The sequence below is a fragment of the Puccinia triticina genome, chromosome 7A, assembly GCF_026914185.1.
Source record: "Puccinia triticina chromosome 7A, complete sequence".
NCBI classification, from domain to species: domain Eukaryota; kingdom Fungi; phylum Basidiomycota; class Pucciniomycetes; order Pucciniales; family Pucciniaceae; genus Puccinia; species Puccinia triticina.
The window spans coordinates 5862390-5932690 of record NC_070564.1 but is presented as its reverse complement, the minus strand read 5'-3'; the positions used below and the strand labels follow the sequence as shown (position 1 = coordinate 5932690).

Below are 70301 nucleotides of genomic sequence, written 5' to 3'. Positions count from 1 at the left end.
CCTAAGCCCAACACCACCAAATAATCTGAGCCCCTGATCATCCCGTCCAACCCAACTCAGCCCGACCACCCGTTAGCACAAACATCATCCTAACTCGACACTTGCCTTAGACTGACTGAATAAATCCAAACTTAAAATATGACTTCGTTGAGAGCCCCGAATCACCCTGCGACGTTCTCCTCGCACTTCCAACCCTTATCTAGTGTGAGCCATACCATCTCCCCCTTGCAAGACCCTAGCTGATTTCACCTTACAAAACCCATAGTCCACCGCGGAATCCGTACGTGCAAATCAATACGGTTTCGTCAAAACTCCTAGCTTTTTCCAATGCGGCGGTGTCGGGAACGATAAGAGGGAGAACTTTCAAGTCGAATTGTCAACCAATACCGCACTCAATAACGTACTCAAGACTGGTTCCATTTATTCAATTTCTGGTAAAATGATAGCAATGAATGACGGGTCAGCCCCGTTGTTGACGTATTCACACGACATTGTAACCCGAGTCGGATTCATTGGGGAAGACCAACCAGACTTCGTCAACAAGACCGTTGTCACTGGCCTCGGGATGATCACTCACCGACAAGAAGTTGTCGCCGAGTCAGCCGACACAGCTATATCACTCAAAGTTACTGTGGCTCACTCCGACTGGGACGCCGAAGTGAGTTGTTTGACCTTCATTCAATTCACAATGCTGACACCCGGCCTGGAGGCTCAATGGATAAAAAAATTCAACATCAAGTATATAGTCCCCGGAACGAAGAACCTCATCAAGACTCATACGCTTTACGTTGTCGGACGCGAGGTAAACATTTATGGACGCCTTGTTGACTTCGACATGGAGTTAGACACCGCCGTCGTCGTCGTAAGTGCTCCGTCAACACAACAATCAGCCCTTTTACTCATTCCCTTGCAGGTTCACCACGTCAGTGTCACCAACGGCCATCAGATTGGTAAAACCGCGGGCTTTGGAATCAACAACACGCCCACGGGAGGTGCTGTCCAATTGTCAGTCCCTCTTAAACAAACTGTGTTTTCCTGTACTGAAGCGAGGACTCAGAACGAAGTTCAGCCCCAAGAAATCGACTGCCTCACCATTGGCGTCAACCTCCAAACCTATCAAACCACCAACAGAGTTACCGAACACTAAGGTGACGCCCCGCACCGCAAGAAACACGGCGCCCATCCCTGTCACCCCATTATCAGGCAAGGGCAAAGAGAAAGCAGATGAGTATTCCGACCTCGACAAGGAAGACGAGGCTGAAGACGATTCGTCGGACGATACCGATGATGAACCATCTCCGCCCCCTCCCGCGAAATCCAAGCGGGGACGCCCAAGAAAAGCCGTCCTCCAAGAAGCCGCCAAACACCTCAAGAAATGTTAAGCCCGTACCGTCGAATGCTTGTACTATACCATTGGACGCCTGCCGGCGGCGGGCCATCATCTTAACTTTTCAGCTTTCCACAATGTATCTTCAATTACGCGCAAAGTGGGCCTAACATTCTGCTTTGCCAATCTTAACCGCCTGTTTTCATTTCCATTTCTCGCAACCGAACACCCACTTAGCCCCTTCCAATTTGATCCACCTTTTGTACGATGATTGTACTAATCATAACAAATTTACCAACGACATGCCTCCATTTAAAATTCTTGTAAATAATTCATGAACTGTATCCATCCTACATGGGAAATTGCAATCCGCGCTCTGGCCAAGTTAAACTTCTCCGTTGCCTGAATGTATGCGCCTCCAGGCCCAAACCCGGGGCTGTCAGCAAAAAGCGTTGACATGCGCAGTACGCTAAGCACTTAAGTCTATGCCGGCGATCAACAATTCATTATGTAGACCGTGAACTTGTTTTAAGCTGGTAGCTGTTGTCTTAAAATCAAATAAGACTCGCGCCCAATCCCCATACGGATACCGCCCGAGCCAGAATACGAGATCAGTAGCCGAGTTTCTTTAAATTAAACGGCCATCAATGCCAACTAAAGGCAGTTTGTTCTAAGAAATCAAAATGCAATGCTAGACCCGTGTTAGACCACTTGATTATGTTAGCATACGTTTTTTCCGCTGGCGAGACAACTTCTCGACGAACCATACGCTAGCTTGAATGGACCACGATCCTAACCAAGATTGCATGAATCTAAGTACGCCCGGACACTTAGTGTCTAACCGCCCAAGCTCGTTTGAATTGCCCGGTCCTGTAGGTCTTTGCTTAAATCAGTCAATTGGCGCAAGCATAACAATTTGTGTTTAAACTACCTTCATCTTGGTGGGCCGAGGAACAATCACTAATGTAACCCTTAACACTTTAGGACCGGCCTACCATGGCATTGGCATGAATCGCCGAGCTATCTAACTATCAATGCCGGCAAGATTTGAGTGTGCTCATCCGCCTTAATCACTAATTTACTAAGGCAACGCACAACACTCACGAGCTAATTGATTCCGAATACTAAATTGAAGTATAGGTGAGATAAGCTTTTACCCAGTCTCTCAGCCGAAGTCATATCCCCGTCTTGGCGCCACTGAGCCAAGTAACTTTGTCTACGCTTTGCCCGGCAAATCCCAGACCTTGCAGCACTGCGCGAGCCCACGCCCAACCGTCAACTCCCATCAGCTTCAACGGTTTTTGATTACACGACCCGGCTTCATCAACCAGTACCCACAGCACCCTGCTGACAAAGATTAAACCCAGCAATCGAACACTCACGATAACCTCCAACTTGACGTCTCCGCCGAAGGCACCTCACGCCTTTGTCTACACAGACCTAAGGACAAACTGGTGCGGTGGCTGACAAGTGAGACCAAGGTTGTCAGTCAGAAGTTAGCTGTGATGTCAGCTGTCATAAAACTCGCTCAATCCTCAGGCTAACGCATCTCAACCCATTTGATTTATTCGTCAGACATCGAACTTGACACACGAATCCGGTCAATCCGCAGTCGGTCCAGTTATCAAGGACATTATAAATCGAAAATTTAGGGGCGTAAATTCCTTACCCGTAACACGTATTGCTAGCGTGATCACGTAAGTCTCATCATCTCCAAATTTGTTTGAATAAAAAAGCTCATGTGCTGTGACTGTTCGCCCCTCAATGTATGGAACCTTAACCTATACAGTTTGCACTATAGCCTCCAATACTGAGCGCGCGCCCGTCGTCAATATTGCATCTGTGGCCACGTCCCCCACTCGTCCAATCAATCAAACCGCCGCAAGATGATTGAGACGAAGGGAAGGGTGACGAACAGCACTTCTCCAGATTGGGAGGAATCTTTACGTCAGGTTTCATCTTACAGTGTTCCCCATCACCTTGGGCCATGCAACAAGAAATGTCTTGGCTGCTCCGCGCTTCATTGGGATGCGGAAGCCGTGATTGTCGACCGCAGAAAACCAAAGGCATTCTACACAATGTGTTGCCAGAAAAATAAGGTGACAATTCCTTTCGTACATACATCCGCTGTGGTGAGCCTAATCAAAAACCTTATTACATCACTCAGACACTCACCAGGAAGGAATCACCGCCAAAACGCCCTCTAGAAATCACTCTGGTACATGTAATCCACGCCCACAGACACTTCATAATAGCCTAGAAACATCTCTACAAGGCGCCTCAACTTCTCAGTATTCACTTTCATGGATGGCCCTCCACAATGGGTAATAAAATATGTACAAAATCAGGTTCAAAGTGGGAGAAAGTCCACCATCAAACAGAGCCAGACTATTAGGAAGGACCCTGAGTGTTCACTAGAATTAACTCCTCTATATTCCAGCAAGGCGTAACTCTTTCTCAGATGCATGGCGGCTGATGCGCCATGGTTATTGTTTTCCTCTTATGTCATCCCAAGCCATGTAGTAGATGCCTTGTTGTTTTGTTGCCTTGTCACCTTGTTGGAGGCTTTTTGTACCCTGTTCCCATCTTTCTCTTCGTCTCAGAACCACCTGTTGTCCCCTCACTATAAATGTAGAGTCTTTTGGCCCATTCTGTTTGTCCCCCATCAGATTGTCACTTTGCATCCCTGGTCACAGAATAAGAATTACATAGCCTATTTTACCACATATTTTACAGTATATTTTCCCCCTTGATTTCGTCTAGAAAGCACTATTCTCAATACTTCATCAGCCACACTTTTCTTTAAGAGTCCATACTCTTATTCTTGTCCCATATTACTCTCCCAACCTGAGAGGCAGCTTTTCACGCACTCATCCCTCTCTAAGCTCTATTCCCCCAAAGAGTAGTTCCACACCGCTCGCCAATACCCTGAATTTTTGTGTAGCCTACTTGTTCGGAACAACGAAGGTGAGGGGTCTATTTCTTCAATTGTCAATGTTTCATTGACACAGATTATTACAACAGAATCAAAGCGTTTCCGATCTTTGATCCGTATGTACAATAATGCCGTTTCTTTTACGTCACTCGGAGCGAACATCGACCCAACTGTTCAGGGTCAATACGGAATAAATGTCTTCAAGGTGTCAGGCGCATTAACACATTTAATATCAAGCTTAGAGCCAAGTGTCGGGGCCGAGCCGGGCTTCTCACAAATTTACATTGTAGGCGATAAGGGTCTTGGCGAAGCTGAACTCCGGGTTGATAAGGCCCGCGGCCTTAACGGTGATCGTGGAAACGCTTCCAACATGGACCCACAGCTTGTACTCAAACTCATGCAGTTCCTTTCAGCCAACAATCCATACGCGCAACGATTCCGAACTGCGAGGGAAGTCTTGCAACGTTCAAATGCCAAGACCCTAAAACTTCAGGGCGTTCCGACTCGCGGCGCGGACCCAAAACGCTACAACCAACCAACCATTGATGAAGTTGCGGCTATCCTTCAGGGTGCCGGTGAAATCGTTCATCCGCGTCAAATTGTTCTTCACCGGAAGGATAACGTGCTCGAATCCATATCTACCAGTCACTCTTCTTATTTCCCTCTGCGCTATCCTCTGTTTTTTCCATTTGGCAAACAGCAATGGGACAATCTCTTCTCAACAACTACCGCTCGAGGTATGTGCTTTACCCGAACCCAAACTCTCACTGACTGACATATTTTTTCTTAGTCCAAAAGGCAAGAAAAGTAGGCGCGCTCGAATGGTTTTCTTTTATGCTCTTCTGCCGGAAGAATAAATTTAATCCGATACTCGCCGGCCGTGCGCTTCAGCAAGAAATCATAGTTGACATGTACATTTCGGTCGAGGGGGGACGCCTTAGCTTTATTGTGAAAAATAAGAAGAAGCTTTGCGTGAGCCAATACAATCGCCTCATTAAATCTCTAGAAAACCAATCGAATATTACTGGGCGATGTGTCATCCTCCCAGCCACCTTCATTGGCAGTCCACGAGATATGAACCAATTATACCATGACGCCATGGCAATCACGCGCAAGTATGGGCCGCCGTCGCTATTCATTACCATGACCGCCAACCCGAATTGGCCTGAGGTTTGGGCAGAAATCCCCGCTAACGACCACTCAGTTGATCATTCGACCGTCGTTACCCGGGTGTTCTACCTCAAAATGTGCTACCTTTTATTCGTTTTACTCAAGATGGATCGACTCGGGCGCGTCGTTGCCTTTGTATTCACCGTCGAGTTCCAAAAGCGAGGACTCCCACATTTGCACCTCATGTTGACGTTGCACAAAGATGACCGCCCAACCACTCCAGAACAAATCGACTCAATTGTGTCTGCTGAAATCCCCGACCCTGTGCGTTCTCCCAAGTTGCATGCAATAGTGTGCGAATTCATGCTCCACGGCCCATGCAAAGGGCGGCCTTGTTGGAATGGCAAGAACTGCAAGCTAGGATACCCGAAACCATTCTCCGAACGAACAGTCAACGTCGAAGGCGCGTATCCTGTCTATCTTCGGCGGGACTCAGGTTGGTCTATAACGAAGCACACCACGACGTTCAACAATGGTCATGTTGTCCCCTATTGTCCACTGTTGACTCGGGCCTTGAATTGCCATATAAACGTCGAGATCCCCGTTAATACTTCTGCGATCAAATACCTGTATAAATACATCACGAAGGGGCATGACAGGCTGACGATGTCGGTGGAAGACGGCGACAAAGTGAAATCTTACGTGGAGGGCCGGTACGTGAGCGCACCTGAAGGTAAGCTATCCAAGGTTTAATCGCGGAATTATTACTTACTTGTTGCTCTGCAGCATGTTGGCGGTTGTTCAAATTCCCACTCTCAGGCCGATCGCCGTCGGTGACACGCTTGAACATACACAATAAAGATGAGCAACTGGTCTACTTCGACAACAAGGAAGGTGCAGAAGGCCAAATCAACACTGGGAAGGCGAGCCAAACAAGCCTGACCGAGTACTTTGTCAAGAATCTTGAAGACGCAATAGGGGCGGATGGCAGGCGCGCCCGTACCCTCCTTTACGAAGAATTCCCGGCGTATTTTTCTTGGAATAAGTTAAAGCGCGAGTGGATCCCCCGAAAGCATAAAGTCGACGTTGTCGGGCGAATATTTTCCGTGTCGTACTTGGCAGGCGAGAAGTTCTACCTCCGAACTCTCCTACTCCATCGGAAAGCGATGACCTCATTTGAAGACTTGAAATTTGTAAATGGTGAATTTCATGACGACTACCGATCCGCTTGCAATGCACTCGGGCTCCTTGTCAACGACTTCTTATACGATGAAGCTCTTTTGGAAGCATCATCGGTCCGGACAGGATTCCAGTTAACTCGATATTTTGCAATGATGTGTATCCATTCCCGGCCCTCAGACCCCCTCGAGTTGTTCAAAAAGCATTACTTAAACTTCACCGACGATTGCATCCGAATTGATATGTCGAAACGATTTTCACGAACATTGACGGATAAAGAACGTTGTGTGATGGCAATTTTTCGCCTCAAGGACCTACTCGAAGGCATGGGAGGCGACCTCTTGACAGTGGGTTTGCGAGTGAAGAAACGTGAAGTTCGTATACTCGCCCGGATGGCCACTGAGGCCGCGGAAACAGAAGACAAACGGTCAATCAAGGCGCGTCTTCGATCAATCAAATTGTCTTTCAACACAAACCAGAAGTCTTTTTACGACAAAGTCTAATTGGCGACTGCGGGACTGCGTGGACGGTGTTTCTATTTGGACGGCCCGGGTGGGACTGGAAAGACATATCTACTTAACAGTATTATAGACATGTGTTCCCTTCGAGGCATCAAAATTTCGGCCGTCGCGTCGTCGGGAGTTGCCGCCTTACTTTTGAAAGGCGGGCAGACCGCTCACTCAGCTTTTAACATACCTATTGATACTCAAGAAGGAAGTGAATGTCCAGTCGAAGAAGATACAATCCTGGGGATAACTCTCAAAGAAACACGCGTTATCATTTGGGATGAAATAGTCACGATCCATAAGAATGCTATAGACGCTGTTGACCAAACATTACGGAGAATATGCGGCTCGACGCAAGTTTTCGGGGGTAAAGTGGTCATCTTTTCCGGCGACTTTCGCCAAATACTCCCTGTTGTCAAATATAATGAATACCCTCCCGCCTGCCACGCTACGATCAAGTCATCGCCCATATGGCCTCAAGTTATTCAGCGTGAGTTAGTCGAAAATATGCGACTTGCCAATGCTCTGCAAGGCAAAAATGCTCATATCAATCTAGAATTCAGTAAATCCCTTCTAGCATTGGGAGAAGGGAGGACTCAGAGCCAGCATATGAGTGTAATCAAACCCAACGCCATCGACATCTTATCTTTTGACACAAGTGATGCCATGCGGAAAGAGCTCAGGGAATTTGTCTACTGTGACCTTGAACGTGTATATTCGGAAGGCATCAACTCCTTGGTGGAATACTTAAATTCCCGGTGTATTCTAGCTCCGCTCAACCGAGACGTCAAGAAGCTTAATCATGAAATCCTGTCTCGCCTGCCTGGAGAGGTCCACATCCTCAAATCAATCGACTCGCCGGACCCTGATTGCTTCGGGGCACTCCCAGAGGAATGCCTTAACAAACTATCAATTTCAGGATTCCCTGAACACGAAATCGAGATCAAGATAGGCATGCCCCTTGTCGTTATCCGGAACATGGCCATTAAAGAAGGAATATGTAATGGTTCAAGGATTGTCGTCGAAAACTTCGGTTCAAGTTACATCATCAGCCGATTGATGTCCGGGCCATTTGCTGGGAACGAGATAACGCTCCCGCGGGTCAAGTTGCACAACAAGGGCGACGCCAGGTCAGGGCTCTCATTCTTTCGCTATCAGTTCCCGGTTTCCCCTGCCTACGCCATGTCCGTCAACAAGAGCCAGGGACAAACGCTGAGTCGAGTCGGCATATATTTGGAGACGGACGTATTCTCACATGGGCAACTCTACGTCGCCCTGTCCCGTGTTTCAAATGCAAAAGACCTTCTCGTTGTGCAACCGCATTCACGAGACGGTATCCTTAACGTCGTGCATAAGATAATCTTCACCCAGGACTTGAAGCGTGAGTTCATATCCTCTCCTAGTAATTGTTGCTTAGATGATAAACAAGTGCTTGTACCGCAGTGGCGCCAGGCCCGGAATGTGAGGAATCTTTGGCGCTGTTTGATCATACCATCATCAATGCTGCGGACGCCATGGTTGATTGAGTGATTGGACCCCTAAAGTCATCGAAACAAACCTTAGGAGGTGGTTATCCAGGAAGGCGACGTCGAAATTGTGATCTTTTCCTTTTTGATATTTATCCCCGTTGGTACGCGTGCTTCTACATAAATGAATGTTAGCTCGATGATATGTATTCGAAATTGCGCTCCGTTTTCCATAAGACACGCAAGCTTTGTCCGCTGCTCCTCCTTGTTGTGTTCTACGACACTCGATAATCTTCCACAATCAAATCTCTGCTGCCGTCATGGCCGGTTTTAATTACATCATCGCTTCAGAATTAAAATCATGAAAGTGACACCAAAGGGTTAAATTAACATGCTGTGATTTATTATCATATGTTAGCGTCTCCTCTGAACCTGACATAAATGGCAGTTCCTTGTTGATTCATCAATTATTGAGGATGAACTTAAATTGGGACTGTTTGGCCTGCAACTTATGATGAATGCGGCCTGGGTGTCAAACAACAATTATTTGCCCTAGATCTGAACTGTCATTCAACTCATTGTATGAAGTCTAGCCGCGAGGGCCTCGCCTGGAACTGGTTTGCGCTCAATCAGTGCCATCACGACCGGCTCGTTGTGCCCCAACCAACTGTTATATTATCTTGGTTCCTCAACGTGTAACATGGGTTGAGGTTACGCCGTCCCTTACTGATGTTTAAACATAGGTTGGGTTGAACGGCCTGACTGGGGTGCTCTGTTTTTGCGGGTTCACGCCATGACAATGCCTCGGCGCAGCAAGATGATACATCTCATTGGCTATTGGCATGGCATTTGGACACGAGGGATTTCGAGTGCCCAACCGTCATGGTTACGAGGTAAATAAGTGGAATCTGCGGGCCATGCCGTCACGTTGCTGGACTAACCCCGTTGTTTCATGCACTACAGCAGGGCAGTTGTTCAACCTACGCCCGTACCGGGGCGAGGGACTGTTTACGAGGCCAGGCCAGCTCTTACAGCAATCATGGCCAGGCAATGGATGCAACCTTTGATGGGACCCAGAATAACATGCAATACCGTGACGCTATATAACGTTACTGAAGGCCGCCTAATATCATTTCAACAATTGACCCGGCCTGCTGCCATTCACCGAGCTCCACAATACTGAACAAATCTAACAAACCTTAGCACGACTTGATTGCGCGGAAGTATGATACAGACTAATCGGGCCCTGAAATCGACAAATTACTCGCTTAGCGGGCCAGACCGCCTCAATTTCCGGGGCGAAATTTATGTTCAGGAGGACGTGAGTCGACGTTGGATCGCGTTTGTGATGTTTGGCTCATGCTGGTTTGCAGATTTCCGACGATATTGACAGGCTAGGAGTCGTGGAGAATAATCTCCTGTGGGCTTATTTGAGATCAAGCACGCGTGGACCAATGTCTTTTTTCCCAGTTGACCTAAGTGCGGCCGCTTTTGATGGATCAAATATACCGTCTCGTTGCTTTTATTCAATGAAGGGTGCCATAACTGGGTTCAGTCAAGACGGAGCACTTGAACTTAAGTTCAGATCCGCGATTCCTGTTCCACCACATGACTTTACTACTCAACCAAGAAATAAGCCGCTTACTATCAACGCGATGGGAACAATCGTAGAGGTTTCTGTCACATCCGGCGAGCATCCTGGCCTGGGTCCCGAATATGCTATCGTAGTAAGACACGAGGTATGGTGGCCTTGTCTCTAATCCTGGTGAACATAAACTGAGGCACATATAAAGGTGAACTTTAAGCAGGTCACTGTCAACTTCATTGTCTCCCCGACGCTATTGACAACGATAGGCTTAAATTCAAGTATTTTAGGTTGTCGGGCTTGGTTTTCTGGATACCTGGTGGGGGTCAGTACATGTAGAGGCCGCTGTATTGTTAGAATGAGTCAATTTCATAAAAACGCATAACATGGTGGATTAAATTAACGTTTGACTTACCTGCAGGTCGTCTCGGGTCAAGTATTGGGCGCATTAGATAGTGATGAATGAACTTCCTTGTCCTTGGCATTAGGTCCGGGAGCGCGCAGGATCACGGCGCTGGCAAATAATAGTCATATGGATCTGTCATACATCTGTGTTTTCCTTGTTTGATAACTGGCCTGTTGTTACGTTTGCTTGTTTATGCTAAATATCAGCGCAACTAGCCTGTGTTTTTGTTCCGGTGACTGCCACCCGGGTATGCGAATGATTTTGTTTAAATAGTCTGATGTCAACTGGGGTTAGCGTTTATGGTGATTGCTGGCAAATACAGATTGGCATACCTCGGTCCCGATCTTGAACTGCGACGTCGGGTTGATGGCACAAAGGCTGCCCATTGACTCGCGCAATAAACGGATTTTGGTTGAGGTTTAGTCTTCGAGTGCACGGCACTAGGCTCAACAAGTGACCTATTAGTGGATTTCTGTATTAATGAAACTACTTTGTCATTGAGTTGGTCCCTTAATCGAGAGGTACCCCTGCTGGAAACCGCCAGAGTGGTTTAATCCGCGAGCTATTCGCAGGCTGGGAATGGGGAAAGCCCTCATTCTTTTCCATCCGTGGTGACTCTCCCCGCCAACTGCGTTGTATCTGCTTGCGCCCGCGCCATTATAATAAGGGTCTCGAGATTTCGAAATCATTCACTCATCTTAGGCCATCTTCGTACGTTAATCGACCAAAGCTGTGTGTTTGGGGTCAAAATCATCACTTGGTCTTAAATCAGCGGGAATGGGGAAAGCCCTCATTCTTTTCCATCCGTGGTGACTCTCCCCGCCAACTGCGTTGTATCTGCTTGCGCCCGCGCCATTATAATAAGGGTCTCGAGATTTCGAAATCATTCACTCATCTTAGGCCATCTTCGTACGTTAATCGACCAAAGCTGTGTGTTTGGGGTCAAAATCATCACTTGGTCTTAAATCAGACAATTAATAGCATCACGCGTAAGCATTGGTCCGATCCGTAGTACTATTAGCTCCCAAACGGCAAAGGGCCTTAATAATCACGTACCCGCGGGACTAGGCTCGTCTGCGCGTCGTGTGATGAATCTCACTAATTGCATGTGTTTTTATCGTATCGTATACTGTTCGTTGAACCTCAAGTGGATAGCTGCTCTGTTAGCGAGTCCTGTCGCCCCGGGAACGCTTTAACGATTTAAATGTGACGTCCATGGCCGTATAAATCTTATGCGTATGATGACAGATTTGTTTGGTACTAACCTCATATCTTCTCCATTATTGCTTGATACGTTTCAAGGTCTGTGAATTGGTTTGAAGAAGACGAGCAACGAACATAACGGCATGGCTGAAACGCGCGAAAGTATGATAGAGTATACGAGGCGTAATTGGATGGCGATGATAGGCCGGCCCTTCAATTACAAGCTTCCTTCTGTCATCATGTTGTGTCCCAATGATTGCTCTGCCTGTGGTTGTGTGCACTGGAACTATCGGGCTCAGGTAGGAGCTTTGGGTCATGGCTCTGACAAGCGTAGACCTAACTCACAGGCAATTGGCCCAGAGACGCGGGTCGGGCGTGAATTGAACCCTTAGTAGGGCAGGGACGCGTTTATTTGTGAAAAAAAATGATGGTCAGATCACCTGTTGGATGTAGCTCGTGTTGCGAATGCTAATGAGTGTCAAACTGTTTGTCGTTTGGAACTCAGATCCTCGCCTGAAATTGCTCATCTGCGTGGATCACGAGGGGATATTGGTGCAAGCTTTCATGACGGGACAGAGAATTGCGATTTGTTTACTACTTTGGCGTGCATCACCATGAAATAACTTGCGCTCGGGTCAAGGCTAAGGAAAATTACTGGTTGTCTAAGCTAATGATGCCTGATTGTTATGGAGGAATGGTGTACAGTGGCTTTTGGGTTAATAATTTTTCAACTGTATTATTGTCACAAGGTTAATTGCTGGCAAGATTGTTCATTTATTGAAGTCAAGCTGTGAATGTGCGCATGGCAATTCGGCGGGTGGATAATGGTCTGTAACAAAGGCTGACCATGAGGGTCACTTTTTCACGCCGAAGACTCTGCCCGAAATAACCTAGCGAGTAATGGAAGGGTCAGGTTGGGCAGGAAATGAGAATGACTGTGATTGCGTACCTGGACGATAGCTCGACCTTTTGTAGCATTGACCCCCGCCAAATTGCCGTAAAACCACGCACAAAGACCAATGTGATCTGCATCTAGGGCGAATATGGAGGCTATCTCCGCGGGTATTAAGTAGTCAATGACAAGCTTTGACGGAAGGTTCTGGTGCGGAGAATTAGCCAACTGTTTGGAATCAGTGTTGGTGGTGCGGCTCACTGGGGTTTTGTGTTCGAGTGTTATGGCACAAGTTGGTCGCCACTTAATATATTTGTGATTGACAGCTCGCAGATGGTCCCAACTGCATTGACTAGTAGTGGTGCTTCTTTGTTCGAGAGCTTGCGCGGTCGGCGCTCATTGGTCGTCCCACACGTAAAGTTCATTTCGAGGCGGCTGTCGGCACTCAGCCCAAGAATTGATCCTCTGATAGTATGTGCTCCCTGGATTTGGTGGGTTGCTCCAAGGGAGGAACCTGTTCTGAGGTTGATGGGGAAAAAATAAGGGCCGGCTGACGGGCGTGCGGGGAGGCAATTTGTTGGCAAGTTGTTCTGACCAAAGTGCTGGTGTGTAAGCTGGGGCAGCGTGGGACATATCGCGGCTCAGTTGCAGGGGTGGTTGGACTCACGCATTCTTGAACGTATATTCCCCCGCGGACTTCGACCCTATCAGCCATTTGGGTGTCTTGAGGGGTGGTCTGAATTGTTCTATTGGCCTGGGGCATGGTTGTTGGGAAACTGTGTGATTGGGGTTTAATTTTGTTGTGTAGGGGGGCGGCGAGGGGGTTGGGATTGGTGCTTAGAGGTTTGAGGTTACTGTTGGGATAACGGGTTGAATTTATACCTTCCGGTGGCAGGCTGGATCTCGGGTTTGCCGCCATGCAGCCCTTCGAATAGTAGCTGGGCTGGTCGCGTCCAGGTTGGTCATCGTGGCGAGCCGCAATCATCTTGGCCTGGGGTGGCGATACTTGCCTGTTGGTCGTGGTAAGCGCGGCTGATCGGGCTCGGGCTGATTGGTCTAGCGAGTCGTCTAATGATGCGCGTGGGCGCCCTGGTGGGGGCGGACGGTTTGCGCGGGTAGTCGGTAGCGGGGCGGTGGATTTTGCCTGTGTTTGCCGCGTGGTCGATTGGGTGGGTGGCGTATCGGGACCTGGCTGTGGGCGGGCCAAGGTGAAATGCGAGGGGGTAACGGGTTTTGACGTGAGGTGCGGGGCAGACCCGCGGCGGCGCAGCCGCTTGGCCTCTAGTTTTTCTTTATTTTCCAGCATTTTTTGCAAAATTAAAATTCCAACTCCCGTTTGGGCTTGCGGAATTACAAAATCGACTCCCAAAATGCCCCCGGGTCAAAATTGGGTCATGGGGACCCGGGACAGACGTCGCGCGGCGGTCCGCGCAACGTAAACTTGATTTGGAAGTCGATTTTTTAATTTTTGGGAGTCGATTTCTCAACCCCCTAAAATTATGCAAACCAACTTTGAACACCATAATTGATTCTGATTATTCATTATTTTTTTGGAATGGTATTGAAGATTTTCCAAAATTGTCATTTAATGCAAGCAACTAGAGGCCAAGGTGGCTTTGCCGCTGCAAAATCAAATTTTAATTGTCACCCCATACCTGTGACATGGCTGCATGCTTGAGTTGAACACCATGAAATTCTGAAGCAAGTCATCATTGTTTCTTTCCACACATAAGGCCTCACTTATTGTGTCAAGATTGAGTGAAATGAAAAATGTGTTTTTTGTGAGATGTGGAATATTTTGTGGTAAAATTCAATTGGCAAGTTGTTTTATTAATCTGAGTTATAAGAAGTCCCCAATTCCCACTGGCTAATTAGAAATAATCCATACACTGCTATGAATTCAGGAGTTCAACTATCACTCTCAAACAAGCAAGACAAATTAGCATTGACCATTAATGTCAATTGACTTGCTTCCAGAACAATAAATTAAATGAGTTCATTGTTTTGCATCATTGAGGGGCTTGGGCCCAGTACAAAATCTGTTCATTACCATTGATGATTTGAATAATCATTTCAAGTTGATGAAAATATCTGAAATATCTCACTGAATGAAAGACTTCACAAAATTGCTCCATATAAAAAAAGGGGCAGGCTAAATGCACACCAAAGATTTACTTCATGCACACCAAAAATGGAGTGAACAGTAGTTCACTCCAAAATTTTTGGTGTGCACATGTGTCCACTCCAAAATTTTTGGAGTGGATGATGGTATACTTCAAAAATCCCCAAAATTTGGAGTGCCCAACCATGCACTCCAGAATTTCTGGAGTGAACACTGGGGCACTCCAAAACCAGCACTCCTCCCATCATGAATGGCCGGTCTGGACTCTGTGCTGCCCACGGAAAGCAGTACATATCCCTCTTGATGACCGGCACAGACCAGCCATCAAGAGGACAGACACAGCACTCTTGATGACCAGGACGGACCAGCCATCAAGAGGACACACCCCTCTCAATGACCGGCACAGACCGGCCATTGAGAGGACACACCCTTCTTGATGACCGGGACGGACCGTCCATCAAGCGAGAGGACACACCCCTCTCATTGACCAGCACAGACCAGCCATCAAGAGGACACACCCCTCTCAATGACCGGGATGGACCGCCATTGAGAGGACCACCCCTCTCAATGACTGGGACCAACCGTTCATCAAGAGGACACAGCCCTCTCAATGACCAGGAAATACCGGCCATCAAGAGGATACACCCCTCTCAATGGCTGGTCGGTCCTGGTCATTGAGAGGGGTGTGTCCCCAGTCTTTCCGGTTCATCGAGAGGGCTGTTTCTGTCCTCTTGATGACCTTTCAGTCCCGGTCATTGCAAGAGGGATTGTTTCCTCTTGCTTGATGGCCAGTCTGTCCCTGTCATTGAGAGGGGTGGTCCTCTTGATGGTGGTCCATCCCGGTCATTGAGAGGGGTGTGTCCTCTTGATGGCCGGTCTGTGCCGGTCATTGAGAGGGGTGTGTCCTCTCAATGGCTGGTCCGTCCCGGTCATCAAGAGGGCTGTGTCTATCCTCTCAATGGCCGGTCTGTGCCGGTCATCAAGAGGGATATTTACTGCCCTCCGTGGGCGGCGCAGAGTCCAGACCAGCCATTCATGATGGGAGGAGTGCTGGTTTTGGAGTGCCCAAGTGTTCACTCCAAAAATTTTGGAGTGCATGGTTGCTGAAAACACTTGTTTTTCAGCTGGAATCACCAGGGGAGACTTTGACACACTCCCCAGAGAGTGCCAGAGTCTAATTTTATGTTGTTCTGGGTCTGATAGTGATGTGAGTCAGATGTGGATTAGGAAAGGATTGATAAATTCTTCAGAAGTCAATGGGAAGTGTGTCAGAAGTGATGCAGAATTATCACAGGACCTTGTGCAATGTTGTATAGAACCATTTAACTTTCTAAGGATAACTTAATTGAAATCTGTCATGAAATCATAGTTAATCAATGCCCAATTACTACTCATTTATGGTGAATTTCTGTTGATCAATTTCTCTATGTCAAAGGGGTTCCAAACAACGTCAATGTGACTTGCAGGGGCTTTCATGGCTTTCTGACCAGTTTTTACTTGTATGTAATGGAGCTGTGAAAGGCCCCTCCAGTTATCTGTCACCCTAATGTACGCGCGTTGTGGTGGCCCATTTGGTTGACTGCTAGTCAGAAGCATTCTCGCCGCTGCTGCCAGCAAGATCAGTAAGTCTCAGATTCATTCTCACCCTTCAAGATTTTCAAGATTCAAGACTTCACTCCTCAAGACCCAAGATCCTCACTCATTACTCACAATCCTCAAAGTTTCATCTCTAAGACCCTCAAGATGTCATCAAGAACCTCAAGCTTCAAGATTCAAGAATCCACACCTCAAGCTTTCAATCATCAAGACCTCAAGATTCTCAGCCTTTCAAGCTCTCAGTTTATTCCTCACAATCCTCCTCATCCTCTTCCCCAGTTTCTTTTCCCCCTCTGGTCCACTCCCTTCAAATTCTTGGTCCTAACACAGCATGTGCTGTGGGTTTGTCTCTTGTTTTCTCTGTGGTTTTCATGTGGTTTTGATTCTTCTTCTCCCTTTTTTCTCTTTCCATTGGTGGTTAATTGTTTTGTCTATGTGTCTGCTTCATCTCTTTAGTTTCTCATTTTTTCCTTGTGTTTTTGTTTTGTTTTGTTTTCTTTTCTCCCTGTTGTCTGTTGTGTTGTGCGCGCATGTGGCGCACAAGGAGATGATGAAATGTATGTGACAGGTCACCTCTCTTGATTCCAAGTTCGCCGAACTTGGATGATGGGTGAGGCATGGCATTCTGATCCAAGAAATAAGGCCATCACTTTTTCCAAATCATCATCAAGAGTCCCTTCCAAGAGTCCACCCCCTCCCATCAAGAATCCTTTCCTAGATCCTTTCCCAACAAACCAAACCGCCGCCGAGGATCTGAACCCCAGAGGAACATCTCAAAACCACTTCCCTAACGCCGTCAACACAAATCCCATATAAATAACATGAATTGAACCCCAATAATTCATCTCAATTAACAAACAGTTCAAATTGAATTATGAGTTGATTGTGGCCATTGTGTCTTAGTGGTTTCAACCACATTCCAGTTGTTTTCCAGTTGACTTCTGCATGACTTCTGGATGGTTTATTCATGAATCCAGGATCAGTTTCAGATCATTTGTGGATTAGTTCCAGAATTTTTCATTAATTCTTACACTACTTTCATCAAAGGCATCCAGCACAGTTACGGAAAAAGTTTAAAGTATGGCACTTGCTGGAGAGTGCGTCAAAATCTCCCCTGTTGAATCTATCCTGAATTTTGACCAGAATTTGAGTGCCATAGTACACAATTCTCAGTCAAAATAGATTCTCAAAAAAAAAAAAAATGAAACCTGTGCAAGAATCATTTTTTTCCGCTATGGTATGCACCCTCATTGTCCTGCCAAGGGAAAAGAGGTGTCCAAACCAGGGCCTTGACCAACACTGTGACCGGTTGATTTTGCATGTCACAATCAAGACATGCTGGAAAGAGAGACTGACAGGGAGGGTGGCAAAGGCTTTCTTGGGCAGGACTTCTGGGAGCACAAACAGGCTCACCAGCCATCCCCAGGTCAGAAGCTTGAACAAGAGGTTGTGCCACAGGGTAACAAGGTGAAGACAAGCAGGTGGAGGGGACTGTGTTCTTGGCGCCTCCCAATGGGACATTACAGTTGCCCATTTGGTTGTCAGCTAGTCAGGAGCATCACCTCTGCTGCCCACAATATCAGCAGCATTCTCAGCAAGACTCAAGATCAACACTCACCTAATCCTCATGAAGACTTCAAGAATTCACCATCTCCCCATCCCTCCTCATCTTCAATCCATCTCTTCCAAAATCCTTTCCCTTTCTCTCCCTTTTCTCTCATCCCTTTAATCTTTCTTGGTCCTAACTCAGCATTTGCTGTGGGTTTGTTGCTGCTTTTTGTCCTTGTTTTTTTCCCTAGTCTCATATTTCTGTCTTTCTCTCTTCCAGTATTCTTTTGTTGTTATGGCTTCTGTCTCTGCTCTGTGATCTTCTCATTTCTTTTTGTCCTGTTCTTCTCTCTCTTCTCTTAGTCAAGAGCTTCCTCATGTTTTGGTGTTGTTGTTTCTTTTTTTGTCTTTTCCTTCTTCTCTCTGTTGTGTGTGTGTGCTCATGTACACCACCGACCGCGGCCAACCGCGGGTTGACGTGGGACCTGATGTCGAGACAACCCCCCCGACCCCGCCCTGAAATTTGGCTGTCACTCCAAGCGGGAGTGATTGCGAGCCGCGGGCGGGCCTCCGTTGGCGCAAACCCCCACGTGGGGCCCACGTTCGTGGCCGCGGTCGGAGAGCTCCCCAATGTTGGCCTGCCGTGGGTCTTTTGTCCCACGTGGGGCCGTCGGCAAACTCTCAACGGTGGCCTCCTGTCGGGGCCCGGCCACGTGAGGACGTTCTGGCAAAAATGCTTCGCACCGGGCAGACTCAAACCCGGGGCTGCAACCAGCCCAACTGCCCCTGATCAGAGGGAATCCACTAGCAGCTGCACAAGCAAGCCTTGATCAATGGTAATTCCTGTGAAAATAAACGATATAGTCCAATTTTTCTGAATCTTGTTAGACGCAAGATTTTGAAATATCACAAAGACCTTTTTTTTTCTTTTCTTTTTTTTGCAATTTCTCACTTATGTAGCCTCTTTCCAAACATGGAGAGAGACTCAGGAAATCTGTTTTTAAAAAAACATTTTAATTTATTTCTTGGTTCGCCTGATGCGGGCTCAACCAGAGTGCAACGTTGGCGCGCTGCTCAGCGCCAGCCATGATTGGCTTGGCCCACCCGCTGAGTGAAGCTGGTTGGGCTCTTGTTATGCCCAACCAGCTTCCGCTGTGGGCATGCTGATCAGAGCCGGGATGGGTTGGCTGGGTTAGCCACGGCCGACCCAGGTGAAGCCGCCTCTCCTGACACGACATGTCGGCTGAGTTGGCCAGCCCGCGGTGCTGGATGGGTCGGGTCAAGGGCAGCCCGACCAATCTTCAACGGAATCCAATCCCGCGGTTGAACTCTGGGCGGGCAGGTCGGCGCCCACCCAGGCCAACCTTTTGCCGTCCGCGACGTTGGGCCATTGTCAACCCGAGCTCAAATTTGAGCGGTGGTGTAGCGCACAAGGAGATGATGAAATGTATGTGACAGGTCGCCTCCCCAATTCCAAGTTTGCAGAACTTGGAGGAAGGGAGCGGTATGCCATTCTGATCCAAGAATAAAGGCGTCACCTTATTGATCATCAAGAATCCCGAGTCCGAGTCCTTCATCTGATTCCCCAGTCCCCTTCCAGAATCCTTATACATCCAAACCAACAAATGCTGTCAAGAATCTACACCTTGACAAAACCTCAAACCCATTTCCCCCAACGCTATCACCTCAAATACCTACAACTCTTTTCTGGACCATCTGTGAGGGCAGTCACACAACAACTATTCCCCTCCCAGACCTGCTGCCATCCTAGCACCAGACAGAGCTCCATAACATACAGATACCTATGCGCCAGCTGGTCAGCAGACAGAAAGAAGCACAGTCAAAGCCAAAGGGGGGAGGAGGGAAGCACGGATCCACCCCAAATGATATACATACAGCTGTGGTTCTCTGGGGGTCACACCTGTTCTTCTGGAAAACCACTGGGTGTCAAGCGTAACAAAGCCCGCGGCACCGCCAAGCCAAAGGTGCAAGCGGGGCTTATTCCTAATAATGAGATTCTTGCTTGAGAGAATCTCAAAAATAATTGTGGTTTTTCTTCCTCCTGGCTTATAAAATACTCAACCCACTTCCCGCACTCCGCACTCTATCCCAGTGGAGCGCTAGCATCCTCTCGCCAAGGCTACATATGTAGCTTGTCTCTGAGTTTTTTTGTTTTCTTTTTTTCTATATTTTTTTGAAAACAGTGTCTTTTGAAAATCCGGTTCGACCTTTACTGTTTTCTCTTTTCCTTCATTAAATCTTAATTTGACATTAAGTGATTGGAGAACAATGCCATACCCTCTAATTAAAGGCAATGCGCGTTAAAGAATTCATATTATTGCAACAAGAGAAAAAAAGGGAAAAGAGATTGACTGACAAAGAAAACAAAGAGATTGACAAGCAAAAAGAAAATAAAGAGATCAACAAGCAAAAAGAAAACCCAAAGATAGGGAGTAAAGATCAAAGCTTGAAACTCAGTTGGTTGCTTCAGAATGCCACCAACAAAAAGCAAGTCAACAAAGGCTTGGTTAGCCAGTAGATGGACCCGCATGGGAGAAAGCAACTTGACGCAAGCAATAGTGGACGACTGCTTGCCACGTTACCCTGAGAACAAACCTCCAAAGCCTGTTCAAGTCGACGTGGTGGCAAATCTAGTTGGAGGACGGCACACCTTTGTCATGGCCGGGACAGGTTGCGGTAAATCTCGTATCTCAGAGATGTACTACAATCTTTTCGCCAAATCGAGGAAAGCTGTCATCCTTGTATTGAATCCGCTTGATGCGTTGGGCAACAACCAGTTCCTAGAGAAACCCGCCACAGGGTACACCGCCATTAAACTGAAAAACCAAAACTTCAATCAGGAAGTCGCCGCTGATATCAAGAAAGGAAAATACAACTTTGTTTACCTCAGTCCAGAGGTTTTCTTAAACAATGCCATGTTCTCAAAAGTTTATCATGATTCAGCCTTCCAAGATTGCCTTGCGTTGATTGTGGTTGACAAGGCGCACATGGTGTGCAGCTGGGGCCTTGTTGCCAACAAGGAAGCCAAAAAGTCATCCACACACAAGCAACATCAAGATCGAGCTGTATTCCGTCCATCGTACGGGGAGCTTGGCCGTCAGATGATGGCTACTGAGAACACTCCAGTCCTATTACTCTCCGCAACCTGCCGCCCAATTGTGGTCACTGAGATCCTCAAAAGCCTCAAGATTCCAGAGGATAACATAGCATTCTCCAGAGCTGAACTGACCCGGCCTGAGCTTCAAATACTTCAATTCTCAATGGAGTGTTCACTCAAGTCAGCGCAAGATCTCCTGGAGATGTTTCCAGGAAAAGGAGAAGTTGCAGATAGAGACATGGTACCTACATTGATCTACTCTGGTACCAGAAACGCAACACTTCAAGTCATGAAAGTTGTCAATGAAGCGCATGGTACCGCCGGTGAGGAATATAATCCGGATAGTGCCTTGATTCAAAGATATCACGCCAGCACCGGCGACATGGACAAGGAGGATACGATCACTGGCTATGAGCGGGCGGATTTCTCGTGTATCTCGTGTACAATGGCCTTAGGGCTTGGCCAAAACTGGAAAAGGGTTTGGAGGGTGATCCATATGGGCCGCGGCGATCCCTTGTGTATAAGTCAGATGATTGGTTGTTGTGGGTGGGATGGCAAGCCGGGACTAGCTATTCTATTTGTTGAGGCGAAGCGGAAGTTTGGGTTGAACACCCCCAAAGCAATCAAGAAAGCTGACAAGCAGGCAAATGATACACAAATGGACGCCCTTGCTATCACACCAGTCTGAATTTGCATAGCTTTGTCCATTGACAACCTGTCAGTTGATCAATAAGATATTGTTATAACTTTTTACAACACACTTGCTTAGGATTGATTTGATTGTAGGCACGGCTACATACCAATGGACCAAGATGATCTGAATTTTATCCACAAAGAAGCCCGCACTGCAAATTTTTTAATGTGTAGATGTTCCAATTGCACTCCTGAGCAGGCTCAACTATTGAAGGCTTGAATGACACAAATTAGCAATCAAAATTTTGACGCAATCTTAGAGAATCCCAAAGAAGTACCTGGTCCGCTTCCTGTCAACAAACTGAAGAAGAAGCGCGCACACACCCCAAAGCCAAAAGAGCGGGACCTCTGACAAATAGAGCTGAAAGTTTACTATACACTGCTCGACTGTTTCAAGCATTTTTTTATGAAGACTTACGGTCGACCACAAGCTTTTTCACTAGACCAAGTATTTGGACCAACAGAAGCAGATGCTATCGCAAGAGACTTTGATCATGTTAAGACTAAGAATGATATTTCTATGCATGTTGGTGGAGAACAGGTGGATGGAGAGTTAGAAATGTTACAAAAAACCCTCAATGACTTCCGAGCGGGGCCTGACTATCAGGAGTACATGGAGGAAGTAGAAAGGTATTCTAAACACATTGACAACAAAATGGAAAGGATTCAAAACTTGAAGATAAAGGTACCACCCACATTGGCACAAACAAAAAACCCTGTGTTATCAGCTCAGTCGAGATCAATCAGAAAAGTGGTGCCACTCCCAAGATCCAATGTTGGAGACGGCAAAGGAACATTGGCGACAGTCCAAATAAAAAAGCCGAGGGCGAGTGCAAGCCAAATTGAAGAAAACAAGCGCCTGCGAGCTGAAAAGAAGGAGGAGGACGCAAAAAGGAAGTTAGAATCCAAAAAAAAAAAATGGGAGGCGGACAAGATTGTCCTAGAGGAACTTAAAAAATCTCACACTGATAATTAGAGGCAAAGGATTATGTGATTAATCTCCCCCACTTTTTTCCTTGTCATTGTTGTTGCTGCTTTCTTCTTCCTCTTCGCTGCTTTCGAGTTTGTTTGCTGTTTCCTTGGGTTCCACATCACCTTCTGTGCTGACATCAGATTCGTAATTATTTGCTGCATTTTCTAGTTGATTCTTGACTTGGCAACTCCATTTCTTCATTGGTGGAGGTTGGAGTTTGTTCAGGGTTTTTCCCTTCTGCATAAATAAAGTTTTCATTTTCAATTCCTATTGCATAAAAATCACCAACTTCTTTGGGGATTTGTTCGTCGAGCTTAGTAGAAATGTGGCAAACATTGTTTTGCCAACACATTTGCATGCAATTGTTTAGCAATACTAGATTGATCCAATTGTGGTGTGATTGTGCAATCATGTCCTTTTCACAGTCTGTTATTAACGTGCCAATCAAATCCCGAAGCTACAGAGGAAAAAAGTGACTACTTCAATTACTTGATCAATGATTAATACAATATGAAAATACTCACTAAAGGGCCATTTGGAGAATAAATATCCTTGAGTCAATCAATATTAGCACCTTGACCGGTGTTGTTGAAGAAGTGCTTCAACCAATAATTCTGGTTTTCAAGGTAGTGATCCTGGGCAATGAAATGTTTCTATTTACAATTGGGGGCTACAAACATAGAGTGTTTGGTCACCTTTCCGAGTCCTGGGGGCAAAAACTTGTTCAGAAGGTTGATCATCCGGGGGAGTTGGATTGAGTAGTTGGTAAGTTTTTTGATTCCTTGGGCAAAGACAGCCCATTGCTTCCAAACATTCATAATTCGGCCAATATCTCCTGCTTTCATTGCTGAGTTCCCCTCGACAACGGTCGCAAAATCAGAAAGTCTTAAGATCAAGTTTGAGAGCTTTGGCGAGCTGTGAAGCTTTGCATTGTGTTTAGCCTCAATTGAGAAAAACCACTTGTAAGTTTGATCAATGACTTCTTTCATCCTCGCACTAGAGATTTTTGGGAGCTCTTCAGTGAGATGCTTCTCTTTGATTCCCATAACCACCCTGTGAACTGGATCAACGGGTCAGAAAAACTAAGCGGAAAAATTCGGAAACAAAGGAAGACCAAAAGGCTTGGTTGCTCACATGAGACAGTGCACCAAGCTTGCTGTCTGAATCTTCTCAATGTTTTGAATCATTTTAGTGAAGTCTTTTTTGTCTCCCATGTTCTTTGACAGTATGCCTAACCCATCAAGAAATCGCCATGCCCCAGAGTCGCGAGAGTCTGAGATATTGCCGATGTGCTTGGAGTAGATGGCCTGACCAATGTTCCACAGTGTATGTGCGCCACCTAGGATTGTTGCAACATTAATCAGGCTTTCTTCTTTGTGGCGGCTTGGTATTTGCTGCGTTCGTAGAGTTGTAAGATTTGTACAGGTAGCTAAGTCGCCATCAATGACTTGAACCCAAGACGCAAAATCTGACATAGATGTCTTTGATGACTGGTCAACTATGGCTTCAAAAACCTCGCCAACTCCTTGCGCCGAGTTGTCCGACACAATCATGAGCTTCAACATCGTTATATCAGGGGTGTCATTAGAAATTTGGTCAACAACCGGTGGAGTCGTATTGATTGATACATAGGAGGCAGACGGGGTCGCCAGATTTTCGAGAAGAGCTGAAGAAATTTGACTTTTTATAACATACTTCCACTGTACTTCCCCCTTGGGTTTTGGTAGCAGCATTCAAGAGTGGACATTGAAGTGACTTGCATTTGTCATTGCCTGTTGATAACTTTCAACAGTGAGCTTGGAGGATGATATTGATGAGACTAGTTTTGGGTTGGGGTGGTGGATATAACCCCATTTCCCATGGAACATGCGACTAGACTGGCCAATGGATTTTGTGTGGGTCCTCTGTTTGAAATCAAGGTTGTCAAAACATAAAAAAGATCACAAAGTCTTGGCTATTGGCTTGGAAAGTTTGTTAGAGATTCAAAGGCAAGATCTTTGGCTTAGGGTGTTCAGCGCGTGATGAGCTGTTTTTCAAGAGGAAGACAATCCAATATAGTTTAAAAATATATTGACCCGGTCAGTGACCCCGCATGCGAGGAAGGTCAAGGAATTCGCCAGTTGATGACCATTGTTTCTGCGGTTTTTAACAAACGCAACCATTGAGCAGATTGTCTTTGCAACCTATTTGCAGAAAAATAGAAACAATCAGTTGGTTATTGCAAAAAACAAAAAAAGAATGAGAAATTGAGAACAATACCATGTAAGCTCATTTATTGTGATCATAGGGTAAGTCAACATCAAACTCAACATTCAAACTGAGTCCATTTCCATCCAAATCAGTGGGAGGGGTGGGATTTTTCACATCATTCAGCTTGTCTTCATCATCTTCAAGCTCCGGATCAGTGGCGGTGCCTGGTTGAGTCACCAGCTTGCTGTAGATCAGTCCAAATAGGAACGGCATGTGGTCTGTGACAAGTTTGTGGTCTCTTTGTGTCTTTGACTCAGGCGTAAAAAGCCCTTCAGTAACGGCTTTTGTGTTGTGGCATCCGCCTTCCGGGTAAGCTCCACTCGGCGGTTTTTGTGATGTCACAATCTTCAATGCCTGATGATTCAAACAATCAAGAGAAGAAGTCAGCAAATAATAAAGCATTATTTGAAATTTGAAAAAGAAATTACCTCATCAAGTATAAACTTTTTCCATTGAGCCTTCCCAGGATTTTTGTGGCAAACAAAAACATGTATTGTTTCTAATAGCTTCAAAGTGGAATCCCATCCCCTTTTGGTACGCCAGTATTGACACTGGAAAGCAATGTTCTCGTTATTGTTTGTTAGAAAGGAAGTGAGAATTTTTTTTGGATTAAGATTCATCTCCACCACCTTGAGTTTTGATAGTTTGGTTCGTTTGTTTTTCTTGTGATTGAATTGGATGCTTCATCTTTTGGAGGATCCGATGAGTTGGTTCTGGGATGACTGGAGCAGTTGGTTTCCGGATGATTGGAGTGATTAGCAGTGTGTATGCGTTGTTTGTAATATGTATGCAACGGGTTGAGAGAGAGAGAGAGATCAAGCAAGGAGGGTCAAAAAAAAGAAGAGCGGTTGAGCATAAAGTCGGAAACGTCAAAAAAAAGATAGTGACTTTGAAAAAAAGAAGCACGGGAATAACCCATGGCTTTGCCAGTAAGCGGCAAAGCAAATCAAACTTTGTATGTTTTTTTCTGGCTTGGGGGGATGGATTGCCGCAATTTTGAAAACACAGTTTGGTTAAGAAAAATACAAGCTTTTGATGATACAGACAAAAAATGAACTTGTCAAAAACTGAGTTCTGCAGGTGGTGATGAACATGTCCACCACCAAAGCTTGCAGATTCTCTCAGGCCAAATGTGCTGATAATTCCTAAGTCCTCTCCCTGCGGGAGAGATCTCGATGCTATGCATCTCTCCCAGGCCAATTGGGTGCCCCCCGGCCGCTGCGGGGATGAGGGGCTTAGTTAAGTTTGACTGGGTGTGGCTGTGGAGAAAACCACACCCACTTGCGGGTGGTGTCAATGGTTAGAGCATCACTCCTGAAAGTTGAGGTTGGGGGTTCAATTCAGTATTTGAGGTTGTGGTTTCAACCATCTCACATCTCTCAAAGTTATCTTTTCACATAGTTCAATGTAAATTGAGAGACCATAGCTCACCATCCACTCACATCTATGGGCTAGCCGTTTAACACTCTCAAACAACATGATACCAATTAAATTTCACTCAAGAGACTTTTGGAATATTTTTTTAAGCAAGTCAACAGCCATCTTCTTTGTTTGGGTCTCACTGCAGAAAGCAACCGCTCTCACAGTCTTGTCCGAGAAGTTGCTGGGCATATTTTGCCCGCCGAGTACTGCAATATGCTCGGTCCTGATCGTGGGCCTCGGCGGTAAAAATACGTATGAGCAGTTCCCTCAGTGTCTGATGATGTTGACCGTTAATTTGATCTAAATATATAGCGCTGAAAATCGGCGCACAATGTTTGGGCTAGAGTTGGAAACGTTTTCCCCCGTTGTCGCTTGAGGCCGCCGGCCAGGATGAAAATTTCGATCTCAATGTGCGGTACGCTCGGATGTTGGTAGGTCATCGCAGAGTCTCTGTAGAATTAGTAAATGTCGCCTTGCTTCGGAGCTGAAGTTGAGTATGGGTAAAGGACTCACTGGTTCCGGTTACGTCAATACTCACTGCGTCACCGGTACCCAGCTGAGAAACTTGTCTTTTCGGTGTTGTTGTGCTTGTTTAAGTAATTTGAGTAAAATGCAGCGCACATAAATATGTGGTGCTTAGCTGGTGTGACGTCAACTACACTCGCAGGTAACTTGTAATATTTTATGCGGGTTCCTGGAATCCTTTAATTCGGGTCAAGTAGAGCCATTAGTCATCAAATGCATGCACATGTTCAGATGGCCAAGGTGATTCTCGGCTCTTGAGACTGAGTCTCAAGGCCGCGTGGTCAGGCAGGCCGCGAGTAAAGACCCCCACCATGGCGTGATGATGAATCGAATCGAAAAGGATTGCAGGAGGATAGGGTCATGGTCCGTAAAGTTCTATTGTGATCAACTTAGAAAGGGGATTACGAATGCATACTGCTACCAGACCACTGGGTTTAATTGAAGTCTATCAGTGATAAATATGCATCATTATCTGTTGTTTTGGAGTCTACATATCACTACACATCCTTGGTCATGGCGGCCGTCTTTTTGTTGTGCACTCTTTTTCCTTTAATAGATATTTGATGCTGATCAAGTTGTATCTCTGGAGTTTGTTTCGAGACCTTCTGAACTATTTGTTGCTTGACTCTTTTTGCCTATTTCGTTCCCGAATCCCATTGACGTGGTGGTTACCGCAGCAACCCCTGAGTGTTGAACAACCATGAATGCCTTGCGTGTCGGCTCGATGGAGTTGAACCAACCTGATGGCATTAAAGGCGATCGTTCAGGTTTTAGATAGTCAACCTCGGCCAGGGACAGCTGCAACCATGTCTAAGGGTCCTCAGCATGGGCCACCTCATGATCCATCTAGCCATACAGTCGTAGCTGGCTGTGACGAGTACTTTGTAACCTGAGTTGCTAACCCCAGGCCAGAGTTTCCACTTTCGGTCGACAGGCGCCGACTCGTCCAGTTCCAAGACACCCGAGTCAACAGAATTCTCCTGCTAGATCAATTTCACCCCATCTCCCTCTGCCTCGGCGCTGTTGAAACTAGACGATGTCATTGACAACGTCCCGGAAACCTCTACTCCAGCATTACAACGAGTTGGCAGTCTTGACTGGACCAAAGAACTAGATCCTCCAACGAAGTATCTCTACCTTTAAGCTGGTGCGACACAGGCTGTCGTCCAATATCTTAAACTGGTTATACCCACCCTATTCAAGATCCAATCAAATAGGAGTAAAAATATCTTTCAATCAACTCTTCATCCAGTGCCTCAAAAAACTACTCAAAATCACGCTTTCAAACCGTTTTCCCGTTGACGCTCCAGACAAGGCATCATGCTCATTGGCGGCTCTCAAGACATGAGTTTGACTCAGATATACTGGTATGCCGAGCCTCTTCGTGTGATGAAAACCAGATGATTAGAATTAATGATAATGGCTCCCGTCGACAGCATCAGCGCGGAAAGGTGGCGAAGTGTGACTCTGGGACCACATTGGAGGCTTTCAATCTGTTTGATGTCGTTTGGTTTTCTTGTCGTTGCAATCAAGTGGTTAGTCGATAGTATTCGCAACTTTCCGGGTCATCAAGCCGAAGGTTATTCAATTCGAGAAGAACGACAACGGTCGCGAACACAAAAGTTATCCCCAACCCATTACCTCTGCTCAGCAAAAGCAGACCCGAAATGTATTCAACTGGCTGGTCCATAAAGGGATCAAATGTATCATCTCCTACTATTTGAAGTTTTTACTTGGATCATCTTCAGTGCTTGCCAGAACACACTTGTAAAATAATATGGTCGCCTGCGAAATAGGTATGCAGGCAAATTCCGTTCTATGATGCCCAAAAATAGTTAGATATTTACTGATTGCTCGATGATCTCGTGTAGATTTGTTCTCTTCCATTTTCCGCCTTCTCTACCATTTTTCAAAAGATTCTAGGGTTTTTATGTCTATAACATGTCGCCCGATGCTCTTAGACGGTTCCCCTTACCCATGGTCTGCTGTTTCCGATGGTCTTCTTTCTCTACAATGTATAAACATATTCAAATGGATTAGGAAGAGTTGTACTAAATGAGATTGCAAACCTGTACTGTAAACACATTTTGGGTCAAGGAAATTGAGGTTAAAGATTTAAACCAGGCAATTGGTTGGGCTTTCTCTTGAGAAAGTGAATTGCAGGCAGAGAACATCTTCTACTGAGAGGAAAGGTGATCACTGCGGAGTATTCCACACTGGCTTCAAGTTTCAGTCTGAAACCTCAAGATCATTGCCGTATGTACGCTGTTGAACAAGAAGACCCCTTCAAATCGCTGTTGATACATCCTTACGGCAAGTTTGATTAGATCTCAACGTTCAATCTAGATCCAAAAGATTCAGGAGGGGCAAGGATTTACTGGTGTGAAGGTGCTTCGAGTCCAATCTCTTTCTTTTGTCTTGCTTGGTTTTCTGTCTTTCAACATCATCTTTAAGACTTTTTTCATCTTCAGGCTTGTTGCTATTCCCGTCTGTATTCCTGTTTTATCTTCATTTCAGTCTAATATTGGAAGCTATTTCAAGGAATAGAACCATAAGAAGATACCTGATCTCACTCTCAAATACATTTTCCCCCTTCTCATTTTGACTTTGGTTTCTTCCTGATGTTTCCCATCTTTTATGTTTCTTGTTTATACTTCTTTGGCCGTAATGCTGTTTGCTCCAATGAAGCTACTATTCTTTAATGACTACATTAACTTACTACTTTTTTATGCCCTGAAGAGTGATTCGTTGGCAAGGATCTATGACTGGGTCCGACTCCCACGGGAAATTTTGCACCATCAGATTCAGGTCAACATAGGATCGGCTTTCGGCATTGAAGCGAACATTGACTTCCGTGTCGAGCAGGTTTATCTGCTCCATCTAGAGAGAGGTACGAGATCACTTGCTGTTGATACAAAATTTATTAGTGGGGAAGAGTTGCCCTCGATTCGCCTCATGCAAAGCGCGCCTGGTGAAGTTTTGGGTGGGTGCCCATGAGACTCCATGAGCATACATCGCATCTCAATAAGGTCATAAAAAAAACAAACAGCAAGGCTGAAAGTCGTCGCTTTCGTACTTCGCGCTCGGGCAGGTTTCCCCTCAGTCTGATGAGCTGCATCATGGAGGACAGAGCACTAAGGAGGACTCGGGCTCTGATCACGCCCGTATCGTAGAGAGCCGTTTTAGAAGTGTTTGTCGGAACTCTGCACCGACGAAGATCTTCGCGTGAGTACTCTGTACCTTGAGGCGCTCGCAACAATAAATTTTCGCACCTAACACCTTCTCTGCTACTCGGATAGATTACTTTGGTCTGTTACATTACAACCCTACCCCATTCATTGGTTTCTTTCCTTAAAAAAAACGCCGGTCATCGAGCCTCCATCAGGATGTAAGTCCGGATCTTTCCCCGTGTTGCTTCGCTACCAGAGTCGGCCTACCATGTTGCACAAGCAGATGCAGTCGGAGTGCGTTGTGCCTGTTTGATACAAAACCAAGCCGTCATGATTGCCAGCTTGAGCTTTCACGTGCTCACATGGATCCATTTTCTCTGATTGATATTCGTCTCTACTGCAAGTTTTAACCCGTGCTTACTTTCTTGCTTCACTTTGCAGCCAGCATCCTCCAACTTCCACTTCATCTTTCCATCCAAAGCCTACGCACCACGGTCGATGGCCCCTGCAGACCAAACCCGCGAGACATACCCGGAAGCGGAGACCGGCGATCCATGGGACTTTCCAACCCTGACCCCGGAAAACTTTAGTGAGCCACATATGACCAGGATGGGCTCACATAATTCCATTGGTTGCATCGCAAAAAAGTCTAACATTTTGTATTTTTCAACCTACGTAGACGGGAGTCCCCAAAGACGCAAAAATCCGCAGGATCCCCTTGCTGGTGGGCAACTAATGTGCATCATGCCCAGTCTTCCGACATAGTTAACCTTGGCGTTTCCCGTCTAGTGCAACTATCCCTGGCGGAGGCGTTCAAAAATTATGATCAGGTTCTACTCTTTCTGGAGCAAGATCGCCGACTAGACTCGATCCTCCGCAAACTCGCTTTTCACGAGCTTCTCAACGAGCGCCAGCTACACGAGTTGTCTTTGCCCGACCCTGACAAACAAAATCCTGGTCGATTTCTCCGTTTTCTTACTGCTGCTGATGCCTCTGCGCTTCTTGCGGGTGTGGTGATCTTGATGGGCGCGGACCCGGTCGGCAGACTACTCCTTCGTCTCGGCAAGCATCTCACTTGGTCCTTCCTGGTAGAAGTATCAGGGCAAGCATTCTAACTGTTTATATCTTTCTACTCACAGAAGATTCTCGTGTTCAAACCTTGCTGAAGCAGTCGAAAGGATTCGACAGACCAGGTATATCGTTTTTTCTTTTGTTTAATTTTTTTTTTTTTTTTTTTTGAAGGGATCCCTAACACGAGCTCCGCATGAGTCCCTCCTACTTAGTGAACTCACCCAAAAGCCCATATACCGATTTTTATGAAATTACCAGAGTTCAACTTTTGAGAAGCCCGCCACCACCATTGAGATTTTCTCCAGTGCCAACCCAACCCATGGTATTGCGTTCCCCTCCAGGCACCCCCGTACCCGCCTACTCTTCGCAATTTTCGCCTCATGACGAGCCCCTTAGCCCCAGTTCTTTGAAAGGGGAGATACACGATGTCCCAGAAATACCCATTCAAAACGTTCCAGATGAAGCTTCGGAGGAACAACAATTTCCTTTCAGCGTCATTCGGGATATTGAGCTCAGTGGTGCGCGGGTAATTCTCACTCGAACACACACCCTGTCAGTAGAATATAGCATTATGATCTTGATTGCGCAGAGACAAGACTGAGGCCCCGCAATGATGCAGCTACCGAGAGTCTTCCAGCCGCTGTTTTATTGCGTTCAACGTCGTCTTTCAACCCAGCCAAGACCGTTTTCGTACGGCAGAGATTTCGATGACATTCCTACCCATAGCTGGGAGTAAACAACATCCTGTCATCCTGGTAAGTCTGTGGCAGGAACCCAAGCCGCTGGAGATTAGCTGAATGGCCGCATGAATATGTAGAATATATTCCCTAACCCGAATCAACGCTGGTCAACAGGCCCTTCGTGCGACCTTGTCTCGAATGCCAAAAGGAATATAAATCTGATGGTGGGGACTGCTACGCCGGTTGCTGCAAATGTGAGCGCTAATCTTGGTTTGGAAAGGTCGATGGAGATCAAATCCGCATCCAACTCCAGCCTCACGGCAGCTGGAGTTGCCACGTCCAAGCTCACGATTTCATTGTCAGAAAGTCGCGGTAAGAGCAGCCCCTCGCATGCATGCACTGCTTGAATCCTGTCCGCTGACTGTCCGTTGCGCTCCGATCTAGCTGGAGACGGGATCATTTACAGTTTTGCATTCGCCGTCGTTCTGGATCTGAGGACTCAGAGCAAACCCGACTTCTCAGCCAACTTGCGCTTGAACTGGCAGTTGGGGAATCGGAGCTGGTTCCCCCGCCATCGGTTCTCTATCTCAGCGGAAGTTCCATTCTGCAAGCTCACAGAGCTCGATGGCGGCGACTCTCCCTCGATTTCGTCCAGGCACATGGACGGCTAGTTGGCAGCTATGTACTCGAGACCCTCCATCCCCTTCTATTTTCTCACTTCCTCATTAAAAATACGTTCATTAAACTTCTTGATTGAATTTGTTCGATAACACACCAAAAACAAACCTAATAATACTCCGGAAGATATTCTGTTTCTGAAAACTTAATTGTTAACTTTTTCTCAACTTAAATTGGCAGACATGCACTGTGCCAATGCATTCCTCCTCCTCAAGAGGCATTATGATCCATTCTGAGAAGCATCATGTTGGACTTCCCTTCCAGGAGGAGATTGATTTTAATTGCTGTCAGGGTCTTCAACACTCCTGATGCTGTGAGAATGCTTGGCCAGCTTAGTGAGTAGGCTTGCAGGGAGCACTTCTGCCATCCCCTCAGGCTTTATTTCACGTTTGATTTGTCTCGTTGAATCCAACTAAGGCATACAAATCTGAGATTATTCTTGACTCTCCAAGCCTGCATGCAGGTCCCCAGATGTGGATCCCTTTTCTTCTAATTTTTGAGTGCAGTAGCTCAAAATATTCCGGGGAAGATGACATGCATGTGCTTTTGGGTCCTACTTCCAAATGCCATTCATGGATAAATTATAAGGGGCAGTTCCAGCCAAATAGCAGTGCTGCAATCCCTTCCTGCGCATTCTTATGCTTACAAGATTGTGTCTTAGCTCAGGGTTCTGAAAGATAAGGTATATGTAATCATAACACCATTTTTCATGAAAACATCAGCTTCACAGGTGCAGCTGGTGCAGCCCCTACTAACATGATGTCGGACTCTGAGCGGCCTTCTGCTGAGATATTGGGAATGGACTGTGATGTGAACTGGTTACAAAGCCGACAATATGTCTGTATACATTTTGTCTGGGAAGGAATACATTTTTTTTCTTTGAAAACAACATGGTAAGAAAAGCACAATGTGATATAACTTATATTTGTCTGGGGGATCGGGCGACCGCCCGGGGGATAACGTATGAGTGATACTGGGACTAGCGCCTTCTTCCTGTCTCCTGGCTTGGGGGTGTAGAGAGTGATCAAGCGACGATCAAAAAGGAAGATAGACAAGCGGTGCCCATTGCCAACAGCTTGCCGGCCTCTGCGGAGAGGGCAGGGGCAGCATTAGGTCGAGCGGGGGTCTGGTTGGAGGATGTCGATCCGGAGTCAGCATGCGTTGGGGGGGAGAACACTGGGGGTGGGAACTTACGGAGGTGTTGTTGAGTGGGACAGTGTTGGTGCCGGTGGAGGTATTGTTGGCCCCGTTCAAGGTGATCTGGATGCCTGCAGCGGCACAGGACTGGGATCGACTGGCGTCAGGAGAAGAAGAAGAAGGGTGGGGGTGTCATATGAGCTGACCTTGACGCCCCATTCTTGGGCGGCTGCCAATTCGCCAGCCGAGCATGAGGTGGAGTAGCACGAGTCGCTGGCAGCGACGAACTCGGAGTTCCTGCACAGACAGGCAAAGTCGGTCTGCAGACGGCGCCACCCAGGTGAGTGAGTGTGGATGTGTGAGGAGAGAGAGAGAGAGAGAGAAAGGGGGGTTCGTACGGGGGCACAGGAGCGGGCGCTCGAGCGGAGGGAGGCTGCGAGACAGTTCTGGGCACAGGCGGGCAGGCCGCTGGTGTCCTGGGCGGACGCCGCTGGTGCGAGGCAGGCCAGGGCGAGGCAGGCCAGGGCGAGGATGGCGTGGGCAGTGATGGCTTGGATGGTGAGCATGGTTGTGGATGGGGGAGGTGGGTTGGGTGTGGGGGGTGGGCTGTTTGTTTTTGTAGGGTGCTCTGGTGTATGCAGATGCCCGGATCGAGCAGGGGAGTCGGCTGCCGGATGGGCACAGCCAGCTACGCGAAGTGCCCGATATCGCAAGACCTCCCCAAGAAGGCTCGCCCCATTCATGTGGAAGCCAGACTCCTCTGCGACTGGGCTCGGCTCCCGCCAAACTTGCTCATCTGCGAAGTCAGCCTGCAGCTTCTGCAACGGCCACTGCCCGGCCCGAGCTTCGGTCAATGCCGTTGGGTCACCGGTCACATTGGCAGTGACGTCATCCACCTCCCTGCTGCGGCCCAGCCAGCCAGCCACCAGAAACTGGCATCAGAAACCATCCCCCGCTTCTTCCGCGCCGAGTCCGACGATGGCCCCAAACCAGGCGATGGCCAGCCTCACCCGGCTCATCCAGCTGCTCCTCGACAACGAACGCCCCGCAGAGAACAGCCAGCCGGCCACCACCGCACTCAAGAAGAGACTCCAGGCCATCATCTTCTTCCCGCCCCACTCAGAGCCATCCGCCAGAGAAACACACCAGCGATGGGCCCGGGTCCTGGAACGCCAGCGGATCGAGAACCAGGGGATCGTCGCCCAGCAGCTCGACAAGCGTCTCGCAGAGCTACTCGAGATCTCCAAAACTGCCGATCCGCAGCTGGTACGTCGCTTCTCTCCTCACACACACACACACACACACACTCTTACTCAAATCAACGGCTTGGATCCCCAGTCCAAAAACCTCGACAGCTTCCGCGCCTTTCTACTCGAGCTGCATTCCCCGCCAAGCAAGGAGAGCTACAGCCGGGCCATCGAATTCCAACGCGCCGAAGACGCCAAGGTCAGTCGGTTAAAGAACAAGATATCCCCCCATCTCAACAAAGAAGTGTTGACGATTTGGATCCTAGGAGATAGCTGCAAGTCGAAACACAAGCCGAGATCGATCGGAAGCTCTACCACGTCATCATGGCCTCCGAGCCCCTAGTGGGCGACCACTGGCAAACCGACATCTACGCAGGCTCGTCATCCTCCCTGTCCGATTCGACCCCATCCAGCGACTGGAACTCTGACAGCGACGACGGGGTGCCTGACCCAGCCTCAGAGCCCGAGCTCCACCTCTCAAACAACTTCAAAAAGAATCAACTGCCAAAGCCAGAGCCGGTGCAGCAGCATCCACATCCGGAGACTTCTCCAGCCCTCGACAAGCTCGCGCGGCTCAAGCGCGACGCGTACTGGCTGAAATCCGAGGCCGAGCTAGCCAGCAGTCAACTCCCCGAACTCATCGCCTTGCGCGAGGTGCTAGCAGCACTGCTCAACCTGGGCGGCGGACTGATTTACACGGTTCCGAGCCACCCCAGGCATCCGATCACGCTCTCGGACCATCTGCCCACGCTGCTCAACAAATCAGCGGCCTCCAGTGTCTCCCTGCTCTCATCCTTCCTGCCGGTCCTCGCCAGCTTACGCACGCTTAGACAGCTGGCTCTCCCGAAGGACGACCCACCACCGGCACGGAAAACGCGGACCGAAGAGGCATTCGCAAGCGCCGTTCTGGGCCTGCTGCAGCAATTCGACGTCTTCCTGACTTCCATCGAGCTCCAGCTGCTCGGCTTGCCCGGTGCTCATGCTGCTAGTGATCCATCCGATCGCCAGTTTGAATCGGTGGTTAGCTTGATGCGGCTCTACCATCGTCTCGATCAGAACGGCTGGATCGAGCTCTTCGCCGCCCTTGCGAACGCTCTTCCAGACCCATCCACACTCCACGCCGCCGACCATCCATCCAGCTCAACCAAAGCACTGCTCGATAATCTCTACAGATTTGCGTGCCACTTCGATGCACATTGCAAGTCCGCCGCCGCAGTCCAACAGATCAAGATGATCTTTCTGGGCACCTGTGGGCCGGTTTGGACTTGGGTCGGCGACTGGATCCGGCACGGCAGGCTCCCTGAATGCCCAGCCTTTGGAGAGCCGAATCGACCCAAGACCCAGCCGAACGGAGAGTTCTTTATCGGACTGACTTCCTTCACTGGATCTAATACGGCAGAAAATTGGTGGGAGGACCATTACGTCCTCAAGGAACCGGCAATCCCAGAATTCTTACATGATTTCGTAGCCAGCATTTTCGAGGCTGGCAAAGCCTCCGCACTGTCGCGCATCTTAGACATCCAATCGGACGACCCAGAACACTCGTCTTGGCCACAGCTTGAGGAGCTTGTTCCCCAGCCACAAGCTGCTCCTCCTGATTCGCCATCGATCCGAGCCGCAGGTGATCCCAAGCTCACCAATGTCTTGAGAGCACATCTCCGACATCTGGCGTTCTCCTCAAGCCCTTCCCCGCCCAACGGTGGCGGAGGAGCGGGTTCGAATGTCAGCTTCGACCTCGACCTTTACGCGCACATCAGCCGCCATCTTGGGCCACTGGTCACCCAGACCCATTCCCAGCTGTACATCCGCTTCTCGTCGCCCCTGAAGTTGAGCACCTATCTCGACGCGCTCAACCAGTTTTTCCTCCTGGGAAGCCAGACGAGTGTCCAGTTCCTGAAAAAAACGATCGAGGATGCCGGCGAGTCGGCCAAGTCCAGTCTCCTGTCTGCCCACTCCCTCCTGAATACGACTAATTGGTGGGAGGAGCAAGTTATGGAGGCGAATCTCTCGAAAGCCTTCGAATACGCCCCCTCCCCGCTCATTTCTTCCTGTCTACCCAAGCTCAAAATCGCCCCTTCTATCCGCACCGAGCCGGACCCTCTGAAGTGTCTAGAGGCGATCCAAATCAGCTTGACGGTCCCGAGCCCGCTGAACTACGTCCTCGACAACGCACACGTGATCCGGACTTACAACCGCTGTTTCGTCTTTCTCGGCCAACTGGCCCGGGCGGCCTGGACGTTGGACAGTCTGATCTGGGTCAAGCCCATGCTCCCCTTCGGCTCGGCCGCAGCGGCCAAGGAGTTCGAGCGCCGCGCCGAGGCGAAGGAGTTCTTTCGCCTCAAGAATCGCCTCGCCTGGTTCGTCAACTTGATCTCCGACTACTCGCTTAACTTGGTCATCCTTAATTGGAAGAGCCGCGTCCTCGAAGCCCTCGATGTCCAGATCGGTGACCTCAGTCAAACTATTCGTCTTACTAGACGGTGGCTCGCTCGTCTCGCTGGGTTGCTCTTCCTTTCTGAACAGGTTCGTCTTTTTGCACAGTCCCCCTTTGTAAACTTCGACCAGACCGAACAAACAAACCGATCTCTCTCCCCGTCTCCCTATGTAGTGCCAGCCATTAAACAGCGTGATCCTCCAAGTCCTACAGCTGTGTGCCAGATCGCACGAGGTGTGGACGAGCTTCAACCGGCAAGCGACGACGGCCAAGTTGATTGAAGAGATCAACGAGACCTATGTGGACACAGAGCGGCGACGACGGCGGATCGAGCGGCGCAAGCGACGGATGAAGAACGAGCAGTACACGCTGATCGAGGAGGAGAGCCGGCACATCCAGCTGGACGACGCGCTCCTTGCGGACGCCGACGATCTTGCGGAGGACGAGCGGCTGAGAAGACCCGCGTCAGCCGGCCTATTATCCCCTGCGCATTCGCCCGCGGGCGCCTCGCTCGCCTGGCCGCCGGCCCTGGCAGCCGGGTCCAGACAGCAGGAGGAGCCGCTGGAACAGCTGCAGAAGATGAACGAGCAGTTCGAGAAACTCTTGCTCGCGCTCCAACGCGCCATCGGCAAGCTGTGTCGCCGCGCCCTCCGCTCCTCCGCCCCAGCTCCCCATCCCCCGATCAGCCCAGAGGGGTCCCCCGTCGGCGTCGGCTTGGAGGACTCCCAGGACTTGGATACCTTGTCTCTCTTGGAATGCCGATTGGATGAATGGATCACTTGATATTGTATCACTATCCTCTCATTTTTTTGTATTGCTATGCTATTCAAAAAGTAGGGCCCTTCCACTACATGATGACACTGCTGCCAGTTGACATGCACAGTAACTTCACCCAAGTGGACACACACAAGACAGTGACTGTGTATTGAAGCTTGGTTGACTGTTCCTATGAGTAAGGGTTGCCACCAGCTGCCTGAGAGTTTTCACACCTGTTAACTGCTAGCCACTTTTTCTTGCTGCAGGGTCCTACTGATCAGGCCTTTTGCAAAGCTTGATTCATTCAAGCTTGAATCCTCAGTCACTGACGAGCAGCTATGCTCAGATATCTTGCATTTAAACTGCTGGCAGTTGAGCGAGTCTTTGCCACCATGAAATGCTGAGAATCAGGTCATGTATCTTTGGTGTGCCCTCTAGGAAGTGCAAACAATTAGATGTGCACATTAGACTGATGCCTTTTGTGGAGACATTGAGTGGCACTTATGGGGACCAAATTTTTGGGGGAGAAAGCCAGTCGGAGTCTTCGTGGATGGCCCAGCAGCTAGGAAGAGACGGGGGACAAGGACGGAGCAGATAGCGATTGGAGTGTTCAAATGTCGTAGGTGCATATCGGAAGTCGATAGGCCGAGGGGATGTCCCAGTATCGTCGCGTGATGCCCTCCCATACGGCCTCGCCCCCATCGACCGGAACTTCCGACCAACTGACTCGCAGCCCCGTTTCTCTGATATCCATCTCCGCCATCTCGGTGTATATGTCATACAGTGTACGCGAAGTGGCTCCGAGACCTGAAGAAAAAAGAAACACGGGTTACGGGGTAAATCGGGGCCATTGTCGGTGGACAAGGACGACAGGTACTGGGCAGCAATCCGGCCCAGATAAGATACCACGCACCATGGAACCAGGAGAAGCGGGCATGAGGCCCAGATAGGAGATCGAAGACGTTGTCGAAGAAGCTTTTCAAGGAGCGATAGTCTTCGGAGAAAGTGTCCCAATAGATGGCGTCGAAGTTTGCCTGGATGGTTCCGTTTTGGACGTCGAGAAGGAAGTCCTGCCAGCGGCGAGGATAGACAGTGACGCCCTTCTTCTCGAGCCAGCCCTGGTCGGAGATGAACTGGAGGACGTCGGGATGAGGCTCGACGATGAGGTGGCGGGTGGGCCGGTACTCCTGGAGGAAGCCGTCGATGATCCCGAGCCCGAAGCCGACGTTGAGCACGCTCAGCTCGAAGCCCGGCGCGCTCGTCTCCCCGAACGGCCCGCAGAGCCCTCTGGCCGTCGCCCGCATGAGCTCCGTCTCCCAGCCTTGCATCACCCCGTTCCCCTCGGAATCTACACACAGTCGTTGGCCGGAACTGCTGGTCTTGAAGGTCAGCTTGGACGCCAAGAAGCTCGCGTTGTCGTTGCTGCTGCTGGCCGATGTCTGTGGGGCGCGCGTGCCCTCTCCTCCGTCTTCCTTCGCTTCGATCGCCAGTCTCAGCACTTCCGCGCGGAATCCATGGCTGCTAATGATCTGGTATATCTCGCCATGGTTCATCGAGTAGGCTACATCGCCTGCATTCTGGAGCAAGCGGAAGGGCCATCAGCGCATGCGCGATCTGCGGAACGGGAAACAGGGCGGCCTGACTTACGTAGCCGAGATTGTCAGTCATGGCCCACAGCGCGCCCTTCTCGAGCAAGTACTTCACCCCATCCGCGTTTCCTGAGCTGGCGGCGTAGTGGAGAGCCGTCCATCCGTCGTCGTCCTGCAGGGAGAGCGAAGCCAGCCCGCCTGCCGTCTCGACCACCTCCCTGATCTCCGATACATGTCCGGCCTCGCAGACCGTCAGAAACGAATGGTATCGGCCCGCTTCGTCTCGGTCGAGTACGTCCCGAATCAGCGTCGACATCTCGGAGAGCCCTGTTTTCTGTGGATGTTGCTCCGGTTCGCGGAAGGTCTTCAAGTGTATCTGGGATTTGCAGTCGGAAAATTCGTGGTTAATCGTACAATTATCATACCGACCAAACTTAACTAAGTCCGAAGGTGGGGGCGCGAAGCGCCTCAGTCCCTCCCAGAGGCGGGAGGGACTTAGTTAAGTTAGCATACCGACGCCAGCAAATCTCCCGCCTCTCACCAACAACCTCTACTTATTTCAACCCTACATATACTCTGTGGTTTCATCTTAAGCAAAAATATCTGTAGTTACTTAGCTTCCGATTGGAAGACGGGCGAAGAGGACGGAATGGTCGCCAAAGATCCAAGTTGGCGGAGGAAAGACTTTCGAGTCCCCCCCCGGTTCATAAATTTCAAGGCCAATCAGCACGCACTAGTTATGTACATTGAGGCCTGAGAGTACGGGCCCGGCGGCGAAGCCGCTCTGGACTCTTCAGCGTAAAAGCCAAAAACCACATATGAACAAGAAAGTACTCTTTGAACATTCTATGTTTTCGATAGAACTGTTTTGAATCATTGCCAATTGCTCACCCGTTCAGCTCTAGTCATTCGGCGTCTACCCATATCAGTAGCTGAAAACAAGACAGTGACCGTAAAGGGAAACACGAGAGTATTGCTATCTCTTTTTTTTATTGGATTGACAGTCAAATCTATCCGAATTCAAGATAATGGAGCATGCCAATGACAAAGACAACGTAAGCAGGGAGGGGGCACACTTTCAAGGAGAGTGGGGGAAGAGAGAAAGGCAACAGACGGTGGAGAAATGCAGAACCAGGAGGGAAGAAGCAAGACAGAAAGCGAGAGAGAGAAAGAGAGAGGGGGGGGGAGAGAGAAACGGAAGGGAAGGGCAGTCCTTAATTGGATTCGGCGACGCGGGCGTTCCGGAGGACTTTCAAGACCTTCCCAGACTTCCGCCACTGAACTTTGTTTGAAGACATTGCGACTAGCCAGATCGAGAGGGCCGAACATTCTCGCAAGGTCCATCCAATCAAGAACTCGAAAAAGTTCAGCTTGATTTGGATCAGCTCTTCCCCGCCATCACTATCATGCTGCTGCTGCTCCTGCTGATGTTCTGATTCTCCTTGTTGTTGAGAGTAAGGGTGTGGGTGGGCCGCAGATGATGATGTTGAAGACGAAGATGAGGGAATCAGAGTTGAGGAGGAACCGGTAGACGTCGAAGGCTTCGTCGGCTGACGGGTATAGATCGCGCCAGCACTAGACGAGCCTTGGGGCGTGCTGCTCAGTAATGGCGAGTGTAGGAGCGAGCGATAGACACAATAATCTAGCATGAAATAAACCACTTCGTGGATCATCATCACCACCTTCTTCGACATCCCGTTCGCCAGACCCAATCTTTCTACGGCTAGCGTCATCACGATCCCCAGCAGAATTGACTCGGTAAACGGCTCTACTAACGTGCAGCCTCTTCAAGAAAGAACAAGCCAGATGGTCATTCCGATTATCATTCAGCTCGGAGACTCTGGCTTGCGCTTTTAAGAGGGCAGGGTTCCTTACATTGACATGTATTTCCGCGCACGAATCCATCTGATCCGACGAGAGAAATAGTCCTTAATGGAGAGGGGACCGACGACGTTACCGACGATATCGATCGTCATAGCATGTCTGATCCCATCGTCCCAGAGAGTCTGGCCGATCATATTATCTTCGGCCAAGTACTGACCGAAGAGCTCCAGAGCGTCGAAGGAAGAGTGTTGGTTCCTGTTGCTACTATTACTACTGCTACCAAGCAGACTGGCCTGTTCGTCCGACTCGTCCCGGCCAGAGCTGCTTGGGTTGTTCGGCCGGTGTTCTCCCCGGTTGCGGGCGAGAAAACGCCGGGTGGCTTGTTCCAAGTCGGAGCGATAGAAGAGGTTGGATTTGCCCATCAGACAGGATGCGACGCCGAGCGCGTTCAAGCTGAGGTACTGTCGGGCATGGTTTCCGTTCAAGAAGCAGCCCTCGAGCAGACAGCCCAAGCCCCTCTGTGACTTCTGTCTCCCTCTCGGCTGGGGAAGCACGGCAGTTGGCACATGATGTACCAGGCCGATCCGCGTCCGGCCACGGCTGCGGGTCGGCCCGCTAGGCGGACACAAGACTGAAACCGCCCGTGCTAGCGTCGTCGGATGAACCCGTGCATTCGAGTCCAGGATCCATAGGAGATCGGCCTCCGCCGTCCGGTAGGCCTCCATGAGATTATTGATCTTTGGGTTAACACCAACCCGTTCTTCACCTGCTCCTCAACAGTCAAAATTAGCCTTCCCGGTCTTTCTTCTTTCCAGCATTTCTTTTTATGTTATTTTTCCTGCAATGTTCAGGCCAAATTCATGACAGGAGCGAGTGTCTCACCGATTAACAGCCGAGCGCGTACGGCGGGATATTTAGAGATGAGTTCTTGGGCGACTTTGCGAGCAGGATCGTCAGGGTGAGCGACACAGAAGATGATCTCGAAGCGATCGAGGGGCCATTGTTGGAGGAAGCCGCTTTCGAGGTTCTCCCGGAGTCCGTAATCTAAACCGCAGAGTGGACGGAGGATGGAGACGGATGGGATGAGCAGGTTTTGGGTCTTCGAGTTAGGCCGGATCGGGTTCGAGTTCGGTGTGATCTGTGATAGGGGTGAGGAAGAGATCGGGAATGGGGGTGGTGGTGGTGGCTGTCGGTACTTGCGAAAACTGTAGTTATCGGCGTAGACATGCACAAATCACGGCTGGGTCAGCTAATTGTTCTGATCACTGTTTTTGTTCTTCTTCTGGTCTATATTCTGCCGGCCAGTTGGCAGATCTTGTGCCATTATGCCGACTCGGACGAGGGAACATCCATATGTTTATTTTCCTCGTGTCCTCGGTCTCGACGGAAGCTTGGGAGGGTTGGCCGGTCTTGATCTCAATGATAAGGGGAAGAGGCCGGCATGGACGTACGCGATGATTGAGCCTGAGATGGCCATGAGGACCATGATGGCGTACCATGCCAACGAAATCCAACTGTACTAATTGTGAAAGCATTCCAAGTGATCAGTTCAACCTTCTGCTCTGCTAGGGACAATTCTTTGTCTGACACGCACGCTAGCAAGTCGACAAAGCTGAGCATGGCCTGCTGTTGATGGTGATGGTGGTGGTTGCTGGCAGAAGACTGGCCGTGGCGGGAGGCGGAGACCGAAGACTTCGGGCGGCGAGAGGCCCGCGAAAGCCGGCCCGCTGAGCTGCACCTCCAATATTCAGGAGAATAATATTCACTATGCTGATGCACCCCAAGCAGCCTGTTGATCATCCTTATCAGTCGAGCAAACTCTCGCCCACTCCATCGACAACCTTGGATAATCAAAAACCAGCGCCCAATGGAAACGCCCCATGCATTGCCAGGGCTCATGAGGATGAACCTATCCAATTATGTAACCAAGCATCAAGCTTGATATGCTGAGACTGATGGCAATAGCTGAATCAGACAATATTTCCTGATCTCACGAAAAGCAATTCCAGAGGGAAGGAGTGGAAAATATCAATCGGGTGGTGCTGAGGAGAGAAGAAAGACATATACAACCCAAAATGATTATTTTATCAAGATGAATTATCATTGATGTTGAATTGGGTTCTTGATTGGGCAGGCAGGGAAAGGTCCAAGCTTCAGAGTCCGCTAGTCCTCTCAGACAAATCCCGTGAAGCAGATCTGGGCAAATATAAGTAAAACCTAACTTAAAAAAAAGTCCCACCCTTCTGCCTGTGGAGTGGTAAAACACTGGTTGCAGGACAAAGACGGGGGGACTTTGTCAAGTGGGATATGAGACACATCACCAATTGAATTATGATCTTTTTGGGAAAAACTGAAAAAAGCTGAGTAGTTTCCTATTTACTTTTCTGATGTCCATTTTGTTTAATTTTGATCAACTATGAATCCGGAGGAACACCACCCTAGTTGCTGGTTGACGTCAAGGATACGGGCCCGCAATGTCAATTGATGGTCCTAGGACCAGCTCTTGGTCGCCTGCCACTAGGGAATAAAGTTTGTGGGCCTGCCGCCGCCTAGCTCAACTAATTCCCTCTCTTCCCGTGCGGATTCATGGTAAACACTTGTTGCATTGCACCAAGCATAAGGAGGCAGAGGGTCCCTGCAGGACGGTGTCCCCCTTCCACCCACAGAGGGACAAGTTAGCAGCCACCTTGATCTCTAGTTTCCTTCTAAACCATCCTCAACCTCTCTCTGAAAATGAGTACATTTGAACTGTTGCGAGTGGCCAAGATATCATTTAAAGCTTCGTAGCATCGGATGGAACAACAAAATTGGATTTGGTGGTCTACTTTCCTTGGCTTTTGTAGACTCCCAAAATCGATTTTCTGGTTTTCGATGTTTAGGCCTTGCGTCATAAATAATGTGGGCTAATTTGCTAGTTCATTGCCATAGCTCCAGAGGGGGATGTATGGTCCAGAGCCTTTCCGTTGCAGACTCGCACAGCCTGCTGCGAAGCAAATTAACCACGTTTCTCGACTTTGGCAGCAGCCAATTGTTCTTGAGAGTTGCGAGTTTGCTTCAATATTCAAAAGGAGTCGTGATGATACACAGGTTTAATTTACGCCTGGCGACAGCAGCGTCAATGCTTTGTACCAATAATACTATTCTGTTTGTCTCGGCACACTCCATCAGCTCATTGGTTTTCGAGAACCATGTTTGGGAAAGGGATCCCGATTGCTATGGCCTCTTTATTTTGCCTCCGATTTCTTGTATGAGTGCCACTTGATATTGTTTCCGTCACGATTCAAACTCGTAAGTTGTAACCAGTTCGACAAATTGCTATGTTACAATATGAATTTTAATAGTCATCGAGTAAAGATGCTTACGGTATGAGGTGTGACGTAATAGTGTTTTGCAAGATTTAAAGACAACTGCTATCCGTATCGTAAAGAAGACTACCATCGTCCACTTGAAATCCTCACTCAGCGGACTTCAGATTGTCAAACAAAGCAAGCTTTCCACTGGTCTGGTTTAGTTTAGCCTCCAAGTAGCACCAAGTCCCACCTGCTGGCAGCTAGAACTTCGAATATTGTTATTCAAAATTATCAACGCATCTAATTCATAGAACCAAGTGAAGATGAAATCGTTCTTTGCACTGCTCATCTTGAGCATCTACTTATCTAGTTATCAGTGTAAGATCATCACGAATAGCGTGGAAACTCGCTCAAAATCTTTGTTAGCAAGACATGAAGGTACACGGCACTTTCACAAGTTTGTAGCACGGCAAGAAAAACAAAGAAATCAGAAACCAAGACAGCAAAAAGATCAGGGAACGGACCAAGGACAAGAAAGGGGAGAGGACCAGGGAAAAGATCAGGGAGGAAATCAAGATGGAGGAAACCTCCAAACGGTGAGTCAAATCTATTTTGTTAAACTCTTTCAATTCTTGTCATCTAACATGGTTTTAAATTAAAAAAAATGAATACATAGTTCAAAGAGAACCTTGGAGAGATTGATGCTCCAACAGTCACAAAGAAAGGTGATAGCTTTGTGGTACAGTCAGTATAACTTGAGCAAAAGTATATTTTTGTTTATCTTTTGCTTTGACTGACTTATTTCTTCACTTGCATTCCTGTTTTCACCAGGTTTGGTCCGCCAGAAGAAAAATTCAAGGAGTTGAAAGGTGCCCTTATAAGATCCTGTGACAGACAGTCTAACCGATGTGCGGATTCCTTCAACAGAAAGGGTCAAGGTAAAACAGCTGAATGTAATGCTCAGCTTGGACGCTGTAAAGATTTTGTCAACTCCCAAGGGGCAGGTAAAAATGATGGACAAAATAGTCAAGATAGTAATGGTGGGCAAGATAAAAACAAAGGAAAAGAAGATGGAGGAGGGGGTCAAACTAACAATGGTGGGCAGAATGACCAAGTCCAAAAAGATGAAGAAGATAATAAAAATGGCAAAGGGGGTCAAGATGGGAACGGTGATCAGCAGGATAAATTTCAAAACAATGGAAATAAAGATCAGGATAAAAACAAAGGACAAGGAGGTCAAGATAAAAACAATGAGCCAGAGGGGCAAGAAAACAACAAGAAAGGAAATCAAGGCGGAGATCAAGGAGGGGAAAACCTCCAAAAAGTAATATATATATGCCATTTCAATCTCTAAAGAATTCAAAGCTTGATCACTGACATGGTTATGTTTATTCCAGTTTAATGAAAAGCTTGGTGGTGTTGAAGTTCCAACGGTTACAAAGAAAGGGGGCGACTTTGTTGTACAGTAAGTTGAAATTTAAAAAGCTGTTTATTGTATTTTTGATACTGATCTACTGTTCTGTTATGATAATTTACCATCAGGTTTGGTCCACCAGAAGAGAAGTTTAAGGAGGTGAAAGCTGCGCTGATAAGGGCATGTGACCGACAATCTAACCGATGTGCGGATTTCTTCAACAAAAAGGGTCAAGGTAGAACATCAGACTGTAACGCACAGCTTGAACGCTGTAAGCAATTTGTTAATTCACAGGGTGGGGGTAACAATGATGGTCAGAATGATGAAAAAAATAGCAATGATCAAAATTCTGAAGAGACAAGCAAGAATAATGGAAGAAACAATCAAGTCAAAAACAAGGAACAAAATGATAAAGGTAAAAAAGGCAATAAGAATTAGAATTAGAAGAGGATGTGATGTAAAAATATGGAAAAAAAAACAATCAACAAAGAACTTAGAAGTCATCAATTCATTGGCCAAAACAAATCACATCTCAAAATCAAACATGTATTTTCAATGAATTACATATCTCACATTCTAGAAAAATAAACAATTAATTTCCCAAATTAAACTTTTTGATTTCCCTCAAATAAAATAGTATAGTAATGAAATAAAATTTCCAAACACTCAAGTTGCAGCTAATACAAATTGAGTGCACTACAAGCAAAACATGCTCAAGTGTTACCAGTTGGCATGTTAGATACTCCAGCATAATAGCTTTAGTCACTCCTTAGTTGCACATCAACTGTGCCTAGAACGTTGTATGAAAACAAATTTGAGAAAGGTCTGAGCAACACCACAAGTTTTCTCCAAGTTTCTTGGCCCACATGTCAACTGGTAACTGGTAGGAGTTGAGCAAGTTTTGTTCCTAGCAGTATTATGCCAGAATCAATATGAATATGGATGAGAATCCAGAGATCAGGAAAGAGTGTGCTTCTGAAGGAGATCATATGAAGAATCCAGAACAGGTGCGATGAACTTTGAAGACACGGGTCAACCGTCAGCTGAGCCTGGAGCCTGAGCATCTGCACCCCCGGCCCCATCGGGAGACTTGGGTTGTCAGGGTTAACCTCGGGGACTCCGATCGACCGGCTCCCCAGCGTCATTCCAGAATCCACATCACATCGAAACCAACCATCTCGACCTGCTCCATACGATAAAACATCTACATTTCGAAACGGCTAGAATTTCATCCAAACTTACCGTGTGATTCCTTCCGCACGTCATCATGGCCAACGGGATTCCTACTCAAGGTGTCGGCAGTTTATTCACCCTGATCAAAAGGTAAGACAAGACTTCCATTCCTGATCTTTTTTTGCTCCGGTTTTCGAGGAAGATCGTCGCTGAAATGTGATTGCAAATTTTGAAATCTGCTCGCTCTGATAGGTTGGAGGCTGCAACATCTCGCTTGGAAGACATAGCTATCGCTCAGACTACGGCTGGTGGAAATGGGATGACGGCCGAGAACTCAAACGCCGGCGGACAAACATCGTCACCTCAAACTCCAACCGAGACTCCGCCGTCCTTGAAGGCTTATGATGAACTGATAGCGGGACAACTTCAGAACTATTTGAGCCTTTCTAAGGAAGTCGGAGGAACAGCCCAAGAGCAAGCCCAACACGTCGAAGCTGCCTTTAGCGCCCAACGCACCTTCCTATTGATCGCAGGCTCGTGCCAAAATCCAGGCTCCTCCAAGGTCTTCATGGAGCTCCTACAATCTACCTCCGAGCCGTTAAACCGAGTCGTGGAAATCAAGGATGGAAATCGCTCTGACAAACGCCTTTTCAACGGCTTGACAGCCATTGCCGAGGGAATCTCCGCTCTTGGCTGGGTGGCCGTGGAAAGTAAGCCGGGACCAATGGTTGCGGAGGCTAAAGATAGTGCTCAATTTTGGGTGAACCGCGTGCTCAAGGATTGTAAGGAAACGTAAGTATGCAGTATGTATGTACGCCCACAGATCTGAATGGTTCACAGCTTTCATAGTGTGTTAATTAATCCCTGATTTTCTCCTGTCCATTTTCATTGTGGAATTCTTTTCTGATTTCAAAGGGAACCCAAGTTGGTTGAATGGGCAAAGAGCTTTGTCGTCGTTTTGGAAGAACTGCGAAAGTATATCATGCAATATCACACTACGTGTCTTGTCTGGAACCCCAAGGTAACCTCAACTGCCAGTACTTGACTCTAGTCTTCATTCTGATCTGCGTTTGTGGGGGTTTCTTCCAATCAGGGCGAAGACGCCGTCAGTTTCGCAAAGCGCTTGACGAAGGGAGATGCATCAACAGACGTCCCCAAACTTCCTGGACCACCACCTGCTCACCCGCCCCCACCTCCTCCGCCACCGCCCATGCCAGCCGCCGCGGGAGCCGCCTCAGGTGGCGGAATGGACGCGGTATTCTCTTCTCTCAACCAAGGCGAGAAAATTACCAGTGGCCTCCGAAAGGTCGACCCAAGCCAAATGACTCATAAGAATCCAGAGCTCCGTGGGTCTGTGCCTGCTGAAGTAACCGTCAGCCCTTCGGGTAGCCTCAAGAGACCCGCCAAACCCCCCAAGCCATCGAGTTTTCAAAAGAAACCTGCCAAGACTGAGTTAGTTGGAAACAAGTGGAATGTTGTGAGTACTAGAGCTCTATTATCCACCTGGATTTGCGTCTGGAAACTTAACATCAACGATTTGCGGCTGATTTGTTGGATAAAATAGGAATATCATGATGGCCAATCCTCCATTGTATTGGACGAAACCCAAATCAACCACGTGGTCAACATTTTTGGATGCAAGAACTCGACGATCCAAATCAAGGGAAAAGTGAACGGGATAACACTAGTGTCGTGTACGAAGACGTCGGTATTACTGGACTCCGTAGTTTCCTCGCTGTGCATCACCTCCTCTCCCTCGTTCACTGTTCAAGTACTCGGAAAGTGCCCGACAATTATGATCGACGCCACCGATGGTGGCCAAGTTTATCTCAGTAAAGATAGCCTCGACGTCGAGATCCTCACTGCCAAGACCAGCGCACTTAACGTCAGTCTTCCCTCCGGCGAAGAGGAAGGTGTTTTTGTAGAGAAGTCCTTACCTGAACAACTTAAAACTTTCATCAAGGATGGTAAATTAATCACTACCGTTTTTGAACACACCGGATAATTCTCCGTGTATTCAACCAATCTGTTTTTATAGTTACGCAGTAGTACATTTCTGCAATTCCTTCTCGCACTTATTTTTACGATACTAGATGAATCATACGATTTTCCCCCCTCCAATTCTTTCCTTCATTTTTTTTACTTGTGTGTAAACTGTAATGACAGATAAATGGTGATAGTTAGAACACAAGTTGATGAATGTGTCAAGTCTCAAGAACCAACAGTCTCCACAGATGGTAGTCTGTCTCCCATGAAGTGAGACTATTTGGCGATATGTCTCCCTCGAGTCGACATGTGCTCTACAGACCGCTGGAAGCTCCAATACGGTGTAACACTATTTAGTAATTCATTTTCAGTGCAGTAATTTCAGCCAACCAACATCACCGGTTGCAACTGGATCATCAATTAGCACAAGAATTTTAAGACCCTAGGTCTTCCTCAAGTACTCCTCAAGTAGATTTTATGGCTGAAATGTTTGGTTAAGATATAAAACACCAGAAAGCTCAAATTTTGGAAATCTCGTGGTCTGTGAAACAATGGCCACCTTGAAGACAAAAGAAACCACATCACCATAAACACTTAACAAGGACTGTTTCACACCACCAGTCTTTCCCTCATTGCATCATTTTCCTCTTTGACCATAATCTCCTTTGTCATTATCATCGCAAATATTGTGGAACACAAAAATAATGGAATTTTTTTGTGAGTTACTCATTTGTTCAGGGTTAGTATACCTGGTCATAGTATATGTATGGGTGTTTGCATTGAAATTTGATAAGGTAGTCAACAACTGATTGATAGAAAAATTGTTTTTCTCCATCTGCTCAATTCATCCAAGTTTATTAAATTCACAAAAACATAGCAAAAAAGATCTAAGTTTTGGTGTGCAGCCACATGATGGCCACTGTTGAAAAGATTACCCCCGAACACTGTGTGCCATGGATAGACCCTCCAGCTTGTGACAGTGCAACAAGCAAAAAAGGGCCAGCATTTTTTATTCTCAAGCAGGGGCCTATCCAAGCAAAGTAGGGGGCCTGCAGGGAGGGGCCAGGACGAAACCGTAACCCCTGGGGGGACATTTGACAGCAGCTCCCCCTCTTTATATACTCAAGCTCAGCCCATCCATAGGCGGCGAGTTGTGATTCCCTTGAAGACTCCAGCCGTGTCCGGCGTCATGGCCACCATATCCTTGCCAATGACACGCCTCCCAGTTCCACCCAACAAAAACCCTGCAGCTTCCCAAGCAAGCCTTGTTCTTTGTGAAACGACTGTTGATAGACAATGCCATTGTTGGATTGGATGGCCAGGCAACGGTAGTCACAACATGAATCTTCCTGGCAATCAGCCTTGAAAAAGCCCTAGCCTATTAACACAATCCCCTCGTTCCAGGGGCCAGGGGTCATCGAGGGGAGTAACGCCACCTTTCAATGACCGGTCTTGGTCATTGAGGGGAGTAACACCACCCCTTGATGACGGACCGGTCATTGAGGGGAGTAACACCACCCCTCAATGACGGACCGGTCGTCAAGGGGAGTAACACCACCTCTCAACAACCGGTCCCGGTCATTGAGGTGATTAAAACATCTCTCAATGACCAGACCGGTCATTGAGGTGAACAAAATCTCTCAATGACCAGACCGGTCATAGAGGTGAGCAACATCTCTCAATGACCAGACCGGTCATCAAGGTGAATAAAATCTCTCAATGGCCAGTGTGTGCCGGTCATCAAGCGGACTCACCCCTCTCCGGTCATCGAGGGGACTTATGACCTGTCTATACTGGCCATTGAGGGAAGTAGCACCTCCCCTTGATGACCGGTACATACCGGACATCAAGGGGTGTAGCACCTCTCGATGACCGGCACACACCGCACATCGAGGGGTGTAACACTACACCCCGGCCATTGAGTGGGGTCTCCTATTTATTGGGGTGAGTAGGCCACTCAACAGCTGGTCATCGGGTGGGATCTACCGCTTGATGGCTGGTCATTGAGCAGAGAGTGTACTCTACTTGGTGGCCGGCCATTGAGTGGAGAGTGTACTCTACTCGGTGGTCGGCCATTGAGTGGAGTGTGTCCTCTGCTCAATTGCTGGCCATCGAGGAGAGAGTGTACTCCACTCAATGGTTGGCCACCAAGTGGGGTGTGTACTTCCCCTGATTGTTGGTCATCATGTGGAGTGCAAACCCCACTCAATGGCCGGGGTGCAACGGTGCTTTACCCCCATGATGACCGGCGCAGACCAGTCATCAAGAGGAGATGTTTTTCCCCAAGGACTTGAGTGCACCCCAATTCACTCCATTTGGTATTTGCCAGCTGGAGTGCAAAGCCAAAATCCTTTGCTGAAAAGGTGGAGTTCTTGGGCTTGCACTCCATTTTTATTGGATTGCATCTAGCTGCGCTCCCCTATTTTGGTAAATTTTGGAGTACCCAGTTGTGTACTCCAACAAACATGGAGTGCCCATCTGGAGACTCCATGTTTTGGGAGTACAAAATCAAGGCACTCCAGCTTTTTTGGAGTGCTGGCCCCCCAAAGCCAAAAAAGTGGAGTGCACAAAGTAAAAGTTTGGAGTGCATTTAGGCTCACCCTAAATAAATTCAGCACATCATCAAAATTTAATTCAAAGTATTTCCACAAGAAAAAAACCTCTTCACTGTCAAAGAGAGATAAAAACCAAAGGCAGGGAGCCATCTGGGTAGGGGACTATGCTTGCAGCGGCAAAGCCGCCTTGGCCTCTAGTCATGTAATAAAAACACAAGAGGGAAGAAGGGAAAACAATGTAAAATGCAAAGCAGAGTAATATTCATTGAAATGTGCTGCTAATTTATTTTTGGATGGGATGTACAAAAAATTAATATCCCAGAAAATGAATGGGTACATGATACCCAAATGATGACAAAAACTGATCAATGAGATTCTAATAATAAGGCTTGAGGCATATTTTGAAATCAGTCATCAACACCATCACCTGAAGCTTCTGCTTATCCTGAGAAAGCTACAAGTCTTTTGTGGGCATCTACTCTTTGGAAGTACTTCACCATACAGACATGAACCTGACTGAAGGGTGCATAATCAGAAAAAATAATCAGTGCATTTTTTCCAATGTGAACCCCCCCCCCCCCCCCCCTAATAGGGATGTTCACGTCAGGATGTAAATGGGCCGGGCCGACCCAACACTGACCCAAGACCCAACGGGTCGCAGGGTGGGTTTGGGCACGTTTTGCGGGAAATTTGTGCGACCCGAACCCAACCCAACCCAAGCTGGGAAATTAATCGGTTGGGTTTGGGCAGCTTTTTCTCTTTTTGGGCTGACCCAAAAACCCGACTATGACCCAACAATGACCAGGGGACCATCACTTCCGCTGGTTGCTCCGCCCCCACCGGCTTCCACATCTCCTCTCCATACCCCTACCCCAATGGCAAGATTGACTAGAGCTACAAAACGCATCCAATCACCTGTGTAAGACTCAAAAGTGGTAATGAAACCCTTTTGCTGAATGGTGAAGGGTATGATCGAGTTGCAAGCTCTGCCCTTCTGTTATCAGTCAACAAGACCCACCAAGCTCAGCTTGGCAAGTTTTATTAAGTGATAGGTCTGGTTTGTTCCAGATGAAATCTGTTTGACTGGCAACGTGTAAGTGTTTTAATTACTTTGTTATAAGGGTTGAATTATTGTTATAAGGGTTGAGTTATTGTTATAAGGGTTTAGGATTTGAGTGTGGATGAGTGTTGGGTGACTTGTGGGTTCTGGGTGAGGAACTGGGGAGCAGGCCACTGGGGGTGGAGAGAGCTCCTTTTATAGACAAAAGTGGAGCCCCAAAGGGGCTTGTGGGTTAGGGTTTCAGCTAATCTAGACAGCAGGGTGAGGGATATTAGCTGGTGGGAGTAGATACAAATGATGTCATAATCCCTCAGGGGTGCATGAATGGTGTCAGAATATACCACAGAACATTTTAAATATGCCAAGGGTGCATACAGGATGTCAGAATATACAAAAGAACATTCTAACACATGCATGAGGTGACAGTAGACTGCATGAGCTGTCATACAGGGGGAATTAGTGTATACACAAAGTCTGAGGCTGCAGAAACAGTGTAAATGATGTCATGCTATGTATATAAACGAGTGTATTTAGCTAATATGTAATGAGTGTAGCCTGACAGGGAGATGTATGTTTGTATCCTGTGATATGTATAAGTGTACTACTGTGAAACTTGGGTTGAAGCAGGTGACAGCTGGGTTACTGGGGCTGGCCGTGTGATAGGTGTCCATGAGGTGTAACTTCCACACTAGAGGGGGCCCAGGGGTGCTTCCAGTGGTGACTAGGGGTGAAATTGGCCGTAGACTCCATTTCTGGCGTCCATTTGATGGTATCTTGAGGCCTAGTATGAGTAATTATGTGGCATAGAAAAAACTTTTTATTTTTCCACTTTTCCGTCTACCACACCGGATTCCAACCCACCAACATTGTCTGACGCTTCAAGAACGTCTGCCGCTGAAAACAAGGAGCCGGAAACTCCAACCCCAACCCCTGTGGATTCACCAAATACTGACAACACCAACAACGGAACCGACAATGGTAATGAAGAAACACCTACCAAAAAAAGAAATGAAAGACCACGAGCAATATTTTGACTCATTTTGATAAGGAAAATAATGGTCAGTTGACTCATTCTTCTTTTCCAATTCCCTTTGAATGTAATTGATCATTGTACTACTGCTGCGTAGCAATATTTTAACATGAAATTTGGATGTAATGATTTTGCAGGCGCCAAAGTCCAAGTGATCTGTAAGAGCATCTCCAACGGTCCGGGGGGCAGTTGGCCTGTGTTCCCCGGCCCGCAGACACATTTCACAGCAATCGCGGCTCAGCTCCAATTATGGACTGGCAGTTCAAGCTGCAATCTGACTGAAACCTCACTACTCCAGCGCCACCCACCACCCTCTGCGAGCCTGATTCCGGTCATCGGGATGCACACATATCGATGACTGGAACGTTCTGGTCACGTTCTGGTCGTCGGGACGCATGTATCTCGATGACCGGAGCAAACCCGGTCATCAGGTGGAGGAAACACTGCTCTTGATGACCAGAACGGACCCGGTCATCGAGGGGAGTGTTTACTCCTCTCGATGACCGGAACGGACCCAGTCATCGAGGGGAGTGTTTACTCCTCTCTGGAGAGAACCGGTCATCGAGGGGAGTGTTTACTCCTCTCGATGACCGGAACGGACCCAGTCATCGAGGGGAGTAAACACTCCCCTCGATCATCAGAGAGAACCGGTCAATGAGGGGAGTGTTTCCTTGTTTACTCCCCTCAATGATCAGAGAGAACCGGTCACCAAGGGGAGTGTTTACTCCTCTCGATGACCGGAAAAGACCTCGTTATCAAGACGAGGCTCGTTGATTCAACTGATGAATTTTTTTTTCTTGCTTGGTGAGCTGCAAGACTGTGTTGTCCATCTTTGCGAGGTATGAAGAGGAGCGGATGCAGGTGTGTGTGGTCAATTGCGGCCGGGAGGCGACCCGCAGAAGTCAGCAGGTGATCGCGGGTTGGACTGCCCCCGGCGATGTTCCCAGGGTCGTTCCGCGGGTCCGTTAGCGCGCAAAACAGGATCCCGGGCGGCCAAAGTTCGCCCCCGAACGCCCAGTCGCGGCTCCGTTAGAGATGCTCTAAGTCTTGCAAGCTCAGAATGGAAGGTAATAGTAAGAATGGAACAAATCACCTGTGGCACCACCTTGAGCAATGTACCTCCTTCATCAGCAAGCACAAGCAATCCCTTTTGAAGTTTGGAGCAAACACAACCACCAAGACTTGGAATTTCTGTCAGGAAACTTCCCGTGCCCTGTTGATCAAGATGATCATTGCACACAAGCAACCATGCACTTTGGTCAACTGGAAACTGATGAACAAGGTTGCTGCTATCACTGTTGACAACACCGCCTTGAATGACACCACTGTAGATTGCCTCTTGTTGGTTCTTCAGGATCACAGTGATTTTCCCCCAGCCTTGGATGGAAAGTTCTTTCACATTTGTTGTTTCACTCATGTTATCAATCTGGTTGTGAAGGATGGGCTCCACAACATTTTGAAAGCCATTTCTAAGATACAAGAAAGTGTTCATTACACAAAAAGCACCCCATCTTGCAAAAAGCTGTTCAAGGAGTCAATCAATCTAGTTAACATGAAGAAGCAAGCGCTCCCGTCTGTCAACGAAGGGTAGTTACGTTACGTTGTGTTATCCGCGCAATTTTGGTAACGTAACTACCCCCATTATCCGGGCCCCCCCGTTACTTTACTAGTAACGGCAACATTTCAGGCCCCGCGCGTAACGTAACGGGCCTCATTTTTGAGGCCTGTTATTGCGTTATCCCCCGGATAACGCAATAACGGACCATTCAAGGCTTTTTTTGCCTCATTTTTTGCCCGTTCTCAGGGGCTCTGCGCGCCCAGATAACACAACAAGTATAAAAAAAAGGGTTTAATGTGATGCGCTAACGTAATTGCACCGCTGTTACGCGTAACGCGTAGATAACAACAAAATTTCTGTTACGTTACCGTTATCTACGCGTTACGCGTAGCGTAACTACCCCTTGTTGCGTCTGTTGATGTTCCAACACAATGGAACTCCACCTACAATATGCTCAAATCTGTACTACCGTATCAAAAGGCACTCAACAGCCTATCAATTCAAGACACAAACTTTACCCATTGCCCTACTAAGAACAAGTGGGATGAAATTTCTGTGATGTGCAAGTTTCTCTCAGAATTCAAGATAGGTATGTATTCTTTTCTCTCAAATCTAATTGCATCAACAAGTCACAGAGTTTCTAATTACTTTATTTTATTTCTATCATTAGCAACTTTGAGGCTTGTGATGACACATCATCCAACTGCGCACCTCATATACAAGTACATGAAAAATATTGAGCAACATCTGAAGGATGCCGCCAAAAACAGTCCCAATTATATCAGCAAGAACATCAAAGCTATGCAAACAAAATTCATGAAATACTGGCCACATATCATGAAGTTGGCGGCTGTAAATATAGTATTTGACCCTTGATCCAAATTGGAGCTAATTGAGTTTCCCCTTTTGGACAAAGTTGAATTGATTGAAGCCAAAGAAAGTATCAAAGAAATAAAAGCCAATCTCTATGCTTGGTTCAACACAATTTTTGAAAAGAAGAAGACTCAAGAACAGCCCGCTGCTGCTAAAAACCCAGAACAATCAAAAAACCAATGCACCCAAACTACCACTGAAGATGAGGAGAGGGGGTGCTTTAAGAAGTACCTTGCTTCTAAGAAGACAATCAACAATTCATCCTCAACAACCAAGCTTTATCTTTACCTTCAGGAACCGCCTGTTGGGATTGACTCTCCCAAGTTTTCCATCCTCACATGGTGGAGTGACAATGCAGCCCGGTTTCCTATCCTTTCTAAACTTGCTGAAGAATAGAGATGGCCCCGACGAACCCGTCGCGGGTACCTGCTATCCGCTGGCGGGTACCTGCCCCGCCAGCGTGTGCGTGTTCGGGTGCGGATGCTGGATTTCTGGGAGAAATGGAGCGGGTACCTGGGTATTCTAGCGGGTAACCGGGTATTCTAGCGGGTACCCGCTCTTGTTTGGGCAGGTGGCGGCTGCCACGACGACCAGAAGGACTGGGAAGGCCTTCTTTACGGTTGAAGAGGTTCTGTAACCCTTTCAACCGGAAGAGTTTTGTAACCTCTTCAACTGGAAGGAATCCTTCCGGTCGAAGAGGTTTTGTAACCTCTTCGACTGGAAAGAATCCTTCCGGTTGAAGGGGTTACAGAACCTCTTCAACTGGAAGGCCTTTCCAGTCAAAGAGGTTTTGTAACCTCTTCAAAGGCCTTCCAGTCAAAGAGGTTACAAACCTCTTCAAGCAGAAGGATTCCTTCCAGTTCAAGAGGTTACAAAACCTCTTTGACTGGAAGGAATCCTTCCGGTCAATTTTGAAGGGCAGGTACCCGCTGGTACCCTCCCGGTACCCGCTCTGACTGCCCTAGGCGGTGCGGGTGCGGGTGTCAAAATTTTGGCAAAAAAGCTGGCGGGTACCCGCATCCAAACAGGTACCCAGGTTCACAGGGGCCATCTCTACTAAAGAAGTGCTGATGAATCCAATGACATCTATTGCATTGGAATCAGTGTTCTCCACTGGCGGGCAAGTACTAAGTGACTATCAAAGTAGGATGAACCCCAACACCGTCGAAGCCCTTGTCTGTGGGCAAGATTGGATCCAAAGCGCGGAGGGCCTCTATGCCTTTGACAAGAATCAAAACACTGAAGATGAGCAACAATGGGAGGTTACGCTACCCGTAACGCTAGCGTAACAAAAACATAACGGAATCATTGCCGTTATTGTTACCATGACGGCGGCAAAGCTTCCGTTACGTTTTCTTTAAAAAAAAAATTCCCTCTCTTCCTAGCCTTGTTATGTTATCCCTTGCAATTATAGGAGGATAACCTGCGCAAAAAAGGGGAGTTTTCCCCCTTTTATGGCATTTTTACCTCTGGTAACGCGGTTAACGCGTTATCTCTGTTATTTTTCCGGGTATTGAGGGTGAAAACACCCTCTGTTACGTTACCCACCGGCCCAAGGAGAAATGTTGCCAGATAACGGTAACGCGTTATCTGGTAACGGTGGGAAGTTACATTACAAAAATCCCTCTGGATATCGTAACGTATGTAACTTCCCATTGTTGAGATGAGATACAGGTGGTGACAGTGGAATAAATTATAACTTTTTCATATTTAATTGTCAACAGAGATCTATCATACACTATTTTTATGATAAATCATATGATTCATGTAACACACAGAAAGAACAGAATTTGACAACCAGTAAAGCAAAAAGCCTTGGGTTGGCCCGGACCCCAGGCAACCCAACTCAAAACCCAACTTACTCCAAGTTGGGCTTGGATTTGGACAGCCTGTTTCAAAACTTGACCCAACCCAACCCAGGTCAAACGTTGGGTCGGATTTGGGCATGGTTTTTCAGCCCAAACCCAACCCGTTTACATCCTGATGTTCACGTAAGGCTCACTTTGAGTGATTTTCATGGATGGTTTGACTGCTAATGCAGTCAACCTGCATAAACATTAACAACCTGTGAATAAGCAAGGCCTCAACTGAAAATTATTTTCTGAATAATCCATTTACTTTCATTCACATACATGTACATATAAGTACATAAATATGATCTGGGGTCTTGGTACCAACTCTGGCTGTGGTGGTACTTGCTTTTCAGATTGTGTTTGCATCCTCATGTACATATGTATGCTGGGAAATGTGAAAGCCATGCAAGGCTACCTGCCAATTTCCAAATACTTCTTGCATTGAGCTGCATGAGCAGCCCTGCATTTTTTTAGAAAGCTTCAAAAGCTGATTTCAAATCAGCCTTGCATGAAACCCCCTAAACTTAATTAAAATTTCATCTGAATCACTTACTGTGTCTTTTCCAGCAAATAAGGGTTTTGCTGTAACTTGTGCTTGATGAGGTCACCTGTAGCATCACCCTGCTGTTTACCCAGAGCCAATCCTTGTTGGTTGAAAGGTTTTAGTGAAGATTATTCAAAATTCATATGGTATTTGTATTTACATCAACCCCTACCAAGTCTCAACAAGAGGTTTTCCAAGATGAAGCAAGTCAGGATGAATATCTGGTGAACAGATTAACATGTCAAACCAATGAGGAAGCATTGTAGCAAGGTAAAAAGTTTTGTTGAGGTGGAAAAGGGAAGCTAAATTTCAATTCACAAGAGTAACTGTACTGAAACAACCACATGCCAGTGTTTTGGAAGATTGAAACTTCTTCTCACAAGCATAAGCCCAAACATACATTTTGAAATCCCTCTTAATTTCTCCCCAACAGCACCTTACAATTTACCTTTCCTGGAAAATATCTCATTCATATCAACTTATATATTGTCAAAAAAATAATCAAACACAGCTTTTTTATTTAGCCATATAATTTTCAATAATACTATATTTGAGTTAAGAGTAGGTTCTGGAAAAATCACAATGTGCTCCTGGTTATTACTCTTTTTAGTTGAGCAGCACTTTGGTTTATTTATAAAATGAACTTTCAGCTAATTGATGTTTGGCCTGCATACAGATCTATGGAATCTTGGCAGTCAAAGCCACCAATACCAATACCATGGAAAATATTGAAGAATTATCCAGCATTCCTACTTCTTTTCCCGTCTCACAAAACAGTTCTCAATCCAGGAAACCTGGACACACTACCATCTCCATTGATGAAATAATAGAGTTAAATAATCCACATGACCAGCCAAATTCAGATTCTCAGCTGTCATGTATACCAGAGAACACTGGTTCCTCTTCAAGGGCCGCTCAAGTGAGTGATATTGTGGAATTGGGTTTGAAAAGATGCAAAAAAGCTGAATTTTAAAATTGATTGCTTGTATGCAAATTAATTTCAGCAGGAATCTTCTAGGACACCTCCCATTGACCCACAGGAAAGGAAAAGACTATTGAACCCAGAATGCAAAATAAGTGAAATGCCCTACCTTGGAGACTTAATTCGCATGCCTAAACCAGTGGAAGAAACTGCATTCCAATTGTGGACTAAAAAGAACCACTGTGAACGTGCCATCATGGGAACCATCATTGGGATATGTATAGTTGGCTTCATTTTCCTGGTTATACATGCAGTGTTGAAGTCAGTAATACATTACTAGTTCAGAACCTTTTCTGTTTTATGCATTTGCCTTTTTGATACCAATTCAGTTATGGTGTTCAAAGTTGACTATCATAATATCATAGCACCATAAAATTTTAAAATTTAAACCTTCAAGCTAAAACAATATGTCCCACTCAAACAATCAAACTAGAGCAATATTTCTGAAATGTTCATAAAAAATCATCACTTAAAATTTTTATGATTCTATGTGCTGAAAATTTAGATTTCAACTTTAAACCCCTTAAGTGTTTTGCTAAATCCACCTCTTCCTAACATTTTAACAAATTTTCCATCTCAAAATTTCTTGGGTGTTCATTGAATACAATCTATGGATTTTTTTATCACAATTTATCCTTATTTATCACTTGATCTTGAGTACCGCCACCATGTGTTACTGATGCCAATGGACAACAAGTTGAATAAATTTGGTAGGGAGTGTGTGAACAACCTAAATGTATGAATTTTTGCATTTTTTGTAAAATGTTACTCATGGCATTGGTATGGATGGGATTTGCAACCAAAAAGGTTATGCACAAAACATCACATAAATGTATGAATTTCTGCTGAAATTCAGGTAAATCAGCTGAAATTTGAGCTCCCCAACATGATTATACCTCAAGCATACAGAAAGAAATTTATGAATCAGCCAAGGAAAGCCATTTCCCATTGCCCCCAACACTGCAAGAAAAAGTAAGTAACTGCAAGCAGTTGAAATGCAAGAACTCCAAGCAAGCTTGTGGTATTTCACAAGCCTTTGTCAAGGCTTACTTTTGACCAAGCTTCAATGCACAGTCACTGTACATGATGCACATTGAACGTGTGCAGAAAAAGGTTATGTGTTTGGTTGGAGCTAGAAAAGCAGTTCCACAGCAGTAACCTGCATTTCAACTGTTAGCAGTTCCTTGAATTTTTCTTGCAGTACAATGTCAGGGTGTAAACGGGTTGGGTTTGGGTCAAAAAAACAGCGCCCAAACCCGACCCAACATTTAGCGTGGGTCGGGTTGTGTTGGGGCAGATTTTGAAATATGCCCAAACCCAACCCAATGTCATACTTTTTTGGGTTGGGTAGGTTTGGGCCTCGGGTTGACCCAACCTATTAGACGCCAAAACCCCCCAACTTGACTGTTGGAGGCGCTATAGTTGGGTCGCAGGCTGACCCAATTAGGAAATAGGCTTCCCGGACCTGACCTGACAATCTTACAAGACGGGTCAGGTCGGGTTTGGGTCATGCCATTTTCTCTTCAAGAACGTGCCCAAACCCAACCCAAAACCCAACAGGTCTTGGGTTGGTTTTGGGTTGGCCCAACCCATTCACACCCTGAGTGCAATGTATGTATTTTGGTTACCCACCTCTATAGGGGGTTTCCAGGCTGCTATTTCTCCTTACAAAGATGAATGCAACTGGTGTGTAACTCCTACCGTGCCAGGTGTTGTGGTGTGCTGAATGGTAATGTACACATGGAGCCAGTTTCAGATTTGCAGTGTGGCAGCGGACAGATGACATCAAAGTATTTTAGGATCAAGGCAGAGGACCCCAAGGTTCAAATCATTCTAAAAATGTGCAAGATTTTGGTAGATTGCTTATGCTTTTAGATGAAATCCTGAATGTTGAATGACAAAAGCAGGTGAAATGCTTGTGGCTCTTTGGGAAACACAAAAATTGAGGACTAGGCATGGAGGTCAAGGGAGCCAGATGCTGGTGCGGAGGACCAGGAAGAACAGGCAGAGTTTCAGGTTGGAACATAGGTATGGACCTTCACACTGTGAAAAAAACTCAAGAAACTGCTGCCAGTTGACATGCAATGTTACAAAGGCGCCTTTGTAACATTGCATGTCAACTGGCATCAGTTTCTTGAGTTTTTTTTTCACAGTGTCAAGTAGTGGTGCTACACCAGGTGAGCTTGGGAAGCTGAAGTGGTTTCTGTCCGTGGACAGAGCTGGGGTGGAGGCACTGGTGAGGGACTGAGTGTGACAGGCTAGAAGAATGACTTGGCAGGCCAAGTGTTGTAGATGTGTCAGGTGTGGGGGAAGAGAAAGCATTGGAGAGGTGTTTGGCATGGGAGCAGAGTGACAGCTCTGTTTATGAAGCTTAGGGCAAAAACCCGTCAAAATAAGGGTTTTTAGCCCTAGCACTATAACTGTGCTGATGTAAACACTGGTAATTTAAATTACCAAGCTTGTTACGTGGCAAATATGGCCACTACAAGGGTTTTAACACTCTGTAACAGAGGAGGAATTAATTATGTAATTAATAATATGTAATTATTAATTACAGGGAATTAATTTGGCGTAAAAGTAGGTGGTAAGCGCTTAAACTGATTGGCTGCTTGACAGAGGTGGTGGTCTTACTGCAACTACTTATAAGGATAAAGCTTTAAATATACTAATAAGGGATTTTTGATGATTTAAAGGGTTTAATCCAGTGGATTTTACGTGCTGGGGAAGGTTTATAAGGAAAAGGGCTACAAATGTAGCAGAGGAGAATATTCACGGCAAACTTACAGTTTATGGGCGGTGAATGGTCTGGGGGATCTTTTCCTGAGGGCCAAATAGGCCTCTATTTATAGAGGGGACTTCAGTGGGCGTAAACACTGAGTGCTTTTCTCCCTATGGGAGTATCCAGGGCTGTAGCCGTGAAAAGGGCTTGGCTGTGGGTATTTCAATTGTATTAAAATAGACTAATTTCCCTGACTCTGTCACATGACATGTTTATAACCAATTGTCATGTGAAAGAGCTTCAGTAGAAGTCTACATAATACTTTCACGGGGTATTTTTACACAAGTAATATTACTCATTATTGTACAACAGTTTATTTTTATGTACTTTGATTGTTTTACTAATTTTTTGTATGTAATACTATTTTTGGGCGCTTTCTGTGGCCAATTCTTAATTATACAATTAGTACATGAAGGAATAGGAATAAGGGGGTACTTTAAGTGGGTGACCCCCCTTAATTTATGATGAGGAATCTGATTCTGCAATAATAATTTAATAATTATTATTATTTACTGAGTTATTGCAGTCTTTTGGATACTTGATGTATCTCTAAGGCTGACACAGAGTATACAAGATGCAAAGTTGGGTGGGAATGGCAAGAGGTGCATGGAGAAAGGAGTGTTTTGTGGTTTTCTCTCTCTCTTCTCTATCATTCTATTTCATACACTCTATCTTTTGCAGTCCCCTATGTGAAGTCTGTCCCTGGACTGCTTTTTCCTGAGTCCACTTATACCACCAAGAAACTGAAAGAACATTGGCCAGAAAGAAGTCCTGTCCAAGCCTTCTCCGCTTGTTCCTCTCTTGCACACTTTTCCGGGCAGGACTCTGCAGCATATGGGGACACAGAGTCCTGACCGTAGATCCAGTGGTTCTTACTTTACGTAGGTTTTCACCGGGATTGGTGTTTAGGTCCTGGATGAGAGATCCCTTGAAACCTTCCTGGTTTCATTGATTGGGCGGCCGGGCTACGAGTCAGCCTCCTGAGCCGGGGACTAGTGATCTAAAAAAGGGGTCTCTCCTCCAGGGGCAAGGAGGAAAACAAGGGGCCGCTGTAATGACAGCGGTGAGAAAGGGGGGATAGTGCTACACCAGCACAAAAAGCGGTTGGTGATACACCAACACAGGGTGGGTGGGTGGACAAAAAAAGCAGTTGACTGAGAGAGGAAAGCCTTGAGACGGCACTGCAGGCGGGAGTTTGAAGGTTGAAACTATTGGTGGGGTAGGGGAGAGGTTTTAGGTTATAACCTAAACTGACTCTGCTCGGGAGCCGCATGCATGAGTGGAGCAGGGGCCTTGATCTCCTACACCCCCCGGTCTGGCCTGTTCCTCAAGCTCGCGTGCTTGGACCTGGGTGACCTCCCCTAGCGGTCTGGTCACCGTCAATGCTCACAAATGTGGCAAGAAGTAGGTTTTTAAAAAGTGGTAGAAGTTGCCCGGTGATGCATACATTGGGAGGACTTACTTTTAGTATCCTATGCCTCCGCGCAAGTGATATCTCTTGACCTGGTCCGCGGCAAAGCGCCGCTTCAGCTCAGAGCCATCCAGCTCTGCCACTTGCATAGATATTAGGCACATCATTCTCACGGCCGTGTTGGAAGGTTTGGCCAGGACCAAAATTCTTGAACACGCAATGGCCGTTTTTCAGGACGATTTATCAGGATTAAATCAATTTGGCATTCTCGAAATTGTTGAAAATTGCATCTCCTATGGTCGAGTGGAATTTCCTAATTAGGGTGATGCTAGTGACAAGGATGAGATAGATTCTGATGTTATTCATCCTTGAGAAAAACATGACTGATTGGCCGCTCAACTTCCTTCCAAAAAAGTGAGAGCTAACTTGACATTTGATCATGAGAAAAAAGATACGGAAAATAGGCAGATGTATCAGAGCTTCAGGTTTAAAAATTAATTCAGTTATACTATGAGTACCACTCGGATAATTCAGGATGGATAATAGCGCGGGGGGGGGGCATTTCGTTTGATCATCAGGAAATGTGGAGAGGAAAAATAACCACTTGAAAATTAGCGGTCTATCTTCCTTCGAGTTGAGTGGGGCTGCGCCGCCCTGGTCACTGATTCGCCTGCCCCCTCATCCAACACTTTGATGCAATGACGGACAAGTTTTGTTACATTTTTCCTTTTTTCAATGTTCAGAACGGCTTATCCTTCTGTATCGCTGATCAGAGGCAAACTTGTCTTAAGTCCATGCAGTTCTCGCGGGGCTCAGCCTCCCCTTCGGAGACGCTTCACGCCTGCTCGGAGAAAGCTCGATCAGAAGAGGTTTGGTGATTGAGTTGCGCTAGGACAAACATTGCACGCGGCGAAAGCTTTTGGTGTAATTGGATTCAACTAAGTTTTTGATATGGCTGGATTAAGTAGCACTAGACCGCTGACTCACTCAGCAGGGTGTGGCATGAGGGAAAATTTGCAAACGTGCGGCATTCATTACAGGACAAGAATGCCTCTTTGGTAATGCTAAGCATAAATAGCTGAGAAAAGAGAAGTTTGGAGAAAAACTGGTTGGGATAGCGTTGTGGGGGCGTCGACGAGGCCAACAGTCCTCTGTCAGAGAAGTCATGCGAGCTAGTGATTCCATTCTGCTTGCACATATGAGTCTTTTAACACAGCAAACTCCATCACCACTTTATATTGAAGTTAGTACATCGCATTACCTTTCAACACCAGTGAAGGTCGTGAGTTTTACAGAAGATATCCGCACTATAACATTGGTCCAGGAGAAAGGGAGTGAGAAAAGATGATTTGAAATGTTTTTTTATCGTTTTCGTTTTCTTTGTTAGGCATTTGCAGGAATTGGATTTGAAAAACAGTCATGATCAAACGTTTTGTTGTTTTGTTATAGATGAGGTCTTACAATGATAAAGATGCAAAAATAAAGAACCAGCAGAGTAGAGCACATCAATAAATAATAATAAACTTAGCAATTAAATGATAAGCAACGTCATTGACTGGAAAATTCGAAGATATGAGCTGGAAAACCAGAGGGAGGAAAAAGACGAAACAAAAAAACAGGAGCCCAACAGAGAAACGGGAAAATAAAAGAGAAGTCTGATGAGGAGCGAGTAAGAATCGATGTGAAAGTGAGAGGTCCCTGATTAAAACCAAGCCATTGATAAGGTTTGGTTGATTAGGTTTTGACTCCGAGGCCCAATTGGTTCCGTGTCCGGTGGGTGGGAGGAGCGAGAAGAGGAGAGATTGATCTTGGGGTGGCAAGGTTGAGAGGGCCGGAGATAGAGTCGACTGAGATCTTCTGTTTCTTGATCCCATTATCGGCCGAGAAGCTTCTTAGGGGGACGTGGCAAGGGCCGGGAGAAGAGCAGCATGAGGAGGCGGAGGAGGCGGCATGGAAGAATGCGGGGTCGCCTATGTAGCCCGGGCTACCAAGGAAAGAGGAGTGACTGTAGGCTGAGCTGGGGCTGAGAGCGTCTTCCGAAGGCCGGGCCGGGATCACCGGAGCCATTCCCTGACAACGGAAGTCCCATTCTTCATCGTCGGAGAGTGTCGGCTGATAGAGCACCGCTGTCGGTCCACGACGCGAGAATCTTGATGTGTTGGCCTTGCTCAGCGTCAGTGACCAGGGCTGGTTCTCGTATCGCTCTGCCTCTTCCAACTCGGTGTCGTGATGCTCTACCCCGAAAAGATGCTGGAGGGGCGCGATCATCGAGCGGGAAATTGTACGTCTGACTTTGGGCCTCGAGGTTGGAAGAGTTTGAGTGTAATTCGAAGGTTGTAACGGGTAGTGCGAGTTACTTTTAGTTAACTGATTTTACAGGTGCGGGAAACCAAGTTATGTTAGTACAAATGTGCGTTTCTTTGTGAGGGTCACATAGACTGTATTAAATGTACTCACGGTGGAAGAAATCATGTTTCGCATTTTGGATAACCTACGTCCAGCGTGTTGTTGTTTGGATGATTCAGCGTCGGAAGGCCTGAGCAAGGTAGCTTGAGGGAGGTCGTGAAAGCCACACGATGAGCCAGTGGAGGAGCGCGATCTTGGCAAGTTGAGCATGGTTGACGAGTCTTGTAGGAGCTAGCGAGTTTGTTCAGCTATGAGGCTTAACAAGTCTGATCAAGTAAAAGGGTTGGATAGATGGTCAGGGACCAACCAAATCGTTATGGTAGCTGAAGGACGAATGTCAATTGTTGTCGACGTTTATCATAAGTTAGTGGGGTGGGTCCGATGGAGTGGAGATATGACAGGGGCAAATGTGATGTCGTGAAGAATAGCGCCAAGTGGATAAGCCGGCTAGAATACTTTAGGAGAGGTTGATTGGCGGAAGTTCTTCTGGGATGTTAGTGATGGTTTTAATAAATAGTATTTATGTGAAAGTATTTATTTATCTCGCTACGAGGGGGAACTATCTTGTTGGTGGTCGTCGTCGTCAGAGGGGTGGATCCAAATGTTTGTGAGGGAGGATAGTGTGATTGTGGTGGATAGAGTGGGGCTTTTTATAGGAAAGATGGTGATTTTGTATCTAGTGCGGATTGTAGATACAAACAGACCAGCACGCGCGAGCTTCCCAGCAGATAAGCTAATAGATGTGGTTCAGCCAGGCACCAAACACGACCAGGGTGGCGGATGATCTGGAGAATTTTTGAGACGGCGGGTTTTTTTGGGATGGATGGCGGGTCGGGAGAGAGTACGGCAAACCGGAGGGTGGGTGCGAGTGAGGCGGGGCCAGTCGGAGAAGAGGGGGCTGGTAAGCTTTGTCTGTTTCTGAGTGTATTTATATCGCTTGAGAGCACCTTTGGCCATACAAGCATAATACAAGCAACTTGGACTGACCAGTCGATCCAAGAGAGAGGAAATATGAAACGTCCAGTCCGAACAGCACCGGAAAGGCTGGCTCTCGGGAGTACAATGGCTTCTTTGGTCACTTGGGTGGCCACCGGTCCAAGAAGGCTGCCTGACACTGTTTACCGAACCGGGCAATCAAAGGACAATCCCAAAGTACCGATTAGATAATGTTTGGGTGCAATGTGTACCAAAACACAGGAAGGCTTGGGTGGCGGGTGGGCTGTATAGTCCGACAAAAGTGGACTGGCGATTTAATTCGGATGGCTGTATGGTACACGCTGGCGGAAGAGGATGAACGCTAACGGATGCTAGACTCACGGAGTGTGGGGAAGGGGGACAATCCTGGACGCAATCGAGCCGGACAACAGGAAAGTGAGGCAAGAGCCTTGAGCGACACTGTCAGATTGGGCCTACTTAAAATAAATGCAACTGTTTGATTGGGTGGAGGAGCAACAAGGAAGGTAAAGGTTGGTGGGGGTTTTAAGGGAAAGGGCCCGCTGGCGGAAGGAATGTTTGGAAGAAGGATTGCGATGTGCATACATCGAGTGTGTCCGTCCTGCTTGGTTGGATATGTTTGCTATGTATTTATTTTTATTTATCTGGTCTTCTTGTCTTCTTGATCTTGACGCCACAAGCCTACCAGCAGCGAACGGCGGAAATACACTCGAGCCTAATATACCGGCATGGACATGCGTGGATGTCGATTGACGCCTGAGAGTTGAAGATCCTGAGGCAGCCAGCAGGTTATGTGCAACAACCTATGACCCTGGCCGATTAGAGCACTCCTTTAGCTCGTTCGCTTGGTAGCAAGTCATGTTATTTAACAATTCTTAGAGTACTGTGCTTGCTCCAGCGAGCCAGCCAATCTAAATCGGACGATGGCTGATGATTATGCGCTCGACTTGTCCGTCAAGGAGCTTTCTTTGGCGTGGTTGGTGCCGCAGTGAGACAGGTTTAAAGATCGGAAGAGTGTATGCCCCACTGCTATGTAGCCAGGTGGGGCCACGGCTCATGCACACCTTTCGACTCGATGTTCTTCTTGAGTCGAAAGATCGACTGGCCTCGGGCCCAATGGTAAACTGGCCGCGATGACGGGAAGCACCGCGACACTGGGCCGTGTCTTGAAAAAAAATGGCAAAAAGGGTGGTTGGGTTGCGAATAGGTTGTGTCATTGACCGTTGCACTTGGTGTCCCGGGGTCCCAGAGGCTCTGCTGTTGCACCGCGGCATGCCGGCCGATTGCAGCAGCCGGAGGCGGCTGGATCGAGGACAACTCTTCACGTTATAGTCTTCTTAACCACAAAGACCGAATCTCTTGCACCGCGCTGGGCGGTGCCAGGTAGCATGATGTCTGAGGAGAATCGCTCCCGACGAGCTGGTTCCCTCTGAACGGAGGAAACTCGCCAGTGAGGAAGCCAGCGGCTCGGCCAATAAGAAACTTGATTGCCGGTAAGGGCCCGGCTGTAGGATCACCCTCATACATCGACATGCATCCAAATCCCATGCAGATATCGTGCTTTGACTGCTTCCATGCAAGATTCGAATGTTTTTTTTTTCTTGATTTCCCAGCTCAGCTCGAGGTGTTATAGGGTGTTATAGAGTTCCGGCAGCTTCCTCCCGGCGCACCGAGTCCGACTCCTGAGCACTCTCGTGATCTGTGTAGCGGATGTACAGAAGGACTTGCATAAATATCTAAATTAAAGGGCCCATTGTGATACAGGCAGGTGCTCCAGGAAGTTGATCGACCTCTGGAAAATCGCGCCAGCAGCCAAACCTCTCGGCCTTTGCCGCCCTCATAAGTCCGGCACGGCTTCAGTGCCCAGCCAACAATCACATGTCGTGATGAGCGGAGTCGGGCCGGAATTGACTGATGTCTGCGCGCATCAAGGATTGTCATTCAGGTCGACACTCCTGAGAGCTCCTGACTCACATCCAAAACCGCATGCTCTCAAATGATATGGCCCGCAACGTGCAATCCCTGTTGATCCTTCCATGGAAGTATTATATTAACCATCAGACAACGTGGGTCAACACAGCTTTTTGGCCCTTGAGGGCATTGATGAGAGACGGGACGACGAGCACGAGTGATGCAAGACCGACGGGGCTGGATAAATATTTAAATACCGGTTGGGGTAATCACTTTTTTTGTGCACACTGGGGGGGTGCGCAGGGATGAGGGCACTGATCTTCACCATGACGTTGTACACATGTGAATCACGCATGTATAATCGAGAGATCAAGAACTCATATTATCAGCACGAATAGAATTGCATCATATTTGTTTACCTCTGCACCTGATTGATTCGAAATAAATATCCCAAAGGTATAATACCCTTGGTTTCTCATCAAGGAAACATCTCTTGAGGGTGAGGCCAAAAGCGGTCACGTCACATGTGGGCTCTAGCCGAACAGTGGTATCAGACCCTGGGCACTTGAGTCACAACTGGACAACGCCTTCCTGCCTTTTTGACATTCCAAAGCATTTGATATTGTTTATCCGACACGATTATAAGAGCATGCTACTCTAAGACACTTATGTATGATTTGTGATCACTTCAGATTATGAATTGAGAAAAAAAAACCTGAAGGGTACCATGTCAAGGCATACTCTGCATTGACGATCGCGAATCTTACGTGTTTCATTCTTGTACATCAGTTATTTCCACCACTTGATCCTAGTTTTTTGAGCGTAAGTTAGCGAGGCCTGTCCTGAAGTGATTGATCTACAGCGAAAACAAATGTTTCTCACCGACGACGGGTAGTCGGGCAGCTTCAAATTGTAAGACTTCACGATTCCTCTGGTGACAAGTATTACGAGCAAATGCGAATAGAATATTATATCAAGAGAATGACCCCGAACAAAGTATGAGAGATGAAAACCAGATGAGACTAACGGAGGTATAAACCGCCCGCCAAGAAAATGGCGACCCGAGAAAGACTTCACACC

The 70301-nt window shown here is 47.2% G+C and overlaps 9 protein-coding genes across 9 annotated transcripts in view; 4 read left to right on the top strand and 5 right to left on the bottom strand.

The window, feature by feature from the left end:
- Positions 1-30356: 30356 nt before the first annotated feature.
- On the top strand, positions 30357-32534 carry PtA15_7A647 (uncharacterized protein; the record flags this gene model as incomplete). The annotated part of the gene is made up of 10 exons (XM_053171275.1): positions 30357-30380; positions 30468-30615; positions 30706-30750; positions 30816-31088; positions 31166-31219; positions 31310-31649; positions 31717-31852; positions 31915-32001; positions 32058-32149; positions 32222-32534. The coding sequence occupies 10 exons, from the start codon at positions 30357-30359 to the stop codon at positions 32532-32534; spliced, it is 1512 nt and encodes a 503-aa protein (XP_053022473.1).
- A 945-nt stretch (positions 32535-33479) lies between these two features.
- PtA15_7A646 (uncharacterized protein) lies at positions 33480-34158 on the bottom strand (the record flags this gene model as incomplete). The annotated part of the gene is made up of 5 exons (XM_053171274.1): positions 33480-33581; positions 33650-33739; positions 33799-33912; positions 33991-34068; positions 34144-34158. The coding sequence occupies 5 exons, from the start codon at positions 34156-34158 to the stop codon at positions 33480-33482; spliced, it is 399 nt and encodes a 132-aa protein (XP_053022472.1).
- Positions 34159-34333: 175 nt separating this feature from the next.
- On the top strand, positions 34334-38056 carry PtA15_7A645 (uncharacterized protein; the record flags this gene model as incomplete). The annotated part of the gene is made up of 4 exons (XM_053171273.1): positions 34334-34858; positions 34931-35038; positions 35113-37362; positions 37448-38056. 4 exons carry the CDS (start codon positions 34334-34336, stop codon positions 38054-38056), a joined length of 3492 nt encoding a protein of 1163 aa, XP_053022471.1.
- Positions 38057-38639: 583 nt separating this feature from the next.
- On the bottom strand, positions 38640-39934 carry PtA15_7A644 (uncharacterized protein; the record flags this gene model as incomplete). Its single annotated transcript, XM_053171272.1, has 3 exons — positions 38640-38836; positions 38943-39606; positions 39677-39934. 3 exons carry the CDS (start codon positions 39932-39934, stop codon positions 38640-38642), a joined length of 1119 nt encoding a protein of 372 aa, XP_053022470.1.
- An 898-nt stretch (positions 39935-40832) lies between these two features.
- Positions 40833-43062, bottom strand: PtA15_7A643 (uncharacterized protein; the record flags this gene model as incomplete). The annotated part of the gene is made up of 6 exons (XM_053171271.1): positions 40833-41019; positions 41113-41403; positions 41494-42208; positions 42325-42647; positions 42894-42956; positions 43037-43062. The coding sequence occupies 6 exons, from the start codon at positions 43060-43062 to the stop codon at positions 40833-40835; spliced, it is 1605 nt and encodes a 534-aa protein (XP_053022469.1).
- Positions 43063-45055: 1993 nt separating this feature from the next.
- On the top strand, positions 45056-46584 carry PtA15_7A642 (uncharacterized protein; the record flags this gene model as incomplete). Its single annotated transcript, XM_053171270.1, has 5 exons — positions 45056-45328; positions 45409-45476; positions 45564-46056; positions 46130-46197; positions 46275-46584. 5 exons carry the CDS (start codon positions 45056-45058, stop codon positions 46582-46584), a joined length of 1212 nt encoding a protein of 403 aa, XP_053022468.1.
- An 829-nt stretch (positions 46585-47413) lies between these two features.
- On the top strand, positions 47414-49324 carry PtA15_7A641 (uncharacterized protein; the record flags this gene model as incomplete). The annotated part of the gene is made up of 5 exons (XM_053171269.1): positions 47414-47469; positions 47572-48111; positions 48235-48340; positions 48413-48796; positions 48884-49324. 5 exons carry the CDS (start codon positions 47414-47416, stop codon positions 49322-49324), a joined length of 1527 nt encoding a protein of 508 aa, XP_053022467.1.
- A 16328-nt stretch (positions 49325-65652) lies between these two features.
- Positions 65653-66566, bottom strand: PtA15_7A640 (uncharacterized protein; the record flags this gene model as incomplete). The annotated part of the gene is made up of 3 exons (XM_053171268.1): positions 65653-65813; positions 65957-66317; positions 66408-66566. 3 exons carry the CDS (start codon positions 66564-66566, stop codon positions 65653-65655), a joined length of 681 nt encoding a protein of 226 aa, XP_053022466.1.
- A 3427-nt stretch (positions 66567-69993) lies between these two features.
- The window catches only part of PtA15_7A639 (uncharacterized protein), a gene marked incomplete at both ends in the record, with an annotated part of 1259 nt that continues 951 nt past the window's right edge, over positions 69994-70301 (bottom strand). The window contains 3 exons of the mRNA XM_053171266.1: positions 69994-70029; positions 70104-70152; positions 70249-70301. The exon at positions 70249-70301 is cut by the window's right edge and continues 279 nt beyond it. Coding sequence (XP_053022465.1) covers positions 69994-70029; positions 70104-70152; positions 70249-70301 — 138 coding nt within the window. The remainder of the gene's footprint in view (positions 70030-70103; positions 70153-70248) is intronic.